This window comes from Euprymna scolopes, chromosome 46 (assembly GCF_053919585.1).
Source record: "Euprymna scolopes isolate OS-2025 chromosome 46, ASM5391958v1, whole genome shotgun sequence".
Classification (NCBI taxonomy): domain Eukaryota; kingdom Metazoa; phylum Mollusca; class Cephalopoda; order Sepiida; family Sepiolidae; genus Euprymna; species Euprymna scolopes.
This window is the reverse complement of record NC_136527.1, coordinates 23013026-23085114: the sequence shown is the minus strand read 5'-3', so window position 1 is coordinate 23085114 and position 72089 is coordinate 23013026. Positions and strand designations below refer to the sequence as shown.

Here is a 72089-nt window from a genome sequence, read left to right as displayed (position 1 = left end):
TATATCGAGTATTCATGTTTAAATATCTACTTAAGCGTTGTAAGATTTTTTTTTAAGTACGAGGAACGTTCAATAATGACCAGAATAGAGATGAGAGATTTCCTGGCAATGTTTAACTCAATTAAAGGAAATTATTGTACTTCATTTTATAAGAAATTAAATAAAGCTATCAGCATTAAGGGGCTTATTGTACTTCATTTAATAGAAAATTAAATAAAATCAGCATTAAGAGGTGAGATCAGATCAGCAAATATGTCCCTGAGAAATATAACTCCGATAATCAGATGATGCAGCTTGATTTCTGAATTTCTGCATCTTCTACAAAAACTTTCTCCAGAAATGCATTAAACGATGTGAGAAATGTGTAACTCTGATGTTTGAAAAAGAAACTAAAAACTGTGGCAATTTTTGTTGTTCTAATTATATTAGAAATTAGACTGTGGCATTATCATTTACTTTTGCAGCATCATGATATCGAGAAAGTATACTTTTTTTACCCAAAGCACTGGCTATAAATTGCTTTGTTTACTTAATGTAATATTTTAATGTTCAGAAGTTCGTACAGTCTTTTCATAACCACATAGTTTTTCTCACTTGCATTTTCGTTTTCAAGTGATCAAGGTTTTTGGTTTAATACTCGATTAAATTAGGGTAATTGACTTCTGATCTCCTCGTGGTGGTTGAGGCCTGGCCGTCCCTGTAGATAAATTTAACAGACAAAAATTACACGTGTTTTACTACAAAGATTTTCTGGTTTTGAAAGGTTTTATTTTAAGAGAAATTTTTCAGAGGAGAGACCATCATCTTATTAACTAATTACTTCTTGATCAGTTTTTCTACGTTAGTTTTAAGGATGAAATTTTAGAGATGCAGACAGCTAGATATGAAGGTTTTAATGGTTTAGATTTTCCTTCCATTTTCAGACTTATTTTGCTTGTATAGAATCCAGATTCAGACTCCCTCAAAACTCTATTCCATCCTCAAATACGTGATATACTTTTTTGCTATATCATGTTACACTTGCATTTCTTACGTGTTTAATTATTGAACGAAACTTTCAATCATACGACCTATGTGACGGCGGTGAAGTACTGTTAACAAATGGATGAAATGCATTAAAAACTTTGACAATTTATTTTTTGTGTTACCAATCAGACTTAAGATCAGTTATAGGAAGGAGATATATCTTTTATGACTTTAACAATATTTTATACTGTATTTTATACTTTTGGTAGCAGGGTGATTTTATTTCATCAACAGAAGAAGTAATGTGCCTCCATTCCTCCGTCGGCCTGTGGGAGATTCTTGAGCAAGTTCAAGTACCCACTTAGAACCCCCCAATCAGGGTTATCTGTTGTCAACCCCACCTGCCTGTGGTATGAACTGCATATTTCTATTTGCTAAACAGATTACCCTTAGATGTACGGCTCTAAAATTCAGACGTATAATACCAATATTAAGAGTCTTATTTTTCTAGTTTAAAGGTTGGAGGAGAGAACGAGGTTGGCGGGGAGAACGAGGAAGGGAAAAGTGGGGGAAGTGAATTAAAAAATAAAAAAGAATATAAAACGAAAAATACATATAAAAAGTAGTGTTAATGAAGAAATGTAGTATTGGGAATCCCAGCTTAATTGCTATCTAGGTAGTTTAGAAATAGAAAGTTATGTAAGCATATTTTGATTTCCCATCAGCGAGTTAGCAGGGTCAGAAGGTTAGGTTTGACAGGCATCAAACTCAAGTCATCCTTGAACGACCTAGATAGAATGCACCGGGAAGTAAGGGGTGATACGGGAATTGTGGGTAGGCTTCCAGTTTACGACCACATGGGCTTGGAGTTGGTCTAGGCAGCAGATGAAGCAGACGGAAAATTGGGTCCCTCCCGACAATCAGGGTCCGAGATGATAGGCTTGCCTTGAATAAAAATTTGAAGCTTCAAATCCCATCTTGTTGTTCATTAATGAATCTGTCTGCAGCAGTAAGTACCACTCCCCAGCAAGATGGCAGACCAGCGACCAGAAGATATCATCCGCTGGCCAAAGCAACCAGGTATGTTTAAACTACATTGCGCATACAAGTCTCAGAAACCTTCAAAGGTAAAAGAAACTGTAAGAATGAGAACACACACACATATAGCAGTGGACTTCACATAAGATACGTAAGATCATACACACACACACACACACGTATATGCAAAAACAGTGATAAACGTAAAAGTACTCGTAACAAGAAAACGTAAAAGTAAACGATTAGTAAAAGCAAACATTTAATAATAATAATAAAGAATAAATAATAAGCACATAAACAGAAAGAAGAGAACAAATATATGATGAGGCTACAAATATATGATGAGGCTATATATTTGTTGGCTACATAACCCCAAAGTGAAATAATGATGAGGCTAGCCAATACCAGATGCATAACTATTTGGGGAATGCTAGGCGTCGTATGTGTTGAAAACAATTCTTTCATCTAGTATCACGGTTAGGCCACTATAGTTTAACAGATTTAATTAAAAATTATTTTACATGTCAAATAAAATAGAAAAATGGCTTTCAATATTTATTTTAACTGTAGAAATTCATTTCTTTCGACATTTGTAAAATTTTGATATTATGTTTGTCCCCTTCACAATAAATTAAAAACGAAAATATCTTATTTTCTGTTTCAGAGGACAAATGTAGATAATGTGCTTAGTCTGGCAACTTCCTTCGAATTATATTTGTTCCAATTCCAAAATTGACCTACAATATAAAGTTTTAAGAACTAAAGAAACAAAAATAACGCATGAATTTCTGGTTGCTTTTTTATAGATGATAACACCTCCACAACTTTTTTTTTTTAATTACGACTTTTAAATGTTTTCGACTATGCTGAATGAGAAAATATCATTTAAATTTTGCAGAGTATTTTGGGGGATATAAAGACTTTTATTATGCACTATAATTCACTGGCTTCCATGTATGCGTGTGATAAATGAATTTACTTCTCTGCGACTGCCAATTCCCACTTTTTTTAAATATAATATTTGCGGGTTGGTACGCTGACAACGAATATCACAGTTACATTCGGGGCAAATATCCCCCTCCCCATCAAATGGAATGTTTATTGCAAAATCCATTCCTTCAAGAATTTCCAGAGTTACATGGGGAGGTTAAGGTTGTCTATTCTGAAAGCCGTTCTTTACATGGGGAGGTTGAGGATGTCTATTCTGAAAGCCGTTCTTAACATGAAATTACTCAAGGAAGTAAAGTCGTAATTGTTTTGCATGTTACTAATTTCTCGATTGTGAAAAAAAGGGGATTTGTTTCCGCTAGGTGGCACTGTCGGTCACAGAGAAGTAGATTTAGTTATCGCGTGTGCATACAACATTAAGGCCAGTTTATTTTAAAGTGAATTGTCGAGATGAACTTAATGCTAAAAAAAAATACCTTAAACATATTTTTAATATTTCACAAACATTACGATAAGCAGTATTCATTCAATATTTTCATGAAAAAATATAATTATGAAAATATTTTTAATATTTCACAAACATTACGATAAGCAGTATTCATTCAATATTTTCATGAAAAAATATAATTATGAAAATATTTTTAATATTTCACAAACATTACGATAAGCAGTATTCATTCAATATTTTCATGAAAAAATATAATTATGAAAATATTTTTAATATTTCACGCACATTACGATAAGCAGTATTCATTCAATATTTTCACAAAAAAATATAATTATAAAAATATTTTTATATTTCACGAACATTACGATAAGCAGTATTTATTCAATATTTTCATGAAAAAATATAATTATAAAAATATTTTTGATATTTCACAAACATTACGATGAGCAGTATTCATTCAATATTTTCATGAAAAAATAATATAATTATAAAAATATGTTTAATATTTTACAAACATTACGATAAGCAGTATTCATTCAATATTTTCATGAAAAAATAATATAATTATAAAAATATTTTTAATATTTCACGAACATTACGATAAGCAGTATTTATTCAATATTTTCATGAAAAAAATATAATTATAAAATATTTTTAATATTGCAGAAACATTACTATAAGCAATGTTCTAGGTGTATCGGAATTTTTGTAGGAATTTTTGACACCCCTAACACGAAACTGCGAATAAAATATAGATAATAATAAAATATATTAAATAGGATTACTGACAATAAATTTTATAGTGCTAATGCTGATAATGTTTTTCCATAGAAATTACAGTAAACACACAAAATGACGACGACGTGTTTTTGGTTTAGAATGATGACGTAGTACAGAATAGTTTGGAGGTCCTTAGATGTCAGCGACCTCGAATACCCCTATAAAACCAAATTAGAGTGATCAGTATTCTGTTATAGCGTAAGGTAACATTTGGGTGGTTAGTAAATTCAGCTAGGCGTGGCTGTAGGTGTAGTGTAGATGTATCAGAATTTTTGTAGGAATTTTTGACACCCCTAACACGAAACTGACCAATAAAATATAAAAATCTCGTAATTTCTCTGTTAAAAGTGGGTTATTTATTTTCTTTATGGATTATACTTCCAAAATAAACTATTAAAGTTGTTTTAAAAGTAATAGAAATATATGTTTTTAAAACAGTAATGAATTTTCCGAACTCAATATTTTACAATTTTGAAAGTTTAAAAATCTATCAAAATTTTTCTATTCATTCTATTTTTACGATATTTTCAGGGTCAATGTGAAATTTTATGTTCTTTCCAATACACCGAATATAATATTTTAGACAAACGTTTTTTTTTTTTACTTCACGCCCCCCCCCCATTTTCAAGTTTCTATTAAAAAGTAAATAATTAATTTACTCACAAATTGAAGAGAAAAGGTCAATAAATAATATATTCAAATTTAAAAAAAAAAGTAATGTTTTTTTAGGATTTTACCTGTAAAGTTTGAAGTTTAAAACCTTTTTTTTAAACCACGTTATTTGTTTTTTCTTCTTCTTTTTATGGAACCTTGGTCCTTGCTCCTTTAATTGAAAAAAAATAGGGCTTGAATTACATTTTTCGAGGATTTATAAGCTTGGAGAGACAGGGGGTCGAATAATTCACGCCTCCCATTTTTAAATGTCTATTAAAAAGAAAATAATTAATTTATGTACCAAAGTCTTATATATCACAAATTCAAGAGAAAAGGTCAATAAATACTATATCCAAATTTAAAGCAAAAAAGTACTGTTTTATTAGAAATTTACCTGTAAAGTCCGAAGTTTAAAACTTAAAAAGAAAAAATAACCACGTTGTTTTTTTATGACACCTTGGTCCTTGCTCCTTTAATTGAAAAAAAAAATAAGGCTTGAATTACATTTTTTGAGGAATTATAAGCTTGGAAAGATGGGGTGGAATTATTCACTATTTTCACGAAACTTCTGACACACCTACCTCACCCAAAAAAATAATTCAGGTATTTACCTTTCAATGCACTACCCTCATATATTATATTTCACGTCTCTTCTTCTTCTTCTTCTTCTTCTTTCTTCTTCTTCTTCTTCTCTACCACTTTCTCTCTCCGACTCTGAGACCAGAAATATATTTTCTATTTCAGTTTTTTTTTATTTGATTATTTTATACTTTCTACATTTTATATTCCATATCTTGATAAACGACCTAATGATGTGAAACCCCCGCACGTCTATTTAACCGTCTGCCTCATTCTTTCTTTCTTTTCTTTCTCCTTCAATAACTTACCACTCTCTCATTTCCTTTTGCCCTCCTCTTTCTCTCTCCCCCTCTTTTTATTCTTCTGCCTATGGCTTTGTAATTTAACCCTATCCCTTTCTACCTTTGTTATCGCTTTTTTATGAATTTACAGTTGTTTTACTGATGTTTTGATTTGAATTTGTATTTTGTACTTTTCGTACTCTGTTATAATAAATATTCAATCTGCCAAGTAAACTGATTAAAATATCAGATCGTTATTTCGAGCCTGGTAGTGGAAACATGGGTAACTAAACAGACAAGAAACGGTAATAACAACATATTTTGCTCTACAGTAGTATTGAGCTCTTTTTCAGGTTTATTCGCCATTTTCTCATTATATATATATATATATATATATATACATTCTTTCCTCCCTTTTTTCTTTTTTCACTACCCTGCCTTTTCCATTAACCTTCCTATGTATATACAGTCCTGGTCAAAATCATAAGACTACTTAAAAAAGCAATTATTAGATCAGGGTTAAGGTTTCGAATGAAGCAGATTTCATTTTTTTTTCATCATATTTTCCCTTTTGGCAAGGGTTTCAACCATTTGTTTGATTAAAAATTCGATAATATGCGTAAACGCTTACTTTCTTAAGTTGTCTTATGATTTTGACCAGGACTGTATATATATATATATATATATATATATATATATATATATATATATATATATATATATAGTGGCGGCTCGTGCCTAAGATTAGTGGGGGTGCTGTTTAAAAAATGCGTATTGTTTTAATATTGTGTAAAAATAAAACAAACATTAAAAAAATACATAATTTATACGTATGCACACGTATAAAAATACAATAACTTAAAGGGATTCTAAATAGATGTAAATATTTGGAATAGCTTACTTATTATATTTATTTGAAAGTAAATTCCATTCTTCTTGTTTTAATTTGTGAGAAAAGATTGATAATTTTCTCCTTAACTTCTGAATGACTGCTGAAGAACTTTTTTTTCAATTGAAAGCACTGCAAGTGCATTTAGTCTTTCGCAACCCATGGTGCTCCTTAGAAAAGTTTTTATTCTTTTCAGAGTTGAAAAACAGCGTTCTGCCTCTGATGTAGTCATGGGAATTGTCAAGATAATTTTTATGAGTTTTGTGATTTCACTAAGAACATCGTTTAAGTTGTTTTCCAAAATAAATTTCAGGAGATCAATTACTTTGCAATACTCATGGATATCTGACCTACTATAAAATATTTCTAACTCAGTTTCAAGCTTTTGTTTGTCAATCATGGGATATGCTTCAGTTGTCAAGGATATCTCGTCTGTAGGTAGTTCTTTCTTAAAACTAGCAAAGCTTTTCTTGTTAAACAATTTATTAAATGTTTAGTTTAAGAATATCCGTCCGTTATATCAAGAGATATACAGTCACACAGTTCTTTAGCTTCGGCCTTGAGTGTTTGTGAAGGATTTTCACAGTATTTGGAGTTTCTTATCTCTAAAATAGCAGTTTTGAAATTTGCTATGTATTCATTGACTTTATATATGCTAATTTCCCGAGATTGCATTTGATTATAAATAATTTCAACATGACACATAATTTGATGAAATAGCTCTAACCAAAATATGAAATTTTCATCGTTCAAATATTTCAGAATTCCTGTCGCTTCTGCAACGGTTTCATCTACATATGATGTTGACTGAATTTCAGTGAGACATTTTTTTAATGCTTGAACATTTTCATGAACTCTATTTATGGTCCATATGTTAAAGTTCCACCTCGTGGCGGATGGACGTGGAATGCTTACATCCAGATTCTTCTTGAGAATGGACAGACGCTGTGGTGATCTAGAAAAGAAGGTCGGAATAGCCAAAATGTTAGAGATAAATATTCTAGCATTTCGTGTAATGCTTGCTGCATTCCTCATTATTAAATTATGTTGATGCGCATAGCAGTGAGTGAAATGTGCATTACTATAAACTGCTTTTATTTTCGCCTGAACACCAGCTTTTTTGTCTTTCATGACATTTGCACCATCAAATGTCTGAGCTATCAGTTTTTGGCGATTCCCTTGAAGGATTATATCCAATTGTTGTAGAATATATTTTGATATTCCATCAGCGGTTTGGTTTTCTGGAATAAAGAATCCCCAAAAGCGTTCAAGTATTTTTTCATCCAAGACGTACCGTAAAACAATGATCATTTGTGTATGTTCAGACACATCTGTTGTATCGTCAGCCATGACAGCTACAAAGGAAGCTTTGTTAATTTCTGCCCTTATTTCATCACGGTATATTTGTAAAATACAGTCAAGTATGTCATTCTGAATGGTCTTGGAAACACCTTTGAAGACACTACTGGTTTCTAAGTGATTCTTTAAATCTGGATCTAAGTTAGATGCAAAATTTACTAATCCTCTAAATACACCTGCATTTACTGAATCATCTTTTTTATCATGTCCTCGTAAGGGAGTTTCAAAGTTCCCAGAAAAGAAAATACAATCTATTATTTTAGATAAAATTTCACGGTTCTTCTTAACATTCATGTTATGATGATTGATTGAAAGTCTGTAGGCCTCACTAAGTTTTTCTTTAATATTTACGGTCCCCAAAATTGATAGGGAAACTACATTGTCAACGTGCTCCTTTGACTTCTCATGCTTTTCAGTTCTATCTTTCATTTTGCTAATAGTTCTGAAACCATCTTTTGTCCACGTTACATCACCCCCAAACAACAAACAAGGAAAGCAGAACAATGCCTTTTTTAGTTCACAGCCGCAAAGCCAACTATTCCGTTGGTACCAGTCAGAATTAAAGCTACGAATATGCACTTTGTTGTTGCTAATGCCTGACTGAGATATTTGAATATCAGGCGTTGAACGGCCTCTTTTCTTAATTTCAACTTTATCATGGAGAGGCAGCTGTGAAAACTCAATCTGTTGAAGTTCACTTACCGTCACAGAAGTTATTTCTTGGGGATGCAAGGAGGCCATGGTTAAATTCTTTTATATCAATTGTGTTGAGAAAGGTAAGTACTAGGCAGTCTATTAGTAGAATATTAATTAGGGTAGAAGAATACAATGTTTACGTGATCCTCTTTTTGCGATTCAACTGAACCGGGTTCTAACTGAGTTGAATCGTACTTTTATAACTTTTAGATAACAGATTTTTATTAACGAAAATAGTTTTACTATTTAAAAACGTTTTTATTTATAAAAAGCTTGTTGTTAATTAAAAATAGGCGTATAACAAAATAAGCTTGCCATTAAAATTGTCTTTTTTTAATACAAATATTTTTTAACTTTGCCATTATAAGCCGTCGAAAAAGGGATAATACGCAAAAACATTTTAATAAAAAATACTATTTTAAATAGTGTACACTTTCCAGAGTAATAAAAAATATACAAATATATTCCTTTTAAACTTTACAGATTAAATAAATTTTATGGGCTTTTCCGCAGGCAAACAAACGAAAAACATTTTTTTAAATACATTTTAATTACAATTTTTAAATAATTTATTTTTTCATAAAAACAAAATCTTTGAAATTTACTTGCTTGCACACGATGGTAAAGTTAGGAGTTTATCATTTAAAAATGGTTTTATTGGATAACAGTTTTATTTAAAATTTAAAAATGTGGTTATAACTAAACTTACTTTGTAAATAAAATATAGAATAAAAAAGTTTACATGTTTGTACTATGAGCAACATTAAAAACATTTTTTAACTAAAATGTATTTTAAAAAATAAAATTTTCTTCGCTTTTCTATAGAAAAAAATGTAAATATTTTTTATTCTGTAAAGTTCAACTACCACAAAATGAATAGATTTCAAACTACATAAAAACACAAAGAAAATAAGCCGTACGTGAAAAAATAACATTAGTTACGTTGGTAGCTTTACGGGTAAAAATCCCGAACACTTTTAATAAAAAAAAAGTTTCGCATATTGTATATTTTTGTCTGCTTAAATCGCATTTAAAAGTGTGAGAATTTTTTTTAAGGTGGATATTTATTTACAAGAACACGTTACACTTTTTAATAATAATAAAAACAAAACATTTGTAAACAAGCCTTTTAAAAAATAATAATATAAGCGAAAACACGCAAACACTGGTTTTCACGAGCGTTTGGAACTGCTAAAATGACAGTTCCAATTTAGCTTTCATTCGCCGTCTGAAGCGGACATGCGTATAAGCGAACTTCGCTAAGAATGTGTAACTGTGAATTTGGCAGCTCCAATTAAAGTTTTACTTTTATACTTATATGAATATGGGGACAGTTATCGACATTAAGCTTCAGGATTATATATATATATATATATATATATATATATATATATATATATATATATATATTATTATTATTATTATTAATATGATATATTATCACATAGAAAGGAAAAAATAAACGTATTATTTTTACCGTGTATCGATAATATTGAGTAGAAATGATTGGGGGTGCTGCAGTTCAACAGCTCCAGGCACGAGCCGCCACTGTATATATATATATATATATATATATATATATATATATATATATATATATATATGAGAGAGAGAGAGAGAAAGAGAGAGACAATAAATAAGTAAAAATTATATTCCAACATGCATGATATTGACCATCTTATAAGCTATTCCTTTAATTCAGTTGACTTATACAATTCATGACAGTATCTGTTTCGTAGCGCAAAATCAATCACTAAATTATTATATCAATGAATGTAAGTAACCAATTATTTTACAATTCACCATTAGCAGAAATGAAGTACAACTTATGACTATCGATTGAAATAATTTTTAATACTTAAATTTTATATTGGACAGATTAGTGAATTAATTTATAATATAAACCGAGTAAATCTTTTTTGATAATATTAAGTGAAAGACATTAAAACTATATTAAATTAATTATTAGTTGAATATGGATGACTATAGGTTACGAAATGTTTATAATATGAATGCTAAAGGAGAAGAAAAAAATGAAATTAAAGAGGAAAAAATAAATATAAGTAAACTTAATATCTCGTTAGTTTTGTTCCAAGGGAAGTAACTCTGCCTCACTTTAATTCAAATAAATTTAATTATTTACAATTACGATAAAAAGGAGGTTTCAGATAATTTTTAAACTTAACTTAACGTAAGCATAGGCTTGGAATTGTATGATTTTTGAAAGCTTGATTATAATAGTCAAGAAAATTGAATGATGTCTGGTTTTCAATTCAAATCAATTGATTAATTATAATAATCGTAGCGATCAATCGTTTTAAGCTTAGTTTAGTTTCGTACATACAAACATGTAACATAGTTTATAATTTATTAATGTTATTTTTATAAGTATGAATACACAAGTTAGAATTAATAAATTTACTAATTATTAAATAGAACTTCTTCTGATGAGTTAAGGACATAATAGATTCACTGATTGATATAATAATTAAGTGATTGATTTTGCGCTACGAAACAGATACTGTAAAGAATTGTATAAGTCAACTGAATTAAAGGAATAAATTATAAGTTGGCCAACATCATGAATTTTGGAATATAATTTTTTGTTATTTATTCTCTATATTGCTCTATAATTACATTGAGCTTCTTAAATAAGGATTGGTATAGATTATAAGAAAATATATTTCTACAGAACTATATATATATATTCTCTTCTTTCTTCTCCCTATTTTTCTATTTATTTTTTTTCTTTTTCTCTCTCTCTCTCTCTTATCCTTTCCGCCAACCTCCCCTCTCCTCTCTTATTCACCATATCACTCTCTCCCACTCTCCCCTTCTTTCTATTATTTTTACTCTTCCCAACCCTGCCCCTAACCCCCTCCCCCACTCCCCCTTCTTTCTATATTATTCCTTCCCTACTCTATCACGGTTACATCATTTCATCATTCTCGCTTTCACATAACTCCCTCTCTCCCTCACATCTATTCACTATCCTGTTCTATTCAATTCATCTATTTTTATTTTAAAAAAAAGGTTTATTATTTATTAGAAAGTTTTATTTTCAGAAAGTTTTTTAATTAAAAATGGGCCCATAAGAAAGGAAAAATTTCTGTAAAATGAGACCAAACATGGCGTATTGCTACTTGGACGTAAGGTGCTACTAATTGGAATCATATCTAACATGGGATTGTGGAGAGCTTACCAGTGAGATGCCTATTCACATTACATTTAAACTTCTGCATATCATTACACTCAGGGAATTAAGAATCATGGGAAGCGGGTTCAAAAGTCAAGGGGAATTCTACTACAATATAAGGATTGTCGGCACCTAGAGGCTTCAACATTGAAGGGTTGGTATTTTTCTGCTTTCGCATCATTCGGGAGTTTGTACATCGACGGTTCACAAGTGCTATTTAATCAGAGCACATTCAATTAAAGAAGTTACAAAATTGGCAAACAGATGCAACATTCCGGCGATGTGACAGTGGCTGGAGCATGGCAGATAGTGCAGATTCTATTAGATTTGAAACTTTTTTTGGATCATGTCTAATAGGTAAAGACTAGCGGTAGATTTATCAGCTTAGATGTGACGACAATACTCTGCATGGTAGAGATATAGGATATGTGGGAAATGTTAGGCCGAAAAGTTTGAAAAATGGGTTGTCAGGTAATATGTTTTTTGTTATGGTAATAGTTTAGAGTTTTTTTAATGATTGTTAAAGGAACGAAGCTTAGTCTTAGTAGCATTACCTGTTTTTATTCATTTGCGGTTCAATTCCTCTACAAACTGAACGTAGTTTTCTAATACCTCTGCTATTACTTTTGATATGTGTACATTCGTTTTCCCCTCATGTCTATTATAGTGAAATTACAAAACTGATGAAAATATTCTTGAAATTTCACATTACTAAATCAGATAAAAAGACTATTTTTCAACCTTGAAAAAAATTGTAAAAATTCGAAGAGACATAATGAGTTCTTAAAGAAACTAGCATTGCTTTCAATTGAAAAATATACTTCACTAATACACAAGATGTCAAGTGTAAAATTATATTTTCTTACAAATACAAACAATAAGAATGAAGTAAAATAAAATATTTCTATATAAGATTCTATTAAGCTTATATATTTTTATATGTATGCATATATATGTATTTTTATGGTTTAATTTTACAAAATATCGAAACAATAGGTAAAACTTTTTTCTGGAGCAGTGTAACAGAGTACTCATGAGAAAATCAGCAGCAGCTATAAGGTAGCTGGCTTGCTATTTTATATTGCCTTTAACCTTAATCACTACCGGTTTTGAAGAACTGTTAAGGTTATGTGCGTAATTGGAACAGATTATCTCTTTTCGGGGAATCAGGTGAGGGGGCAATGTTTTGTGAAGCTGGATTTTTTTTAGATAAATTGAAGTTGTGCCTAATATTGCTGGTGTGGTAGACATTTGTAAAAAAATCCGATCTTCGTTCTGTCGACAGAACCGTTTTTATTTTTTATCGCCACCGAGTTATTAATTTGTTTTACATGGACATGCTTGTGTTTTGAACATATAAATATATGGAGGCGTTATCAAACGTTCAAACAATCATTGTGCCATCCGAAAACTTTCATTTTTATCTTTTATTCTATTAACAAGTTTTTGAATCGGATTAATTAATTTTGTAAAATGGCCGTTTTCATCTTGTACTAGATAATGTGGCATGGTCTTTACTTCCGGGTATTGTATCCTTATTTTGGAGAGTGGATGTGTTTGCATTTTATCATCTTAATTACTGTTAAGTTGAAGGGAGTGCAGAGAGTACAACCCAGGACATGAGTACAACCCAGGCTATGATAACGTAATTGTGTGAAATTGCCAATACCCATATGTGCAGATCGAAATATAAATTGGATAAGATTATAAAAATAATAATTAGAAAATCGAAAGAAGAGAAGAAACATTAGAAAACCGAAATAAGTAATTGCATTAAGAGAAGAAACATTGCTAACTAAAAAATTAACTAGGATTAAAAATATGAATTCATCTGTAACATTATTAGATTTTAATGGAATTTGTCTTTCTATTTCGATTGTCTTTATTCTTTTAGATAATCATAGATACATGTTTCGTCATCTCTAACTCTTATGTGTGATTAAAGACTTAAACTGTAGTTGCTCTCTACCGGTTGCACAAAAAAACTGCTTCTGAAACTTGAATGAAGTTCTTCATCTTATCCTCGTTCACGCTGTTTATGAAACACGTGATTCGGAAAGAGGGATTTGAAGAGACAGTAAAAAACATATGGAAGAGCACACTAACCTGAAAAACATTCATATGAAGCCCCCCCCGCATTTAACGGTGGAAGTTATTTCAAGGTATTAGCAATAATTATAATAAGCAATTGGTGATGGTAAAAGTCAAGTATATGTTTTGTTTCATGAATGTATTATCCCAGGCATTATCTACTTATTTTGAATCACAAATTTTATATTATTATTGCGTGAAGTACAGCAAGGGTAGAAAGATTATTTTTAGCAATTGATTAATTTGACATTTCTAAGAGGTTAATTCTAAATATGAATTGACCTTGTGTCTAACTTAAGCCATAGAAAGCATATGAACAAATCAGACTTTCGTGGTATTATTTCAATGTAGCGTTTGTTCTGTCCTAGAAGGATGTGCTCGCAGGTAAAACCTTTGAATGTGTGATTTTTCTATTGCAGTCTTTATTCAATTTTCGGAAAGATAGATTCCGATTATAAAATATGCAACTCTGTGAGGCATGTGAATAAATGTAGATTATAAAATAGAATTAAATTGTTGAATGTTGTTTGTGCAAAAGGTTTTAACGACATATAAGCTATATATGATGAATCACATTCCAGAACAAAATTATGACCATGACGTTTTTAAGGTGATTAAATTTCTTTTTGTGTGTACGGATGGGAGTGCTATATTTGAGGATTTCAAAACAAACAACTTAGCATAATACTTTTGTATACTTTGTAGTGGTGATTAATTCCTTTCGTCATTTTCAAATGCAAGTTAGTTCTTACAAGAATTCATTAACTCAAAATATTCATAATCGAAAATTGTTTGAAACTAGACAAACCACACTCTTAATCTTATATATTGAGAACATACGCCTATAACAATTTTGTTAATTCTTATGAATTTTGGTGAGGGTTACAGTCGTACAACTCATAATAACCTGTTGTTTACCAGAAATATGCTGCAGGTGACGTGATTAAAAGTTTCCCTAGAAAAACATATGAGAAATGTGTCACATGATATGGCAAAGAAGTATCTCATGTATTTGAGGATAGAAAAGAGTTTCCAATCTGAATCTGGAAAGAATCTTCAAAGAAATACATTTTTTCATGCCAAATTACGTGAATACATGGAAAAATAAAAAAAATGCAGAATAAAATACTTAATCAAAAGTTAAATTAATAAAAGAATCAATTCGAACATTTTGTTAACTTTATTTCACGTTTGCAGGGAGGTGGCCTTGCATTTTTTGGATGTTGTCGATCTAAGAGCTTCCAATGCATAAACTGGGCTTTGGTCTCCGAATCATTCTTTAGAAAACTTTTGACTCACATTCTTAGCACATCTCCAAATTAATTCTAGAGCAATCGACACATGTCATAATCACGTCGCACACCAGTTTGTGAAAACCTAATGTGATCATTTCCTTTGGCAGGGATATACATACAACAGGATACGGCTTGTAAATTTCATATCATGAAACTTTGAGAATAAAAACTTTGTTTATTTAAAGAAAATTATTAACATAATCAAAGGATCATATTATTTTGTCTCGTTAAAGAAAAGCCACATACATTACAAAAATATAGCATTTCGATTTTTCTTATGTTACTTTGTCATAAAAATCAAAATATACTTGGCTAGCATGTGTGCATGCTTCAAAAGGTCAGTCTTGTAACAAAAACAGAAAAAAAATAATAAAACAGTTCTTCAATGGGTTTTATATTAGATGGTCACTTAAGCGAAGTCGACTGTCACATTCTTATGCAAATGATTAAGGTGAATAAAGATTTCACAAAAGAATGTCGAATTGAGCTGATAAATTGTTAGTTAAACCATATACTTTATTAAGTTTGAAGAGATACTCTTGGAACTTACACATGATTTTATTACGATATGAATTCATATCCAAGAGAAAATTTATAGACAGTTATTATCCCTGCTATTACTTCGTTGCAAAAGTTTAGTGTTCTAAGCATTGTGTTAAAATATTTATAACGATTTGTCATGAGGCTAGCTTGTAGATTTAATATAGTTTTTTCTTTTGTTTCAATTTTCTTCAAAATTCTCAGAAATGAAGGGGTTCCTACCTATAATAAATCTTTCTTTTTATTAAAAGAACCAGAATGTTGTTTGTCTCTTTTTTAATTTAATATATTTCAATCGAGAAATTAATTCTCATGAATTTCAACCGAGAAATCATTTAACCAAATATATTTGTCAGTTTTTAAAATTCTTTTGTCTAATTCAGTTGCTCTTATAATTACTGAAATAAAGATTTTCCAAAGATTCCAGCTGTTTTCTATCTTATTGAAAGCAGTGGTAAGCTTTCATTGTGAGTAGTCATTATAATTCTATCCTGATCATAGTGAAGAAATCCTCTGTAAAGCCAGTCTATAAAACATTCCTTACTTATATAATAATGATAATTCCAAAAAAGACTTAGCACACTATTGTTTGGCACATTTTTTCCAATTTTTGAAATACTATGTGTGGAGTATTTTTAACTACTATTTTGATTTCTGTAGCTGCTCTGTTAAGTAAAGCATCATTAGGAACGCTCTGTATGTGTTTTCATATGCCTCAACAAATGTCAATCGGATGCAAAAGAAGAACCACATAATTAACAAGAATGTGGTTTCTCTCCTGTATGCGTTTTCATATGGCTCAACAAATGTGACCTCCATGCAAAAGAACCACATACTTCACAAGAATATGATTTCTCTCTTATCATTTTGTTTAAGCCAGGGATGGGGCATCCTACTAGATGCCAAACATACACCTGCTATTTTAGACACTCCAACCAAGAGATCTTTTTAAGATTCTAACCGTCCCTTTAAGTGCAATTGTTTGAATCTCCTTTGCACTTGGTTTACCTGGTATATTTGTAAGATAGTTTGTAAAATTCTTTTTCATAAGTCCGGTTGCTCCTATAATTACTCTCCCGTATGTGTTTTCATATGATTCAGCAAAGTTGACTTCCATGCAAAAGAAGAACTACATACTTCACAAGAATGTGGTTTCTCTCCCGTATGTGTTCTCATATGAGTCAATATATGTGACCTCTGTGCAAAAGAAGAACCAAATACTTCACAAGAATGTGGTTTCTTCCCCGTATGTGTTTTCATATGACTCAATAAATGTGACCTCTGTGCAAAAGAAGAACCACATACTTCACAAGAATGTGGTTTCTCTCCCGTATGTTTTTTCATATGATGCAACAAACGTGACTTCCATGCAAAAGAAGAACCACATACTTCACAAGAATGTATTTTTTCTCCCGTATGTGTTAGCATATGATGCAATAAACTTGACTTCCGTGCAAAAGAGGAACCACATACTTCACAAGAATGTGGTTTCTCGCCCGTATGTGTTTTCATATGATGCACCAAATTTGACTTATGTGCAAAAGAAGAACCACATACTTCACAAGAATGTGGTTTCTCTCCTGTATGTGTTTTCATATGACGCAATAAATCTGAACTCTGTGCAAAAGAAGAACCACATACCTCACAAGAATGTGGTTTCTCTCCCGTATGTGTTCTCATATGACTCAATAGATGTGACCTCTGTGCAAAAGAAGAACCACATACTTCACATGAATGTGGTTTCTCTCCCGTATGTGTTCTCATATGACTCAATAAATGTGACCTCTGTGCAAAAGAAGAACCACATACCTCACAAGAATGTGGTTTCTCTCTCGTATGTGTTTTCATATGACTCAATAAACTTGACCTCTGTGCAAAAGAAGAACCACATACTTCACAAGAATGTGGTTTCTCTCCCGTATGTGTTTTCATATGAGGCAACAAATTTGACTTATGTGCAAAAGAAGAACCACATACTTCACAAGAATGTGGTTTCTCCTCCGTATGTGTTTTCATATGATGCAACAAACTTGACTTCCATGCAAAAGTAGAACCACATACTTCACAAAAATGTGGTTTCTCGCCTGTATGTGTTTTCATATGACGCAACAACGTTGATTTCAGTGCAAAAGAAGAACCACATACTTCACAAGAATGGGGTTTCTCTCCCGTATGTGTTTTCATATGACTCGACAAATATGCCTTCTGTGCAAAAGAAGAGCCACATACTTCACATGAGTGTGGTTTCTCTTCTGTATGAGTTTTCATATGACTCAACAAATTTGACTTCCGTGAAAAAGAAGAACCACATACTTCACAAGAATGTGGTTTGTCTCCAGTATGTATTTTCATATGACGCACCAAAGTTGACTTCTGTGTAAAAGAAGAACCACATAATTTACAAGAATGTTGTTTGTCTCCCATGTTTTTTGCATCTGATTCCACAAAAAGTATATTCAATGGAGTGTAAGGTGATAACCAAGCTAATAAATTTCACTTTCAAAAATTTATATGTGGAAATTTATAATTTTTTTAACTTTTAAAAAGCAATAACGAAGAAAAATCCTATTAATCCATTAATGAATTTCTTTTCATTTTTGCAAATTCTGGAAATATAAAATAAATGTGAAAAATATATTTCATAGAGTAAAAATGAATTTTTTTTTGTTGATATTTTTAAATATAACTGTATTAATAATCAAAGTCAAAATAAAATGATGATAATTTTATGCACTACTGGTTAGTTAACAAAATTAGTGAATTTAGTTTTATACAATACTGGATTTTGAAATAATGGTTCAACTGTTCCTATTTTGTAATATTTAACAAAAAATCATTGCTTCCTCATTTTTTAGATGGTGATTAATTATTCAAATTATTTGGATTTTTCAAAATAATGTTCTCATCTTGGCTGTTAATTTCACTACGTTTCTATGTTAACTCCGATCTTATTCAGGTGTATTTTGTCGAACCTGGAACCTTTCCCTTTAATTCACAGATCTTTACATAATTCTGAACTGAAGCTTTTATTTAGTACATGATAATAACATGCTACTCTATTGTTAGCAGTTAGTGAGTAAAAGTCCGACATCATTTAAAATTCTTTTTTCAATCTCACTGAGGATTAAAACTTAAATGTTCAGAAATGTGTAATGTACAACTGAATTTTAATAAGAACCCAAACCATAGCACCACAGGTTCTAGCAGACAATTCTATTTGAATCAGAAAAAAGTATTTTTTCAAGATGTTATCACTATTACATCATATATATATATATATATATATATATATATATATATATGATAGACAGATTTCATTACTTATTAATATACATGTATACATAGATTATCTATTATTTATAATTAATCCTTCTCATATCGTGATATAGATATGCCTAATAGTTGATAATCAACCGAAATATGAACTCTTTCTTTAAGTCAGCTTACTCTTAACTATTCTTCTCCATCTATAATTTTGACTACTGCTTTCTGTTTTCAATTTATATATATTGTTGTTTTGATTTTATATATATATATATATATATATATATATATATATATATATAAAGCTGAATGTCTGTGTGTGTCTCTGGTCACGAATAGGCTCCCATATGGTTGACTATTATAGAAAACTGATCACATATAATTATAGAAGATATATCGAGACACAGGAATGGGTAGGTTTGATCTGGTAGAATGGTAGTTCATTAAAATTGTGGGGTCTGCGTTCGCGCCTGGTCCACAAAGTATGGAAAAAAAATTTAAAAAAAAACGTTTACAAGGGTTTTTGATATAGATGTACATAATAATACTTTGATAAGTACGTTTTAACTTAAATAGGAATTGTATAATAAAATCTTGCGATCTGCTTTGCGCCTGGCCTCCATAGAATGGAAATAGGCACAAACTTTAATAGACTTTTCATATCTATCTGCGTAAGTATACTTTGATAATTATGTTTCATTCTGAAGAAATATGGTATAATAAATTTATGGGGTGTTCATTCGAACCTGACCTCCATAGAATGGAAATATGGCACAAAGTTTAACAAGTTTATTTTATATAGATCTGCAGAATATTGTGATAAGTGTTTCAGTGTGAACAAGTATGGTATAATAAATTATGGGGTTTATCTATTTTATTTTTACTTTCATCATATGTTGCTTTGGTTTTGATACGGCCAAATTCGAAGCTATCTCTTTACAACCCTTCCTTTTCATAACCTATCATACTTTCATAAATCAGAGTCCATTTTCTGTAGGTTGTTTTTGAACCCAGTACACGACGGGTACTTTTGCTAGTATATATATATATATATATATATATATATATATATATATATATATATATATATAGACTTGTTTGTAATATTTCGAATTTTACTGGGTTTGTATAATTCAGTAAATTACCAATAAGTTATGAAAAAAAGATTATGGAAAGACAACAGAAATTAACTTTTTATTAACTCGAGCAGACGGCATGCAGGGAAGCCATCGAGTGTCATCTACTAATTTTAATTTTAAATTACCACATGGTTACTGTCAGATCGTTTTCACTATTCATTGGGTGTCCCATGTATTTAGACATGTAACAAAAATACGTATTTTTTTTAAAGAAAAAGATATTGATGTTAAAACTTTAATGCCATGAGTTAACAAGACAGTAAGGAGTTGAAAATGTTTTACAATGGATATTCGTACAGAGTTCAGCTTGCACAAAAAAGGATATGGTTTTAAGCAAAAATGTGCGAATATGGTTTTGTCGATGTAAATGAAAAAGTAAAGAAGAAAATAAAAAAATGAAAAAGAAACAAATAATATATCATACCGAATGAGGAAATGATCATAGAATGCATTCTGCACTGATTTTAAATGTACAATAGTTGTTGTTCGTTTGTTGTGTTATAATTGTTTTGATGATATATATATATATATATATATATATATATATACTTATTGATTTGTAAATCGCCACTTGTTCTCATCTCCTCTTACCAACAGCGACTATAACTCATTCCTCGCATTGTGTCAGCCTTCTAAATCTCTTTTACCTATATATATATATATATATATATATATATATATATATATATATATATATATATATATATAACTGCATCAATAGTTTTATTGAAATGTGTAAGATATCAATATTTCACTAAATATATGTCACAAAAAATAAAAATTGTATAATCACATGACCGTTATAAGTTTAGTTATTTCACAAACTTTTATTCAAATTCATGCAATAGTCACAAACTTATGATTTTATATTATTTATTCAGCGATTTCCACTGTCCATCGCTTAATTGCAGGTTTCTTAAAATGTTGTATAAGGGCAAAAATACATGAAAACTTTACTTTTTATTATATTTTTCTATTAAAGAATAATAAACGAAAGCACATCCTACATGCTAAGACTCAAATAAATAAATAATTTATCGCCATATCCACCATTTTTTAAATAACTTTAAACAACCTTTTTTCCACCAAAGAAGTCAATTGTTTAATCTGGAAAAGAGTTATGTTTCTGGCGACATCAACTACTTTCTTCCACAGGGCATCCTTTGAAGTACATTGCTCTCCTCCCTCATAAACACCTCTTTAATTTTTAAAGATTATTTTCCTCTTTTTCGTGTTTCTTAACAAAAATGATCTTGAGTTTTGTTATCTTTAGTCAGTTGCACCAACTATTGTTACAATGGAGCAGCAACTATTTTCAAATAGGTGGGAGGATGATGTACAGCAGTATTTTAGGATGCCTAGAGCAGTGGATGAGGAAAAATGTCAAATAGCTCTCCTAACTACAAGGAGTCGGAAAATTCATAAACAGACTCATTTTAAACAATGAGTTTTACATTGGCAGAATTTAAGGGGTCCTTAGATAACTACTACTGGATTGTTGCAAACCCTAACAAAAATATAGTCGAATTAGCAAACGTGAGACAAATTAGGTTAGAAGTGATACAGGACTATATACTAAGGATAATAAAATTACTGTTACTATTTTGTCGATGTGGGCAACATACAGAAATTCTGCAAGAAGCATATCCATGGAAACCAGGTATGCTCCATTCACACAATGCTCCATAACAGACCAAGGGCATAAAACCGATGCACATAGTCGGTAACATGGGCACATCAAATTGTTTCGATTAGAATTGCGGTAAAGAATTACAGAACTTTGGTTAATAGGTGAGAAGATGTGTCACTAATGGTATTTTTAATCACTTAGACCGAGACCTGAACTATGTAATAAAAAAGTTAGTTGAAGTAAAGTTTATTAATTGTAGAAGGGCTTGCTCGATTAAGAGTAGGGATAGGAAGTCAGTCTATCCACCATGACTCCTTTGTTGTAGAGAATCTCAAAACAAGCCGCCACTAGCTTAAGAAAAAAGGGTTATGATGTCCTTCAATTTGGGAATGATAAGAATATTTGATGAGTATATTGTACGAGTAACAACTCTGGAAAATTATGCCCATATTTCATCAAAAGTTCAGTTAACAAAGAAAATTATGTTAAAACATGCATGGCTTGTGTGGGTTTTACAAATGGTCTAGGATTAAAATAGAAATGGTAAAATATTAGACTATGAAATAGAGCAAATAAGCAGTGGATTCATTAGCAATCCAAGCAGAGTATTAGTAGCTAATGCAGTGGTAAACGTTGAAGGGTCTCGTAAGTTTGCGTTGTTTGTAATGAACAATACCAACCAAACAATCACCTTGAGAAGCTAAGTGTAGCGTGACTGATATCACTACCGAGATTACCATGCCTTATGAATAAATAAATGAGATACCAGAGAATTATTTGAAGGGAATAAAAGTGTCTGAGGAATTTAAGTTGGAAGTTGATATGCTACTGAAGCAGAATAAAGATTTCATTTGTTATGGAGCATAAGGTCTTGCGCAGAACCATACTGGAATGCATTAATGAGACGCCCGTATCAAACACGGCTAAAGAAAGTTGGTAGACTTGACAATAGAGGAAATGATGCAGGCAGGTGTAATTTTTAGGGCTTTAAATAAAGTAACAAAGAATTATACTTGAGCATTACCGGTCATTGGATATAATAGCCTCGCTTGGATCAGGAAATACTTCTAAAAATTAGATCACAAGCCAGAGTACTGGCAGGTTAAATTAAGGACGGTAAAGAGAGGTTTGTTCCACTTTTATGTTATACCGTTCAGACTCATGAATGCAACTGGGGTCTTCTAGGAATTAATGTTCATAGTTCAAATATTTCAAAACTTGGTGATTATCACGGACGGCATTGAAAACACTCCATGTGACAAAGGTGTTGACTTTTTGTCCAATCGGCATTCAAAGAAAGCGAATTTCAAAAATATTTTTCTGGCAGATTTTGCTAGAGCCGGTCTATCACCTGTAAAAAAGCATTGCACAAAACCCAACCAGTCGAGTAACAGTTCCCCTTCAGCCCAGACCAGACGTATTTCAATCGCTCGCTCCATTTTGTGATGTTAAACCATAAATATGATTTTTGTGCACTTTGCATTGGAAGCTCATAAATCTCGTTGGATTAATTAATTACCAAAGGAAAAATAAATTTGTGTTGCATCAGATATATTCATGGAACTGCTTAAAACAACAAACTTTATTTTCCTTTTCGTAAAGAAAAAAGAAACATTTTTCTGCAAAAATGACATTCTGCCTCAGTCATCGAAAGATTTCTCTCTCACTGGAGTTTCATTACACATTTTAATTCAAATCCTATCAGACTATTTTTATACACCATTTTTGTGAGGAAAATCAAGTTTTCGACATGTAAAAATATTTGCACAATAAATAACACTCAAGATGAGAACAGTAGTCTTAATAATCTAAATAATACGATGAATCATTCCTCATCTAAAAAATTCAGAACCGTAATATTACAATTTGTTTAACAATCATGATTATTTTTTTAATTTAGTCAAAGTTATTTATTAGGTTTGTTGGATGTATTTTTGAGAGAACTAAAAAATACAACAAAATAAGTTTCTTTAATTATCAGCATTCTTTAAACAAACGATCAGAAAATTTGAGAACTCTTTGGTATACTTACGTGTACACAGTTTCTAATACATCAATCCCTGATATTGAAACCATGTAACGAGAATACAAACATTTAATTAAAGAAATAAGAAAACAACTGAATGTCAAAAAGTCAATTCGCGAAATTTGGCTGAAAAAATCGATGTTTCCAAAATAGGGGATCTGTATTAGAAAACAGAGCATAGCTTAAAAAATGGTAAAAATTTCATTTTTTATGAAACAAAAAAAAAAAACGAAAATAAAAAATACACGGGATGCCTTCCATGTGTGCCCCGTGCATTTCTTTTACTTATGAATCAGTGTAAAACATTTAAAAAAAATTTTTTCATTAGTAAACGATAAATAAGTTGTTTCGGTCTTTCCAAACCCCAAAAACATTTACAATGACAACTTTTATAAGTTTTCGGGGGGATGCTGAAAACGAATATATGATTTAAAAGTGACCCAGTAGGTGTGTCAGAAATTTCCTGAAAAATAGTGAATAATTCTACCCAATCTTTCTAAGCTTATAACTCCTCGAAAAATGTAAGTCAAGCCCTAATTTTTTAAAAAAGGTTTTAAACTTCGGACTTTACAGGTAAATTGCTAAAAAACACTACTTCTTTTGTTTTAAATTTGAATATATTAATTATTGACATTTTTTCTTCAATTTGTGATATATAACACTTTGGTGTGTAAATTAATTATTTACTTTTTAATAGAAATTTCAAAATGGGAGGCGTGAATTATTCGACCCCCTGTTTTTCCAAGCTTATAACTACTCGAAAAATTTAATTCAAGCCCTAATTTTTTTTTAAATTAAAGGAGCAAGGTTTCATTAAAAAAAACAACAAACAAACAAACAAATAACGTGGTTAAAAAAAGGTTTTAAACTTCGAACTTAACAGGTCAATTTCTAAAAACACTACTTTTTTTTAAATTTGAATATATTATTTATTGACCTTTTCTCTTCAGTTTGTGATATATAAAACTTTGGTGAGTAAATTAATTATTTACTATTAGACACTTGAAAATTGGGGCGTGAATTTAAAAAAAACGTTTGTCTAAAATATTATATTCGGTTTATTGGAAAGAACATAAAATTTCACATTGACCCTGAAAATATTGCAAAAAATAGAATCAATAGAAAAATTTTGATAGATTTTTAAAGTTTAAAAATTGAAAAATATTGAGTTCGGAAAATTCATTACTGTTTTTATTTTTTAATAAAAAAATATATTTCGATTACTTTTAAAGCAACTTTAATAGTTTATTTTGGAACTATAATCCATAAAGAAAATAAACAACCCACTTTTAAAAGAGAAATTACGAGTTTTTATATTTTATTCGCAGTTTCGTGTTAGGGGTGTCAAAAATTCCTAGAAAAATTCTGATACACCTAGGACCCAGAAAAATAGTTTTCATTATATGAAAAATTTTCTTTTTCAAAGAGCGGGGGTCACTTTTCATTAGAAATTTCACACAAAATGAACACCCATTTAATGGCCACCTAGTGAGGAGGAGTTTTTTGCATTTTTTTTTTTTGGATCTAAAAGTTTTTTTTGTTTTAATTTCTAATTTCATAGTTCAATAAAATTTTGTTTTATTTCTAATTTTATATTTCAATAAATTTTTTTATTTCTAATTTAATATTTCAATAAATGTTTTCATTTCTAATTTCATATTTCAATAAAAAACACGAGGAAAACGTTAAAGAACAAAAATAAAGAAAAATCTGTATGCAGATACGTGTCATTCCTTATGTTATCAGTGGTGACCATTTCCGTACGTGCTTGAGCATACAAAATTGGCCACCATTGATAACATAAAAAATACAAAGCTTAAACTCGGAAAAGTACGTGTTTGGAGCAATTAAAAAGCGATATTCGTTCTCAGCACACCCAAAAACATACAGAAGTCGTCATGTTAAAAATAAGTTATCAAACGACTTTCAGGAATAGAAATTCCGGCGGACGTTGTGGAAATTAACCCCCACCTCGAAATTCCACAATCTACACTTTTTTCATGTAAATTTTATCGATTACAAACTTAACTTTACAGATTTAAAAATAAAACGAAAATAAAAAAATACACACGTCGTGCTCGTGCGCCGAGCATTTTTTTTTACTTTAAATTTTGAAACAGTGAAAAACATTTAAAATTTATAAAATTATTTTTTTTCTTTTGTAAACGATTAAGAAATTGTTGTTGTTTTTTAAATGCTTTTTAAGTCAGTGTTGAAAACAAAAAACAATCGACATCGACAAACTTTCCAACGCTAAATCAACATTTTCATTTGGATTATTTGCTTAGTAAATGTAGTTATCTCCCTTACATTTTTAACGTATTCTGCAAATGCGCAAAAGTCGATACTAAATTCATGTAGTAATACTTACGTTTTTGTTTTATAATCTGCTTTCGATTAATTTTACCTGATTTTATAAAGGAAACGATTTTTCAAATGTGATTGACTTTACAAGCTCAACTTAACATTCAAGATGACGAACGGAAGAGCAAGTTCGCAGAAAACAAAATTGAAGAGGAAAAATAATAAAAATAAATCATTTCGAAATAAAGCCGATCTATTTGGTGAATATCACGGATAAAATTAGTATTATTTTATTAAACATTTTAATATTTACATGAGAGAGAACTGATCACAAGTTTCATTTTGATTAATTCTCTAATTCGTTGCACGTGCAATTTAATGCCGGAAACTGATAACAAGCCGCCGTATCATATTTATTTATTTATTTATTTATTTTATAGATGATTGGTGAAATTATATATATTTTTTAACTTTTTTTTTTTTATATAGATTCCTGATTATTGTTTATTGAAAGTCGTTTATCGCATTTTTTTTTGTGTTTAAAACCTAAAATTAATTTGGCGCTTGTGCAGTTTACACATTAAAAAAATATATACTGAAAAAGAACGATATTTTTTTTTGTCAACCCCCTAAAAACTTTAAAATGACGTCTTAAAAAAGTTTTTGGTGCTGCTGAAAATGAATATCACATTTAAATCCAGGGTAGAAAAGTAATTTACAGGGGATCACTTTCCTATATAAATTCAACCTAAAATGAGCACCCACTTTCTAGCCACCACCTTGTAATTTCTCATATCAGAAAACAAATTTAACTGGTATCTGTTTTCAGCACCCCCGAAAATAGGCGCTGTTTGTTTTACTAAGAGATTCGTTCATTTTTTCATCTAATAATATATTTTTTAAAACTTACTGACAGCAGTTTACAAAAAATATACTTTTTTGTCTTTCGTTCTTTTTTTTTCCATTATAGACCTGGTATAGTTGTTAACAGGTGGTTATGCAGTTTAATATTTCACAAAAATTCTGTTTAAGTTAGATGGCGGTGGATGGGGGAGTGGTGTTGTTGCCCTTCACTATCCCCCCCCCCCAATTTAAACAGAATTTTTGTGAAATATTAAAATAAACGATTCTTCTGCTCGGTTAATGTTGGCACGTTACTTACCGAAAATGGTTAATTAAACTACAGAAGCACCTGTTAAAAGCTATACAAGTTCTATAATTGAATACCAACAATAACAAAAAAAAAGAAAGAAAAAAAGAACGAAAAACAAAAGTATATTTTTGTAAACCCCTCGTGTAAACTTACTGACAGCATAATTAGTGTCCTGAATTGTGAAAAAATAAACGAATCTCTTACACCGGTTTTCGGGGGTGCTGAAAACGAATATCACAGTCAAATTTGTTTTATGATATGAATAAATTACTAGGTGGTTAGAAAGTGGGTGCTCATTTTACGTTAAATTTTATAGGAAATTATCCCCGCCTTTTTGAAAAAGTAATTCGGGTTTGTATTACTGTACACATTGATTCGAAAAAGTGGTCAAAAATTAAAATATACAACAAAGAAATATTAACAGTAGTTATAAAAGTTACTTTGCAACCTACCTCAATCATTTATTAGTGTTTTTAAGTAGTTTTAAACGCTGTTTATTTGATACCAAATATTAACTTTTTACGAGTCGTAAGAATTCAAGATGGCCAAAATTAATACCCCCCTTCTTCTTCGCAGAGAGAAGCCTCGTTTTCAAATTATAGTTCGCGCATATTTTGGTGGGGAGCAGCTTGCCTCGTTTTCAGCACGTGTCTCTGCGGACATATGTCTCTGCGGACATTTTGCGTTTACATTTTTTTTTTTGTTTACATTTTTTTAGAAATTCCGTCCTGGTAATGAAAGTATTTGTAAACATTACATTTAATTTAGATATTTATTGCGCACAAATACTTTTGAGTTTTTTTTGTTTTATTTTGGGAGGGGGGGATAACATATAAAGTGGTCAAAACGGTAAATATTTTTTTAAGTTTACATTTTCAAGAAGTTTTGGTACTAATGCAGAGAGTGACCTGGACGTAAATAATAACGCTATTATTTGAAAAGCCAGTCTTAACATGGGGAGGGGAGAGTGTTTTGTACCTATTCTATACTTTAACCTTACAATTGAATAAAAAAAAACACACCATAAAACTTCAATTAAACTTGGAAATACGATTTGACATGGTAAGTTTGGGAAAAGGAATTATCAATAAAAAACTAGACAAAATACGGTTAAAAACTCCGTTAATATATGTTTCCGTGACATAACTTCACATGTATTCAGTGGGTTTTTAACAGTATTTTGCATATTTTTTTTATTTTCAACTCCTTTCCCCAAACTTACCGTGTTAAAGAGAGAGTCGGTCGCCATTCTTAATTTTCCAATACATCGATAAACATTGTATGTTCTTCGAGCTGAATAAACATGTTACATTAAATAAAAACACTAGAAACATATCCAGTTAGGTAGAAAAGTAACTTATCTTGTTTTGATAACATTTAGTTGTTATATTTGTTTTTTTGACAACTTTTTTGAATCTATGTGTACAGTAATACAAACTCGAAACGTGTTTTCGACGGATTTTCGGGTGTGCTGAAAACGAATATCACATTTTCACGATATTGCAAACATACTTTTCTGCATGTTTTATCCAGTAATACACGCTTTTCGGAAACTTAAATTTATATCATACACTTTTCGGAAACTTAAATTCATATCATACACTTCTCGGAAACTTAAATTCATATCATACACTTTTCCGAAACTTCTTTTAAATTTATATCCATCGATTCCTGAAACTGTATTTTTCTGCAACCTAACAACTTCCAATTTCTGGAAAAAAAATGGCTCAAGCGCAGATTGTTTATAGGGCTTTCAGTGAATTGTCACTGATGTCAATGGGCGCAACCTTCCGTCAGCACACCCGAAAATCCCTCGAAAACACGTTTGTCTAAAATATATTCGGTTTCTTGGAAAGAACATAAAATTTCACATTGACCCTGAAAATATCGTAAAAATAGAATCAATAGAAAAATTTTGATAGATTTTTAAAGTTGAAAAATTGCAAAATACTGAACTCGTAAAATTCAGTTAATTTCATTACTTTTTTTTTAATAAAAAAAATAATATTTCTATTACTTTTAAAACAACTTTAATAGTTTATTTTGGAAGTATAAAGAAAATAACGGCTGGTGTAATAGGTGTAAAACTTTTTTTTTAACCACATAGATTTTTTTTTTAGTGGAAGCTTATGTTATGCTTAGAATTCCAAGTAAATATGGGACGCTTGCAACAATTTTTTCTATTTCATTCAATGTTTTCTTTTTATAGATATTTAAAAAAATTCAGTCGATAAAAGATGTATTAAAATATATCAATCAAAAACTCATGTATTTCATTAAGAGAATAAAAAAGACTCGGTCAACTGTTTTTTTTTACTTTAAAACTTATAAGTGAATGTGTTCAGTTTTTAGCTATGGAGGACCAAAATACTTATTTTGGTTTACAGCACGCATTAAAAAGACATATAAATTATGCCCTTTAGCCACCGGAATATAAAGACGAATAAAATCAGACTTTTTGTTAAAAAAAAATATTTTATCTAAAAACGGACCTCTAATATAAGTATAAATATGAATAAATTCATAACAATGAACAATTGAACTACTCATCAAATAGTAGTTTTTATAGGTAACCGATTTTGTGGAATATATATATTTTGTATAATCGAAGAAAGTAAAATTTCGTTGAATTTTTCAAAGAAAACCGATTTGAAACCAATATTGCATAACTTGCTATCAAACCTGTTATTTAAAAAATTTTTGTCATTGCTCCTTTAATTAAAATAAATTAGGGTTTGAATGACATTTTTCAAGAAATTATAAGCTTCGAAAGACAGTAAGTCTAAATATTCCAGTGTTTACCAGGAATTTTTACAGACGATTTCTGACACTGCTACTGGTGTAATGGGCATGGCTGATACTGCTATCATCATCCATCAACCTGATACTGTCGATCATTTGGGACAAAGTTCGAGTCGCAACTAACATACTAGGCGCTGAGTTTCTACACCATTCAACCTGATAGTGGATATGTGCAGACGTCGGCTGATAGATGCGAATACGGAACTTTCTGTCACTGGTGTGAAAACTAACACCCTCTCTATCAGCTCTGTCTTCTTCATTGCAATAACGTCCAATAACCCGTACCAGACCTTATTATACTCCTACCGAGAGTTGACAAAAATTTTGTGGTAAGAAAACCCACGCACACCGCATCAAAACCACATGTGCATGTGCACTTGTGTTCTGATACCCTCATCGCTTCCCTGCTGATAACCTTAAGGCAGTGAAGGCAGAATTCAACCATATACTGAAAAACATGCCTGGGAAGGTCAAAGTCAAGTATATGTTTCGTTTCATTAATCCATTATCCCAGGCATTATCAACTTATTTCGGATCACAAATGTTATATAACTTATTGCGTGAAGTATGGCGAGGGTAGTAAGAAGTCTTTTTACAGCTGGTTTATTCGACATTGTTAGGAGCTTAATTCTGAATAAATGCATATAAACAAATCATCATTTGTGGTAGTATTTCAGTGTAGTCTGTGTTCTGTCGTTTTTGAAAGCTAGAAGGTTTTAACTATATATTAGCTATAAACATGAATCACATTTCACTACAAAATTATTACTAAGGAGTTTCTTACGGTCATTAAATTTTATTTGGTGTATGGATGAGCGTGCTATATTTGAGAATTGCAGAATAAACTTAGCATAATACCTATGTATAGTTTGTAGTGGTGATTAATTCCTTTCTTTTCCACAAGGAAGTTAGTTCTCACAAGAACATGTTTGAATATTTCTAAACTTCGACAAGTGCTTTAAAAAGAAAAATACCACCCTTAATTCTAAATATTTGAACAGTATATCTGTTACAATTTTGTTAATTTGTATGAATTTTGACGAGGGTTAGACTCGTCCATCTCAGGATAACATGTCAGCAAACAGAAATATGCCTCATTGCAGGTTGCATAATTGAAAATTTTGTTCCCTAGATAAATGCATGAGAAATGTAAGTGTCGGCAAAATGAACTGAGGGGATAAAAGTTTTCAGGCTGAAATCTGAATTGGGATGCAAGACAAGCAAGATATCTGGCTGTCTGCGTCTCTTAATTCCCATCCTTAAGACTAACAAACAAAAACTGATAAAGAAGTAATTAGTCAATTATATATCAGTCTCTCCTCCCATGAAAAATTTCTTTTTGAATAAAAACTTTGAAACCAGCAAATATTTGTTGTGCTTGACTACAGTGAGGGCCAGAGGTCAAGAACCACAAGAATATAACGGCAAGTCAGAGACAATATTTCAATCGACTATAAAACAAAAACGTTGACCACTTGAGGGCAAAAACGCAAGAGAGGAAAAAGCATACGTTTATGAAAAGATTGTTTACATCTCACAAGGCTAACAGTTGTCTCATTAATGACAGATGGAGGGCAATAAGACCTAGGTGCTGCTGTTACAGATTTCATGACATTGGAATTCACAATGTCAACGTTTTACAAGAATATGATGTGACATCATTTCTTTTAATTTCATCAAGTTTTCTATAGTGTGTCTTGTGGTGTGCTTGATTACAAACCGAGAACTGATCACTGTATGACACTTGACATTCTCCATTTCACACTAAACTAATTTCAAACACTTGTAAATCAGGAACAACTAGTCCAGAGTTGGGCTTTGCTACATAATCCACAGAGATATAAATCATTGCATATGCAACATTTCTACTAGATCATACAAACGAAAGTGGGCCATTACTTATTGAACGCTCTTTATATTTAAAAAATCTTGCACAATAAAGATTTGTATGAAAATAAGAACGATAAAAAGTTAAAACATGAAGTAGATATTCAAACATGAAAACTCAATATAAAATAGTCGTTTTATTGAGATATATTAAATTTAAAAAAAGTAAAAAACTGTTAAGACATGACCTCAGTTTTGTGGGGTGGTTTTTAAGATTTACATGAGAATAAAAACTTTGTTTTTAAAAGAAAATTATTAACAAAATCAAAGTATCATATTTGTTTCTCATGTTTTTGCGTGAGAGAGTAACAGTTTTTTTTACACAAGAATACCAACACACATAAAAAGAATATGGTTTTTAACTTTTTAACTTTTTTTATTTTAGTTCTCACTGTGGACGGACGTGTAAGAAGACATGCTACATACGTAGTCGTGTGCAACTCAACTCTCAACTTGAAAGATTGTTGAGTTTATGAGTTTGAAGTTTGGAAAGAAGTGTCGAGTTTTGGAATTGGAAATGTTGACAACAAATTTTCTAATTGACCTGATAAATAGTTTATCCATACAGTTTAGTTAGTCTGAAGAGATCCTCCTGAAACTTACACATAATTTTTATGAGAATATATAGATATTTATAGACAGTTATTATTCCTGTTATCGCTTCATTGTGAAAGTTTGCTTTTCTAGAAATTGTGTGTAAATATTCCTTAGGATCTTTTATTAAACCAGTTAGTATATTTCATACACATTTTTCTTTTGGTTCAATTTTCATCAGTCGAAGTATTCAGAAATCAATGGACTCCCTACATGGGTCTCACATTTAACTCTGTATGAAATGCATGTTCTATTAAATTAAATTGAGTGTTCTATTAAAGTTCTTTTGTCTTCCATGTGAAAACAACAAATGTTCATTCTCTGCAAAGAACCACATACGTCAAAGGAATGATGTTTGGTTGTGGTTTGACTAATTTTAATTTAATTTTTTATTTAAGCTGGTGATGGCACATCCTACCGGATGCCAGGCATTCACCCTTTATCTCATATATTTCCAGCAAACAATCATTTTAAGATTTTAACGTCTCTTTTTGAGCAATGGTTTTAATCTCCCTTACACTTGGTTCACAAGGTATATTTGTCAGGTAGTTTTTAAAATTATTTTGTCTTATTTCAGTTCCTCCTATAATTACTGAAAAGATTTTCCAAAATTCCACTTTGTTTCACGCCGTACATAACCCTCGTATTTTGTTATTTTTTACTCTGACTTTTTTTAACCCAGTGTTATTGAAGACATTAACTTCTAAGGTTGTGACTTCTTGTCTCATCTAATTATGTCAGTTTTAACGGCTCCGTTTCAATGCACATAGCTTTAGGAATCATAGTCATATCGGATGGTGTATAACATGTCCAACTGCTGTTCCCATGACTTGCTGCAGCATTCAATATTCAACATGTTATAGATCGTCATGTCGATATATTTACACATTCCATTTTATTCTATTGTATAGTAGCCATCCTCTAAAAAAACCTGACAGATATCAAATGGCTCCTGCTCGCTATTTCTGCGTATTTCAAACTTACATAGTCCTTAAAACTTAAACAAGCGTGAATGAATCCAGAAAATATTTGTCACAATATTGTTTTGCCCATTTTCCCAATTTTCTATAATGGAAGTTCTGGAGTATTTTTAACAACTCCTTTGGGTGATTTCCGTAGCAGACTTGTTTCCTAATTCGGTCATATTTGTAAAACAGTCTTGATTAAAATGATTGTCTACTTGCGTGATAGAGGTTGTTCTGGCTCGTTTCATAAGGCTGCAATACAATGTTGAGGTATGGATATTGGAAGATCATCAGATACTGTTTCTTGTATGTGTTTTCATATGATGCATCAAATCTCACATCTGTTCAAAATTCTTGTTATTTTCTTATCTTTTTAGCATCCACGCTATAAATTTTACCTCCCTTCAAAAGAAAAACACTATACTTAACAAGAATGTGTTTTTTCTCTCTGTTTTTATTTTCTTATTACTTAATTTTTGCTGGGGATGTCGCATTCTACTGCATGCCAAACATTCTCCCATTAATTTAGTTGTGCTATTGTTTGTATTTATTTTGAACTTAGTAAACGGAATATATTAGCCAGATAGTTTCTGAAACATTTTCATAAGCCTCTCTGCTCTGTTTAAGCCAGCATCATTAGGAATGCTGACTTCAACAAGGCTTGCCACATTCCATTCTTGTCCCATATCACTATGACAGGCTTAATAGCCACATTTTCAAGGTATGTAGCTGTAGGAAGTTCGTAGTCATAGTTGATGGTGTATGGCTTATTTCCAACTGTTCTTTCTGGAACAATTACCCATGATTTGCTACTACACAAATTATAATGCATTAATTTTCTTATCTTTTTAGTTTCCACGCTATTCAAAAGAAGAACCAAATACTTAACAAGAATGTGTTTTTTCTGTTTTAATTTTCTTATTACTTTGTTTTTGATGTGAATGGAGCATTCTACTGGATGCCAAACATTCTCCCATTAATTTAGTTGCTCCAACCGAAATATCTTTTCAAGATTCTTACTGTCCCTTCAAGTGCTATTGTTTGTATTTATTTTGCACTTGGTTCACTGAGTATATTCGCAAGATAGTTTTTGAAATATTTTTTTATTGCCCTGGTAAATCCTATAATGAGAGGTATGATTTCTACATTTGTAAGATTCCAGTTTCTTTTTATGTCGTCCATAATTCATTGGTATTTTGTTATTTTCTCCCTCACTGCTCTGTTATGTCCAGCATCATTAGGAATGATTACTTCATTTAGGCTTGCCATATTCTACTTCTTGTCCCATATAACTATGTCTGGCTTATTAACCATATTTTCTAGGTATATAGCGGTAGAAATTCCGTAGTCATTGTGTATGACTTATTTCCAATTGTTCTTTCTGGTACATATACCCAAGATTTGCTACTACATTGGATATCAAGGTTTTTAGTTTATCTAGTGGAGATATGTTTATCCCATATGTGTTGTCATATGACTCAACAAAGTTGACTTCCATGCAAAAGAAGAACCACATACTTCACAAGAATGTGGTTTCTCTCCTGAATGTGTTTTCACATGACACAACAACTGTGACTTCCATGCAAAAGAAGAACCACATACTTCACAAGAATGTGGTTTCTCTCCCATATGAGTTTTTACATGACTCAACAACTGTGACTTCCGTGCAAAAGAAGAACCACATACTTCACAAGAATATGGTTTATCTCCTGTATGCGTTTTCATATGATCCAACAAATTTGACTTCTGTATAAAAGAAGAACCACATACTTCACAATAATGTGGTTTCTCTCCCGTGTGGGTTTTCATATGACGCAACAAAGTTGACTTCTGTGCAAAAGAAGAACCACATACGTCACAAGAATGTGGTTTATCTCCTGTATGTGTTCTAATATGACTCAATAAATTTGACTTCCTTGCAAAAGAAGAACCACATATTTCACAAAAATGTGGTTTCTGCCCCGTATGTGTTTTCAAATGACGCAACAAGGTTGACGTCCGTGCAAAAGAAGAACCACATATGTCGCAAGAATGTGGTTTCTCTCCTGTATGTGTTTTCATATGATCCAACATAGATGACTTCTGTACAAAAGAAGAACCACATACTTCACAAGAATGTGGTTTCTCTCCCGTGTGGGTTTTCATATGACGCAACAACTGTGACTTCTGTGCAAAAGAAGAGCCACATACTTCACAACAATGTGGTTTCTCTCCTGTGTGTGTTTTAATATGATCCAACAAATGTGACTTCTGTACAAAAGAAGAACCACATACTTCACAAAAATGTGGTTTCTCTCCTGTATCTGTTGTCATATGACTCAACAAAGTTGACTTATGTGCAAAAGAGGAACCACATACTTCACTTGAATGTGGTTTGTCAGACATGTTAGATATATTCTACAGAACGTATATGTAATGTAGTGTATGATGATAACCAGGTATAATTATTTTAAACCTTTTAAAATCACCAATTAAGAAAGCTCCTTCTTAGCCATTGATTACTGTCTTTTCTTTGCTGCAAATTCTGAAAATATAAAATAAATTAAAAGAATAATATTTCATGTGGTTAACTTTAATTTTTTGGTTTATTTTTATTAAAAATATCCAAAACATCTATTATTAATGAAATTCAAAAAAGAAATCAGTATAGTTTTATGCAATACTGGTCAGTCAACAAAATTAATGTTTCTTATACCAAATATTTAGTTAAAAATCTTTACGTTTCTTCATTTTAGAGATGAGGATTGATTATTCATATTATTTGGATTCTTTAGAATACTGTTCTCATCTTAGGTGTTATTTTCACAAAGTTTCTATGTTACCGCCGATCTTATTCAGGTGTATGTTGTCAAACCTGGGAACTTGTCTTTCTCTTGAACTAAGAAATATGTACAGAATTCTCAATGGAACCATTTATTTAGTACATGAGTGCAGCATGCTTTCGTGTTGTTAGTGATGACTGGGTAAAAAAGCCTTATTAAAAATTCTGCTTTCAATTTTATTGATGTTTTTTAAGTACTCTAACCATAGTAGCACGCGTCCTAGCAGAAAAACCTAGTACAAATTTTAGAACATTAGCAGAGAATCCTAGTACGAAGTTATGAACATTTTTGTTTCTAGATGTTATCGCTATACATACATATACATATATAATGGCATAAAAAAGTTTGCACTTATCATTTTTTCAAAAGCTGCAAATTTAAGCTAAATTGAATGTAACAGTTTAAAAAATCTATATCTCATTTGTGCCATTTTTTATGCCTCTATAATTTACCTGTTCACATTTAACTTTTAATTGAAGTATCCTAGTGTTCACGTCAATTTAAAAAATTAACTTTAAATTGAGAAGGCATAAAGAAACTGCACTATGGAAAATTGCATTTTAATATAATTTAGAATATTATTGTAACACAAATACAACAGGAACACAGCTAGTAAATATTTAGTAATATACCCCTTCTGCAATTTGACAGCCTGCAATCTTTGGCCATTCCTATAATTAGTCTTCAGTAATACTCCGGTGAAAGGGATATAATATTTCTCTTTCAATTTTGTCGAAAATTCTAACCGATTTGAAATTTTATCATTATGTAGCTGTAGCTTGATATAATGTCATACGTTTTTGATAGGATTGATGTCTGGAGATTGTGCAGGCCAATTAAAAAATGGAATATCATGCCCTTCAAGTAACCTCTTAACACTGTCAGTTGCGTGAAGGGGAGCATTAACCGACATAAAGATGAGATTATCATCTAAATTTCGGCTAAAGTAGGGTGGAAAATGCCCAGTCAACATATTAATGCATATTGCAACAGAGACTCATGAATTTAATTCCTTCAACCAGTTCTTAACTGTAGAAAGAGAACAAGATTACACTGTTGTTGGATTTGGGAAACTGTTTCAAATCTGTTTCTGACGCTACGGATCTAGATAGCATTGTTTCCTGTAAGAAGTAACCCCATGACGACCACATATAGCGACATCATAAACACTGCCAGTTTTGGTACTTTTTCACAGTCACTCGTACTGTTATCGAATCACATTTCAATCTATGGCCAATTTCTCGATTAGATATACGAGAAAAGTGAAGATAAGTGAGCCCCTGACAGTCACTAATAGGAAATAGAGGCATATGGACTCGATGTTACATTGTCTAACCTGGAATGACAACAGTTATGATTAGAGATGCTTTGTTGCCTAAAAGGTGATATTTTAAGCTGGTTTAAAGCTTATTTGTTTTCTTAAGACATTAATTACTTTTCACTGTTTTTCTCAATCTATATTTACTTCATCCTATAAGGGTCAATGATTTCCTTTTTCCAGCAATCTTTCCACATATTACAGCTTTTCAATGTTTTTCTAACCTTAGTGTTAGTGAATGACATGGCTCACATTTGTATTATGTTCCACATCTACATGGAATCTCTTAATCATGATTTTTCCATAAGCGACTGTACATGCACATGTTCCTGGAGAGTCGAATCACCCTGGAATACTCTGGTGTCCACCTCTCTAGTGGTTTCTCTCAAATTTTCCACCTCATTTTGATATGTATTGTTATTAGTATATATATTCAAAGCCCACTCAATGCAATGGAAGCACTTGGACTCACCACCTCCAAAGAAGGCAAGGGGGCAGCCCTCCACTGGCAAGGTCATGCTCACAGTCCTCTGGGACCAGGACGGAGTAGTGATGACAAATCTCCTGGAAAAGGGTACCACAATTACAGGAGTCTATTTTGCTTCACTTTTGAGGAAATTAAGGGAACCTATCAAAATCAAGAGGCGGGGCAAGATCAGCAAAGGTACCCTCCTCCTGTAGGACAACGCTCCGGTCCACAACTCACATGTTGCCAGATCAGAAGCACAGGCGTGTGGTTATGAAATTCTCCTTCATCCTGCCTACTCTTCTGACCTTGCACCCTCTGACTTTCATCTCTTCCCAGCCATGAAGTTATTTTTGAAAGGAAAGTGTTTCCCAGATGATGCAGCCTTGATTTCTGAAGTCACGTTGTGGTTGGAGGACCAACCTTGGGTGTTCTACAAAAACGGTCTCCAGAGCTGCATCAAACGATGGGAGAGATACATAACTGTGTATTTCCTATGTAGAGAAAGACTAATAACTGTGCAAAGTTTCGTTGGTATACTCCCATGTGAAGTGGGTCAGGGGCATTACTTATTGCACGCCCCTCGTAGCGTGATGGTGCACATGCAATACGTACATGACAGCTGTTAGCAAATGCCCAGGACGATGGGGTTATTTTGTCATAATTGATATTTTCAGTGGTGTAAGGTCAACTACTTGAAAGACACAGGTGTCGAGGGTGGGCTAAAAAAGCAGGTCGTATATATAGTCAATGCCAGCAGGACATACATTTCATTTGGTGAAGGTTTTCACCAGTTATTCGAACAAATATTAAGGGAACCTGGACGAACTGTAAATATATGACAAAGAAGAGTCCTGTGAAGTTGAGGAAAACCAAAACTAAATCAATATCTGACATTCCATTTTTGAATCAGATATATGTGATCAAAATATTTTAAGCTAATTATTTCTCTCTTTCGTGTTTATTAACAAAAAATAATTTTGAGTTGTTTTATTTTCTTGTTCTTTCGTCAGTAGCATTTGCTATTGTTATAATAAAGCAGCAGCTATTTTCAAATTTTGTGCAAGGACTGACTTCAGAATTGAAAAAAAGCAGTAGAGTAGGTTAAAATGGATACACGACTATATGCAAAAGATAGATTAGCAGAAGGCGCTTATAGTGGGATAGACTGGAGAAGCAGACAAATCAGAAAACAGGTACTGGGATTTTTAGAGGGTTTAAGAGATAGGAGAGTGAAGATGGTTGTGATGAGACACAAGCCACAATATCTACAAGCGGCTTATCAGAAAGCTATAGCAGAAGTTAAATAGAAAATCTGGCTTGACGCAAACTAGGAGTATGAAGACATTGAGGTTTGTCATACGAGACGGCAGATTCTAGTCGCCCAAGATATGGAGACAGACGTAAAAGAGGAAACAAAGTAGAGAGTAGAGGACTAGGATTTAAAACTAAATTAAGGAAAAAGCTCGGTAGATAATTAGGTGTTACTGAACAAGGGCATACCAATGCACATAGAATTGAGAGAAAATTATAGAGGAGTAGAGGTCTCAATAATAAATATGTGATACTAAACCATTACTGGCTTAAGAAAAATGAGGTGAGGATGTACTTCGGTTTAGGAATGATAAGAGTATTTGACGAGAATATAGCTCTGAAAGATGATGCCTATATTTAATCAATAGTTAATTCAGCACAGAAAATTATGCTAAAACACCAGCATCTGCATACATGCATGATTTGTGTGGGTTTTAGAAATTGTTGTTTGTAAGTTGTAAGTTTCTATTGCTTATAATGAACAATACCAACCAATAACCTTGAGAACAGGTTGCCAAATAGCTAAGTGGCTTTTAACATTACTGTGATTATTATGATTGATGAACAAAAGAATTAAATCCTCGAGAACGTAGACAGTCAGCTTAAAAATGGAGCTCACATATATTGTTATACTGGTTTATCCTAATCCTGAGAAAGACTACAGACTGTACACGGATCAGAGGGAGCATAAACGTTGAAAAACCAATTTACTTCTCATCCCATAAACTTAGTGAAATGCAGACAAGATGGTCGACTATAGAAAAAAGAAGCATACATGATACACTTAATAATTACACGATACACTATGCCCTTAATAACTTGAATGAATATTTTCATAGTATGAAAGTCACCATTTATAAAAATCACATACCTCTAGAATATTTATTCAATATTAATATTAAACTCGCCTATGCAGAATAAGAAAATACAGAGGTGGCTTCGAAGGAAAAGAAAAATGTTTGTGTGGATCTTTTGTTATGCACCGTTGATTTGAGAAGAGACAATGACGTTCCCTAGTAGAAATAGATGGTAGGAATTACTCGGTAAATAAGAAGGTTAAAGGCTCATCAGTGTCGCACGAACATCATACGTTATTGGGTTTTGATTTAATTAGAGAACAAGAGGCAGATAAGAAAATTTTTAGATTTAAAGATGAAGATGAAGAACAGTAAATTTTCTAAAACGTTTATGAACGAGATAATGTATTACTTATTGCAACCCGAGGACGAACAATTGTGACGATTATATGTACCACAACATATGGTCATAATATATATATATATAATTTACATTATTTAAGCAAAAATATTTGTGTGGATCTATTGTTATGCATCATGAATTTGAGCAGAGACAATGACGTTCTCTGGTAGAAATCAATAGTAGTAATTACTCGGTATGTGCGATACATTTTGATTCACTAGAATTTGCATCATATAAGAAGCTAAAAGACTCATCAGTATCGCACGAACACCATACGTTATCTTTGGGTTAGGATTTCATTAGGGAACAAGAGGCAAATGAGGACATTTTTAGATTTAAAGATGCAGATGAAGAACGGTAAATAGTCTAAAATGGAATACAAACGTTTATGGTGATGAACAAGATTCTATATTGCAGATGATGAACAATTATGAACAATTATATGTAATGCAGCATTTTGTCTAATAAATTCTAAAAAAGGGATTAAATTAAAGAAAACAAAGTATATTATGTATTTTTAACTGGCCTTTCCGATGCAGCAATCGGATTTTAGAAAAAATAAATAACAAAGGAACAACAAACATAATTGCAAAAAACCCTTGTTCAAAATTATTGGCACGATTTATTTAATAATCAATTGTATAGCCTTTGGCCTTGATTACCTTCCTCAGTCGCTTTTCATAGTTTACAACCAAGTTGTTGCACTCTTCAGTAATAATTTTAGCCCACTCTTCCTGACAATAATCCTCCAATTGAATAAGATTCTTAGGCTTCCTTTGCATTACCCTCAATTTTAATGTTCTCCATAAATTTTCAATTGGATTAAGGTCTGGGCTTTGTGATGGCCACTCCAAAACATTAATATGATTGTCCTCAAGCCATTTCTTAGTCAGTTTAGCCGAATGCTTTGGGTCATTATCTTGCATGAACCACCAACGACGACCAAGTGAGAGCTCTTTAACAGAGTCTTTCAGGTTTTCATCCAATATTTTAACATAATCTTCCTTTTTTATGCTACCTGTGACCTTAACAAGTCGCCCTGGTCCAGAGGCAGCAAAGGATCCCCAAAACATCAAACTGCCTCCACCGTGCTTCACTGTGGGTATGGTGTTCTTAGGCAGGAAAGCTTCGCCAGATTTTCTGTAAATATAAGACACTTTATTATGGCCAAATAACTCTATTTTCGTTTCGTCAGTCCATAGAACACGTTTCCAGAATGCAACATCTTTATCAATATGACGTTTTGCAAAGGCTAGCCTTGCTTTCAGGTGCATAGGCTTCAATAAGGGAGTCTTTCTCGGACGACATGCTTTTAAACCAGCTCTCTTCAAAACTCTACCAACTGTATATCGAGATACATTCACTCCAGAGGTGCTCTGTTCATCAACAATCTCCCCAACAGAGATCCTTGGGTTTTGTTTTACTTGTCGAACAATTTTCCGTTCATCTCTTGGGGAAAGAATCCTTTTTCTCCCTCTACCCTCTAAACTCATAACGTGGCCTTGCGATTTGAACTTGTTTATTATGGCTCTAACAGTGGATTTGGGAAGGTTTAGCTTCTTTGAAATCTTATCATAGCCCTCCCCATTGGTATGGCATACTACAACAAGCTTCCTGACGTCTTCGCTGTGTTCCTTAGTTTTAACCATGGCGATTGAAAATTATAATTTAGTCACTTATAATAGTTTAAATAAATCGCTATCTAAAAATTATCTGAAAAAAATTATTCACTGAATTAGCGTTAAACAAGCATAATATGGCTATAAAAAAGTTCAGAAAGCACGTAAACCGGAAATTGATTGATATTATACTGATACTAAAAGAAAAACAAAGCCGTGCCAATAATTTTGAACAAGGGTTTTTTGCAATTATGTTTGTTGTTCCTTTGTTATTTATTTTTTCTAAAATCCGATTGCTGCATCGGAAAGGCCAGTTAAAAATACATAATTCTCACCATGCTTTCCAACAGATACATGATCTTGCCATTACATAATATATTAATGACTTGTAAAGTATACTAGGGTGATGTGTGGCAATAATTCTCAGTGCCACGGGTTCTAACACACTCTACAGTATGGCCGAGTGGTGATTTGCCCATGGGCATAGATATACAAAGAAATACATTCCCATAATTCCTTTTCTAGCTCTCTCTCTCTTTCTCTCTCTCTCTCTCTCTCTATCTCTGCACAGACCATCCTGAGGTGAGCACACATAATTCTGTCTCTCCATAAACGAGGAGGGGGGAGTACCCCCTCCCTCAACGCTAGTTAGGCATTTTAGCTTAGTTTTGAAGATATGTAAATTGCAATAGTTTTTGTAATATATATTGTATCCATAATGTAAAATAAAATATTTATTTTTCATATATATTGCAATTGTGTCGCGTGTCGTTTTTTGTGCCTGTCATAAATGCCTTCATTGAAACAACGAAGCGGTCTGGAGGATGAAGAAAGAAAATTCAAATCAGAACGCCACCAGAGTGAAGAAGTCATCTTAAGAGAAAGAAGGAGCATCCAACATCTCAGGTATGCTTTTCTTCTTACAGCTCCTAATGACTGGCCGTCTTCACATCCGGCTGATCATGTTATAGATGAGCAACACGAAAGTTCATAGATTTTAAGATTGGAGAAAAAACAGTTACGTCTCATATTAAAGATCCATCAGTCAAGGAACATGAAAGAAAGTTAAGAAAGGTTGCATTTGATAGCGATTCAGCCATGAAACAAGCTGATATCCCAATATGGAGGAGCCGACATTAATGGAAAAGGCCAGATAAGGAGTCTAACATTCCACTGATGGAGAGGAGAGTCATGACATGTAGCATAATGACTAACAACTATTTGACGTACACAACTTTCAAAGGTGAGCGCACCAGCTAAAAACTGGTCACATATATAGCCCAGAGAAAAGGCAAAAAAAGAGAGGCTTACAGTCAGTTGACAATCACCATCACATATTTGTGGCTCCATCCACCTCCCGGTCCACACACTCTTTATTTAGAATATGAGGCAGTAAAGAAACGGAAAATTAGTTTTTATATTTTTATATAAAAAAGTGTACAAGTTTTTCTAGCTGACGAAAAATGTACTGTGAAACATATATGCATAATGTGCTGCCACATGTATAAAAATGATAAGAGTTTACTGTTTCCCCCTAGCACACTGCTTAGCCATTTTGAACGAATGACAAATTGAATCTCATCCGTTTTCCATCATTCTTCTTTAACTTAGTTTGAACGTGTAAATAAGATGGCAGACATCAGTTTGGAAGGATCACAGAGAAAACCATAGATAACGTGCACGTAAGCTTAATATAAATTAAGTTCCTCAACATGACACCTTTAAAGTCAACTCAAGTTTAATCAAGTATGTTTACAAATAAACTGACACTCAAAACCTGCAAAGCCGACAATCAAGCCTTCCTCATTCATACGAGCTGATCTGAGTGCTATTGTTGGCTAAGAATATCAATAGCATATCGCATAGAAAATAGGTCCATTTTAACAGTGATTATACCATGCTAGGACTGACCACCAATACCTATAATGGGTGTCACTTGTAAAATTTTGTAAAAGTAGTCATGTATTTTAAATAGAACCGAAGAGAATTGGTCAATTTGCATTTTTGATTGCATATTCTTAATTTTCTCTCATTCTCTTGTTCTTTCGTTTTGAAGAAAGCCATTTAACCTATGCAGGCATAAAGTTGGCTGTGAACAGAGGGAGGAAAAACAAAGAATTTTTGTTAGTTTCTCATGATTTGAGGGGAATTTTGTTTTGTTGGAAGAAATCCAGATACTATTTTGATGATTTTACACATAATCTGAGAAATGATGTCTTTTTTAGTACATTTTTCAAAAATAGAAACAGTCTGCATTGCATAAGTGAGTGTCAAACATTTTAGCCGTTCTTTCTTTCCTTTCTTTTATGTTACATGACCAATCCTTTGAAGCACACATACACACATGCTGGCCAAGTAAGTTACGATTTTCCATACACAAATTCAGAAAATCTACTTATGAAAGCCCATTTATAATAACTTTCTTTTCATCTATCAAAGTTAATGTCCCCAAAATACAAAATAATTTAATTTCATGTCATCTTCACTTTTCAAAACAGAATAAAAATTAAAGGGTCATATCACAATCCAGTAATCATGGAATCTCCTTTATTGCAAGGAAAAACAAAACAAGTTTTCGACACATAAAAATAGGTGTAAAGAAGAAAACATTGTGATTTGCTCGTATCATTTGGATTATTTGGACTATTGTTCTCATCTTAAGTGTTATTTTTACAATGTTTGCACAATAAATAACACTCAAGATGAGAAGAGTAGTCCTAATAATCTAAATAATACAAAGAATCATTCCTCATCTAAAAAACCCGGAAACGTAATATTGTAATTTGTTTAAGAATCATACATATTTTTTAATTTAGTAAAAGTAAGGTTTATTGAATGTATTTTTGAGAGAACTTAAAAATGCAACGTAATAAGTTTATTTAATTATCAGCATTCTTAAAACTAAAGAATAGAAAATTTGATAACTGCATTTCCAAATCAATTAACAGAAAACTCTTTGGTATATTTGTGTGTGTAAACAGTTTCTAATACATCGATCCCTCATAAACGATGAGAATTCAAACATTTAATTAAATAAAGGAGAAAACAATTAAATATCACAAAAGTTAAAAAATAAGCTAAATTCTCAAAATTGGCTGAAAAAGTCGATTTATTGGAACTTTGCAGTATAAACTATTAAATATATTGAAATTTTTTGATTTCAAATTATTCTTTTTTTTTTCATTGTAAACTATAAAGAAGTTGTACTGGTCAATGTCTAGAATCTTTCAAACCCCCATCCCTCCTAAAAAACTTTCTTTACGGTTATTACTTTACAAGTTTTTTTTTTTTGGGGGGGGGGGTGCTGAAAACGAATATATGCTTTATATGCGCAGAGAAATAGTTTTCATGATATGAAAAAAGTATAATTTTAAAAAATGGGGTATCACTTTTCATTATAAATGTAACATAAAATGAGCATACACTTTACGGTAACCTAGTGAGTGGAGCAAAAGTTTTTTTCAATTTCAATAAAACCTGATGGCATGAAAGAGAAAAAAGAGAAAATAGAGAAACATCTGCATACAAAAACGTGTCATTTCTTATGTTATCAGTAGTGACCATTTCTGTATGTGTAAGCATATTTTTGCCGCAAAGTACTTTTCTGATTATTAAGCAGTGTAATTCCTTATGTTATCAGTGGTAGCTAATTCTTTACACTGTGTAATAATATTCAGAAAATTACTTGGTTGCAACAAAGTTTAATGGGATATTCGTTTTCAGCATACAAAAATCTATAGAACTCGTCATGTTAAAGGTGATTGTTAAGGTCGAAAAGTAAGTAACCAAACGGCTTTCAGGCAGCACCTCCTCCAAAAAATTTTCATCTTGTAGCCTGAAAGTGGGTGCTCATTTGGTGCTAGTGCAGTCATTGATCCACGCTATATTTTAAATAGTTTTTTCAAGTTTAATTAAAGTTTCATGATATCTTGTTTTATTAAATTGTAAGGTGAAAGTACAGAATAGGTACAAAACACCCTCCTCTCCCCATTTAAAGAATGGCTTTCTAAAAATAACTTATTTCAGCATGGATCAATAAGTGCATTAGTACCTCTCATTTTACATTAAATTTATGTGAAAAAAATGTGATTCCCACTTTTGGAAAAAGTCATTTCCTCATATCATTAAATCTAATTCCTTGCGCCACTTTTGAACTATATATTCGTTTTTAGCATACCCGAAAAACTATAAAAAGTTTTCATTGTAAAGATTTTTTTTACTTTACGTCAGATTCTAGACATTGATCGTTGTTTTTTTTTTATGTGTAAGTATGCAAAATAAAATAAACAATTAATGATAATAATCCACTGAGAAAATTGAAAAAAAATGATGAAAAAAAACATTAAACAATGAAAAACATTTAAGATTTATAGTTTTTTTGTTTGTTTGTTTGTTTGTTTTTTGTAAAAAAACAACAACAACATTAGTTAAAAAGATTTAAAATCTATAAAATTAGTTTTTTAAACGATAAAGAAGTTATTTTTTTGTTTAAGTCAGTATTGAAAACAAAAACAATCAACATTGAAAGATTTTCAACAATCCCTTACATTTTTAACGTATTCTGCAAATGCGCAAAAATCGATACTAAATTCATGTAGTAATACTTACGTTTTTGTTTTATAATCTGCTTTCGATTAACTTTATCTGCTTTTATAAAGGAAACGATTTTTCAAATGTGATTGACTTTACAAGCTCAAATTCAAGATGACGAACGGAAGAGCAAGTTCGCAGAAAACAAATTTGAAGAGGAAAAATAAAAAAAAAGAAATCATTTCGAAATAGAGCTGATCTATTTGGTGAATATCACGGATAAAATTAGTATTATTTTATTTAATATTTTAATATTTACATGAGAGAGAACAGATTACAAGTTTCACCTTTATTAATTCTCTAATTCGTTGCACGTGCAATTTAATGGCGGAAACTGATAGTTTTTAAAGCCGCCGTTTCGTATTTTAATTTACTTATTTATTTATTTTACATTCCTGGTTATTTTTTATTGTGCTTTCCGTATTTTCATTTATTCATTTGTTTGTTTGTTTCCTTATTAATTTTGATTATGTTTGAAAGATTAAAGCCTAAATTTAATCTGGTGCTTGTGCAGTTTACCAAACACATTTAAGAGCAAGTTCGCAGAAAATAAAATTTAAGAGGAAAAATAAGAAAAAGAAATCATTTCGAAATAGAGACGATCTATTTGGTGAATATCACGGATAAAATTAGTATTATTTTATTTAAGAATTTTAATATTTACATGAGAGAGAACAGATTACAAGTTTCATCTTTATTAATTCTATAATTCATTGTGAAAATATTGAATAAATATGGCTTATCGTTAGGTATCCCCAAAACAATGTGAAAAACGGAACACATGTTCCCGTGACGTCAGACTTGTGTTAACTATACGAACTATGGAAAAGCAGAAGCGACTTAATGATTTTTAAAACCCTTGTTTATCTTCTTCAAACTGCAATTAATAATTAATCTTTGTTATAATTTTGTTAAGTTTTAAGATTTACACAGTGTAATGATTAATAATATTATAAACATGTGTATATTACATATGAATACGGTTTTACTGAATGTTCTTTTGGTTACCTACGAGCTTCCATATTTTGGTCGGTAAAAAAAAGACGAACAAAATATTAGAAGAGGGGCCTACAAAATGCTTAATATTTTTGCAATAATATTTTCAAATCTGTTTTAATCTGGCGATAAAATAGCTGACAAGAGCCATGTGTATGTAAAAACTTAATATTAAACAAAAATTAAACACAATTAATTAAAAATCTATATTGTAACGGAACATTTTGAAATAATGGAATTTTAATAGTTTTAATCTTTTAAAAATTAATTAATGTTTACGAAGTTTCTTTTTCTTGGCAATTCAACTGATTATAGTTCCTATTTACAATGTCTCCCCACAGGACAGAGTTAGACACCAGGGTCGTTTTTTAATGTGGGGAAAAGGAACAAAAATAAAAATTGTCTCAGTCGTGAAAGATTTCTCTTCCACTGACAGAGAACAAGAAATTAAAGTGCAGCATCTGAAGAACAGATACTACACTTTGATCTTGTCCCGAAGGCCAAGTTCTTAGTTTTAGAAATTTCAGAATGCAAGGGCGATAACTGCTGGATTATTCCAATCACACGATTATTTGACCAATGAAATTGCATTGTTTCAGTTGCTGCGGAGGATTCAGGAATTGGCGGGAATATTGTGTTTCTTAAAACAGATTTCAATTCCGCGTAGAGCAAAGATGACGCGTGTTATCTCGCTCTGTGCCTAATGAACTAAGGCAGGGTTCTATTTTTATTGTTATCTCCGCTCACTTAAATGCGGATACAAGCCTGAGGCTAAACTGTTCTATGGACTAATTACTTTTGCTCGCAGGAGGGCATACTTTATTATGGAACATCGATCGCAATGTGCGTTGTTTTTATTGACCAGTCTGGAAGGATTTCGGGAACCCTCAACCATTTATATGAGCGGCCGATTTCAACCAGCATCTTCCACAAGAAGAAAACTACCTTCACCTTTCGAGGCATGAATTACCCGCCATTTGGCTGAAGCTAAAGAGGGCACTCTTTTGCAATATGGACTCATTTTTACCTTTCTTGTAAATAAAATATTCTTGGAATTTAAGGTGAGCCTTGTTGCTTTTCTGTGTGTCTCTTTCATTCTGCCAAAGGCACAAACGAGTAAGAGAATTTCTTACATAGTATATATTGATTCGAAACAACGCTATTAAAAAAAAAAATAATATCAAATTTATATCATTTTATTGCAACTTCAAGGTTAAATTTTGATCAATACGTGTATTTAAACTTTTAAAAAATAAATATTTTTTTTATTACTCTTATGTTTCATAATAAATAGAAATTTCGATAAATGTAAATATATTTTGCTCAAATTTCGAAAAAAAAATAAATATGGGGGGGGGAACACACACAAAAAATATTTCCCCTCATATATTTTACGGAAACTGCATTTTATATGTAATTTCATTCTGAAATGGATAAGCATCAAACATTTCACGAAAATCTGACCATTAGTTGATTTTTGCTAGATTTATTAAACATTGGTATGTTTTCACGTTCGGAATGTCTACTACATGGGAACGTTATTTTAAAACACCAATTATGTAAACACGATTTTCTATCTCGCAATTTCATTATTTGCGTTCGACGAAATTTTTTTTTTTTAATTATTACTGGTTTATTTTGCCCTTCTTCATTTAAATGGTACAAAAGTTATACTGATAATATTAATTTATAATAAAATTACATCGTGTTACATATAGGGTGGGGTAATTTTGTGGTGAATTTTGGCAGTCCCTACTTATCGTAATGTTTCTGAAATATTAAATATTTTTAATTGTTAACGTCTACAATGCTTTATTTTTATATATAAAAAAAGCAAACAGGTATTCATGATTTTTTTTTTAATTCTTAAAACTTTAAATTGAACAAAAGTGTTTTGGGTTAAAAAGTCTAATACATTTTCACTAAAATGTAAAACAATAACGAGTTCAGTATATTCTGGGATGGTTCTGTAATATGCATCCAGGAGACAAGCGCCCGCGTGTTTGTGTGTTGTGTGGGTGCGTAAGAGAGACGGACGAAAAGGAAAGACTTACCTCGGGACCGGCTCGGCGTCGCCAACCGAAAATAGATAAAGAGAGATCAAGATGGCGGCCGCCGTCTTTTTTAAAGGATGATATCTCGCCTACAACGGCCATAAAAGCAGGTGATTGAAAGACGTTGGGAGAGCGATGATTGACTTGGTCGGGAATCGTGTTGCTGTTGCTTCTCGTGCCGTGTGAGGATATCTTACCGTTGTTGGGTCCGGTCTGAGTAACCGTTCACGTCCGTCTAGGCACCTTGCTAGTTGGATTCCATGCAGAACCGGTGTTTACTCGTTATTGAATTGCTTTACATTGCTGCAATATTATACATCTACTGAGGGCGCAGTAATTTTTTAAAGGACTTTCCTTACACATTTTCTACAGGTTCATTAATACTGAAAATTTCATTAAAATTTGTTTATTTTTAAATGAAAGTAGGGTTCAGAATGTTTATGTATTTTTAGAATCGGTCATCCATTTTACACGTAGCTGAGTTTTTTTTCTTTTTAATATTTATACTTATTTATTGTTGCTTTTATATACTGCTTTAATTTTCTACCTAGCTGACTAAGTTGTTAGTTATTATTTTGGTTTAATTTATTTTAAAACGTTTATACTGTAAAAAAAAAACAGAAAAAAAGAAAGTTGTGTCCAGTGGTATTTTTTTTTACATGGAAGTCACCACTTATCAAGGCCCGGAAGCCACACGGGGATAAGTGTTATTGTATGTACAGTAATCAATGGGATAGTACCATAGAAATCGAGAGGGGACCAGAGATTGGAGCTCGGACGGGCACTTGTCATGGAAATAATGATAAAACAAAGACAGGCTTGCAACGACTCTTCTGTGTGCTATGTGAGAATGATAAGTAATGTCCGACATGAGGGTATTACATTTTATGGGTCTCGATAATCGCTAAAAAATAGAAATCTAAAGACAATACTGAGGGAAATTGAGCTTTAAAAAGAGCCCAAAGCACTCCCTAATAATTGTTTTTAATATAGACTATACACCCAAACAATTGTTTTTAAAAGAGACTATACCCCCAATAAATTGTTTTAAAAGAGACTATACCCCCGAAAAATTGTTTTTAAGAGATTATACCCCTCAAAATTGTTTTTAAAAGAGACTATACCCCCAAAAAATTGTTTTTGAAAGAGTCTATACCCCCCAAACATTGTTTTAACAGAGACTACACCCCAAAAAATTGTTTTTAAAAGAAACTATACCCCAAAAATTGTTTTTAAAAGAGACTATACCCCCAATTAATTGTTTTAGAAGAGACTATAACCTAAAAAATTGTTTTTAAAAGAGACTATACCCTAAAAAATTGTTTTTAAAAGAGACTATACTCCCAAAAATTGTTTTTAAAAGAGACTATTCCCCTATAAAAGTTTTTAAAAGGGACTATACCCCCAAAAAATTGTTTTTTAAAAAACTATACCCCAAAAAATGTATTAAAAAGAGACTAAACCCCCAAAATATTGTTTTTAAAAGAGACTATATCTCCAAAAATTGTTTTTAAAAGAGACTATACCCCCAAAAATTGTTTTTAAAACAGACTATCCCCCCTAAAAATTGTTTTTAAAAGCGACTATACCCCCAAAATTATTTTTAAAAGAGACTATACCCCCCAAAAATTGTTTTTAAAAGAGACAATACCCCCAGAAAATTGTTTTTAAAAGAGACTATACTCCCCAAAAATTGTTTTTAAAATAGACTTTACCGCCAAAAAATTGTTTTTAAAGAGACAATACCCGCAAAAAATAGTTTTAAAAGAGACTATACCCCTATAAAAATTGTTTTTAAAAGAGACTATACCCCCCCCCCCAATTTTTTGGGGAAGTATAGTCTCTTTTAAAAACAATATTTGGGGTTATAGCCTCTTTTAAAAACAATTTTTTGGGGTATAGTCTCTTTTAAAAAGAATTTTTCGAGATTTTTTTAAACAGAAAAATAATTGAAAACCAAAACATTTATTGTATAAAAATGTATCAATATATAATTGTAAAAACATTTATTGTATAAAAATGTATCAATATATAATTGTAAAAACATTTATTCTATAAAAATGTATCAATATATAATTGTAAAAACATTTATTGTATCCAAAATGTATCAATATATAATTATGAAAACATTTATTGTATAAAAAATGTATCAATATACAATTGTAAAAATATTTATTGTATAAAAATGTATCAATATATAATTGTAAAAATATTTATTGTATAAAAAATGTATCAATATATAATTGTAAAAACATTTATTCTATAAAAATGTATCAATATATAATTGTAAAAACATTTATTGTATCCAAAATGTATCAATATATAATTATAAAAACATTTATTGTATAAAAAATGTATCAATATATAATTGTAAAAACATTTATTCTATAAAAATGTATCAATATATAATTGTAAAAACATTTATTGTATCCAAAATGTATCAATATATAATTATAAAAACATTTATTGTATAAAAAATGTATCAATATACAATTGTAAAAACATTTATTCTATAAAAATGTATCAATATATAATTGTAAAAATATTTATTGTATAAAAAATGTATCAATATATAATTGTAAAAACATTTATCGTATAAAAAATGTATCAATATATAATTGTAAAAACATTTATTGTATAAAAAATGTATCAATATATAATTGTAAAAACATTTATTATATAAAAAATGTATCAATATATAATTGTAAAAACATTTATTTAAAACTCTGCGTAAGAAAATATAATTTCCAGAAGCAAAAACGCGTCGATTACCCTACTGTACCGAAGAAATATTCACTGTGTGTTAAACCAGTATCCACATTTACAGGAGCTTATTATGCTTGAGTTTACAGGAAATATATGTAAACTATAAAAAACAAAATTTTGGGCCAGATCAGCAAATATCTCCCTGCAAAATATCACACTAGTGCACAACACACCTTGTTCGACATACTTACCAAGCTCAACCACGCCATAGTTTCACTATTACAAAAATGTACTGTCATAAGTGCGTGACTTAATCGTGGTTCCACCTGGATCGGTTACATACGACACATTTAAGGCACAATTGATTAAATGAAAGTCGGATTGACAACAAAAGCGTCTCTGGAATAGGAGCAAGGCGATAGAACGCTGACTCAAATCTTGAAAACGATGAAGCATCTACCAGGCGAAAACCTACTTGAACCGATATTTTGAAGCAACTATTCACCAATAGACTGCCAGAGTTTAAATGATACTCACATCCAATCGGGAAATGACACCAGTCAAAGGATTGGCCAACCTTGCCGACAAAATAACTGAGGTCAAAGCGTCAGTCTCCTCAGTCAACCAACCTCAAACCCCGCCAATCCCTCTTACAACACCTGAAGTCGACAAAGACAACACGGACGTCAAAGAGATGCTTAAAATAAAGCTAAACTTATCAGATGCGGAATCTAATCCGATGCAGCATACGCATTTACACAAACATCTAAATCAATGAGAAACAGCATTGTTAAGAAATACTGACATCCTTGGCTGGCTTTGTACGCATTGGACTTTCTACGTTACTGACAGGAATTACAACATACATTTTCTCATCGATACAGGAGCAAAAGTGAGCGTTATCCCAAACAAACTAATAAAGAAATGACACGCACACACACACACACACACACCGGTCTTTCTACAATGTGGCAAAGTTTTTTCTAGAGAGGAACATCACAGAGTTTCATATTTCTAGCATCGTTTAATGCATATCGGAAGTTTTTGTGGAAGATGCGGAAATTTAGGAATCAAGATATATCATCTGGAAAACGATTACAAAAACAAATTTCTGGCTTGCTGAGCTAAAAATCGGAAATAAAAATCAGACGGCGCAAGGTATTGCACAGTGTATGGGAGAGAATTCCATGGACGTCTGCGCTTCTGATCTTACACATAGTGTGTTGTGGATCGGAGTGATATTTTTCAGGGGGATATTTGCTGATCAGGCCCCGCCTCTTGATTTTGATAACTATATTTAATTTCCTGAAAATTAAAGCAAAAGCTCCTGTAAATGATTTTTATAGTTTACATATATTTCCAGAAAACTGAAGCATAATAAGCTTCTGTAAATTGTGGAAGCCGGTTTAACACATCTAGAGTGAATTTTGCTTCGGTATAGTATGGTAGTCAATGCGTTTTTGCTTCTGGGAAGTTGTCAGCAACCTAGACAACCATAAAATCGTTTGAACAGACCCTGCACTAATCATTTTCGTGATTTGGTGAATAGTCTTGTGTACATCTTCATAAAAGGTAACCTCACTATGGCTGAGAGTTGACTCATGGAAGACAACCAGATCTAGGGCCTGCTGCTACAGATTTCAAGACATATTTGAATCTATAATGCCAATGTTTTACAAAAATAATATGTAACATCGTTCCTTTTGATTTCATCAAGTGTTTCTCATGGTGTGCGTAATTTCAAATAAGACAACTGATCACTGCATAACACTTGACAGTCTCCATTTCACACATAACTAATTTCAAACGCTTGTAAATCAAGAACAACAATTAGTTCAGAGTTTCTGATCTCGAACCATGTGTGTTGTGCACTAGTGTCATATTTTGCAGGGGGATATTTGCTGATCTGACCCAACATTTTGGTTTTTATAGTTTACATATATTTCCTGAAAACTCAAGCATAATAAGCTCCTGTAAATGTGGATACTGGTTTAACACACCTACAGTGAATATTGCTTCGGTACAGTTGGGTAATCGACGCGTTTTTGCTTCTGGAAAATTGTGAGCAACCTAGAAATTTATCAGATAATTTCCATAGACCTTGCACTAATCATGACCTTTTAGGCGAATAACCAAGCATGTTCCTTAAAAAAAGTATCCGCAACATGGCTGAGAGTTGCTTCATTAATGACAGATGGAGGGCAACCAAGTGTAGGTGCTGCTGCTACAGATTGCATGACATGTTGGAATTCACAATGACAACGTTTTACAATATGATGTGACATTGTTTCTTGTAATTTCATCAAGTTTCCTGTGGTGTACGTAATTTCAAATAAGACAACTGATTACTGCATGACACTTGACAGGCTCCATTTAACACTTAACTAATTTCAAACACTTATAAATCAGGAACAACAATTAGTTCAGAGCTGTAATTTGCCACATGACCAATAGAGATACAAATCATTGCATATGCAAAATTTCTACAAGATCAGATAAACGGAAGTGGGTAAAGGTCATTACTTATTGAACGTTCCTTGTATTAAAAAAATCATGCACAATAAACATCTATATGAAAACAACAATAAAAAGACTTAACCCATAACTTGATATAAAATAAACGTTTATTGGGATGTGTTACATTTAACAAACTTTAAAAACTGTTAAAAGGTTTTATTGAGATGTATTAAACTTTACAAACCTAAAAACTATTAAAAAGTTTTATTGAGATGTATTACATTTTACAAAACTAAAACTGTTAAAAAGTTTTTTTGAGATGCATAATATTTTACAAAACTAAAAATGTTAAAACGTTTTATTGAGATGTATTAAATTTTACAAAACTAAAAACTGTTAAAACGTTTAATTGAGATGTATTAAATTCTACAAAACTAAAACTGTTAAAACGTTTTATTGAGATGTATTTAATTTTACAAAACCGTAAAAACGTTTTATTGAGATGTATTAAATTTTACAAAACTAAAACTGTTAAAATGTTTTATTGAGATGTATTAAATTTTACAAAACTAAAACTGTTAAAACGTTTTATTAAGATGTATTTAATTTTACATAACTACAAACTGTTAAAATATTTTATTGAGATGTGTTACATTTAACAAACTTTAAAAACTGTTAAAAGGTTTTATTGAGATGTGTTACATTTAACAAACTTTAAAAACTGTTAAAATGTTTTATTGAGATGTATTAAATTTTATAAACCTAAAACTGTTAAAATGTTTTATTGAGATGTATTACATTTTACAAAACTAACACTGTTAAAACGTTTTATTGAGATGTATTAAAGTTTACAAAACTAAAAACTGTTAAAAGGTTTTCTTGAGATGTATTAAATTTTACAAAACTAAAAACTGTTAAAAAGTTTTATTGAGATGTATTACATTTTACAAAACTGAAACTGTTAAAATTTTTTATTGAGATGTATTAAATTTTACAAAACTAAAATTGTTAAAAAAATTTATTGAGATGTATTAACTTTTACAAAACTATAACTGTTAAAACGTTTTATTGAGATGTATTACATTTTACAAAACTAAAAACTTAAAAGGTTTTATTTAGATGTATTAAATTTTACAAAACTGAAACTGTTAAAAAGTTTTATTGAGATGTATTACATTTTACAAAACTAAAACTGTTAAAACGTGTTATTGAGATGTATTAAATTTTACAAAACTAAAACTGTTACAAAGTTTTATTGAGATGTGTTAAATTTTATAAAACTAAAACTGTTAAAACGTTTTATTGAGATGTATTACATTTTTCCAATACTAAAAACTGGTAAAATCTTTTATTGAGATGTATTACATTTTACAAAACTAAAAACTGTTAAAATATTTTATTGACATGTATTAAATTTCGCAAAACTAAAAACTTTTAAAACGTTTTATTGAGATATATTTAATTTTACAAAACTAAAACTGTTAAAACGTGTTATTGAGATGTATTTAATTTTACAAAACTAAAAACTGTTAAAATATTTTATTGACATGTATTAAATTTTACAAAACTAAAACTAAAACTGTTAAAGTTTTATTGAAATTTATTAAATTTTACAAAACTAAAAACTGTTAAAAGGTTTTATTGAGATGTATTAAATTTTACAAAACTACAACTTTTAAAAAGTTTTATTGAGATGTATTAAATTTTACAAAACTAAAAACTGTTAAAAAGTTTTATTGAGATGTATTAAATTTTACAAAACTAAAAACTGTTAAAAAGTTTTATTGAGATGTATTAAATTTTACAAAACTAAAAACTGTTAAAAAGTTTTATTGAGATGTATTAAATTTTACAAAACTAAAAACTGTTAAAAAGTTTTATTGAGATGCATTAAATTTTAAAAACTAAAAACTGTTAAAAGGTTTTAGAGATGTATTAAATGTTACAAAACTACAACTTTTAAAAAGTTTTATTGAGATGTATTAAATTTTACAAAACTAAAAACTGTTAAAAAGTTTTATTTAGATGTATTAAATTTTACAAAACTAAAAACTGTTGAAAAGTTTTATTGAAATGTATTAAATTTTACAAAACTAAAAACTGTTAAAATGTTTTATTGAGATGTATTAAATTTTACAACACTAAAAACTGTTAAAAAGTTTTATTGAGATGTATTAAATTTTACAAAACTAAAACTAAAGATTTACACAAGAATAAAATCTTCGTTTTTAAAAGTAAATTATTAACATAATCAAACAATCATATTCTTTTCTATCGTTTTTGCATGAGAAAATAACACAAATTTTTAACACAATATAATAAGAATACGAACACATATAACAAGAATACGAACACATACATATAACAAGAATACCAACACACACATATAACAAGAATACCCAAATATGGTTTTTAACTTTCTCAAAATTTTATCATTTGTGAATGAAACATACTACCAGACATTCACAGATTCTCAAAACAGTACAATTGTGTTCGCATGTTTGTCTAAACCTGATTTCATATAAACAAAAGAGCTAAATTACAAAAAATATTATCAGTTTTTCTGATTTTACTTTGTAAGGAAAATCAAAACTTACTTGGCTTGCGTGTGTGCGTGCTTCAGAGGGTCGGTTGTGTCACAAAAATATAGAAAGAAGCTTAAAATGGTTACATCCAATTGATTTTGTAAATAACAGTCATGACCGTGATGCAAAATGTCGCCATTTCTATGCAAAAGAAACAGGTGAATTAAAAAAAGACGCATACAGACTAGAGGACGAATTAAAAGGAATTTGTGTTGCATATGTAGGCATGTGCATGTAAACTTGAAATGTGTTGAGTTTTTGAGTTGACAACGGACTTTCGAGTTGTGGAGTTAATAGTTTTGAACACAGAATGTCGAGTTGTGGAGTTAATAGTTTTGAATACAGAATGTCGAGTTGTTGAGTTAATAGTTTTGAACACAGAATGTCGAGTTGTTGAGTTAATAGTTTTGAACACAGAATGTCGAGTTGTGGAGTAAATAGTTTTGAACACAGAATGTCGAGTTGTGGAGTTAATAGTTTTGAACACAGAATGTCGAGTTGTGGAGTTAATAGTTTTGAACACAGAATATCGAGTTGTTGAGTTAATAGTTTTGAACACAGAATGTCGAGTTGTGGAGTTAATAGTTTTGAACACAGAATGTCGAGTTGTGGAGTAAATAGTTTTGAACACAGAATGTCGAGTTGTGGAGTTAATAGTTTTGAACACAGAATGTCGAGTTGTGGAGTTAATAGTTTTGAACACAGAGTGTCGAGTTGTTGAGTTAATAGTTTTGAACACAGAATGTCGAGTTGTGGAGTAAATAGTTTTGACAACAGAATGTTGTGAAGTTAATAGGTTTTACAAAAGGGTGTCTTGTGGATTTGGACGTTTTAAAAACAAAGTGTAAAGTTTTGGAGTAGCAAGTTTTGATAGCAGAATGTTAATTTTTTTAATTGAAAGTTTTAAAAATATCGAATTAACCTGATCAGTCGACGTACTCAGAAATCAAAGGACTCCCTACCTGTGGCTCACACTTGCACTCTATATGAGATACATAGATATTTGTAAGTTCTATTAAAGTTCTTTTGTATTCAGTATATTTTTGTATATGACACAAATGTTTTATGCAAATGTCTTTTGCACTTGGTTTACAGGTGAAATTGCCAGGTATTTTTTAAAAAATGCTTTTGTCAGATTAAAGTTCCCCAAGTTAAATTTTAGAGTTAGAAGTTTTGACAACAGGGTGTCGAGTTTGGATTTAGCAGTTTGGCAACAGAGTGCACATTACACAGCAAATGTTACTTCTATGCAAACAATCACATACTTCACAGGAATGAGATTAGTTTTTTATTCAATTATTTATTTATTCAATGATGGCGCATCCATACTTCATCTCATACATTTCAACTGACAAATAATTTAAAATTTGTCTCTTTTTGAGGAATTGTTTGAATCGCTCTTGCACTTGGTTCACCAGGTATATTTGCGAGATCATGTTTAAAATTGTTTTGTCTGATTTAAGTTCCTCCTATAATTACTAGAATACACATTTTCTAAAGATTAGTTTCTTTTCTATGTCGTACATAAAACCCTATTATTTCGTTGTATTTTTTGTCACTCTGTTCATCCAAATATTACATTCTAAATTTGATTCTTTCTCCTTCTGTTCTCATTTTATTATGTCAGCTTTAATTGCTCTGTTTTCTAAGCATGTACCTGTACGAATCGTAGTCATAGTCGATGGTGTATGATATGTCCAACTATTGTTCCCAGGACTTGCTGCAGCATTCAATATTCAACATTTTACAGATGATGTGGATATATTTACACTATTCATTGTATTTCATTGTATAGTAGGCATCCTATAGCAAATGTCAAATGGCTCAAACTAACTTCTCTCTTGCATAAACTAGACTTGGCATACTGAGATCCTTCATCTTATTAGAAGCATTTGTTATAAAACTTTGATCATGAGCAGTCATTATAATTCTTTCCTGATAATAGTGGCACTACCCTGTTAAGCAAGTCTATAAAAACCTTCCTTATTTATAAAGTCCTGCATGAATAAATCCAGAAAATGTTTGTCATGCTATTGTTTGGTTCATTTGTCCAATTTTCTGTAATGAAAGTTCTGGAATATTTCTAAAGACTCGTTTTGGTGATTTCCGTAGCAGACTTGTTTTCTGATTCTGTCATATTTGTAAAATGGTCTTGTGCAAAATAGTTGGCTATGTGATAGAGGCTGTCCTACTGGCTCTTGGTTTGTGATGCTGGTATACAATTTTGAGGTATGGATTTCAGAAGATCATCAGATATTTTTCCCATTTGTGTTAGCGTATGATACAATAACTATGACTTCTATATAAAGAGACCACGTACTTCACAAGAATTTAGTTAGTCTCGTTTCTTTTTATTTTCTTATTTTGTTTTTCCTACGGATGGGGCATTCTATTAGATGCTAAACATTTTCCCATTAGGTTAGTTACTCCAACTGAGAGATCTTTTTAAGATTCTAACCGTCACTTTTAGTGCTATTATTTGTATTTCTTTTGCACCTGGTTCTCCAGGTATATTCGCTGGATAGTTTTTGAAATTCTTTTTCATTAGTCTGGTTTCTCCTATAATAACCTTAATATACTTGATACCTTCCTAAGATTCCAGTTTCTTTTCATGTCGTACATACGTCCTTGTTATTTTGTTGTTTTCCCCACTATGCTCTGTTAAGGCCAGCATAATTAGGGACGCTTATTTCCACAAGGGTTGCCACTTTCTCACTCTTATCCATAACACTATATCAGTCTTCCATATGTGTTTGCATATGACGTAACAAACTTGACTTCTGTACAAAAGAGGAACAACATACTTCACAATTATATTTTACTTGCTCCTGTATGTGTTTTTACATGTCTCAACAAACCTGACTTACAGGCAAAAGAAAAGCCGCATATTTTACACGAATGTGGTTTTTCTCCTGTATGTGTTTTCATATGATACAACAAATGTGACGTCTGTGCAAAAGCAGAACCACATACAACACAAGAATGTGGTTTCTCTCCTGTATGTGTTTTCATATGAGTCAATAAGTTTGACTTACGTGCAAAAGCAGAACCACATACAACACAAGAATGTGGTTTCTCGCCCGTATGTGTTCTCATATGAGTCAATAAATTTGACTTCTGTGCAAAAGAAAAAACACATACATCACAAGAATATGGTTTCTCTCCTGTATGTGTTTTCACATGACTCAACAAATTTGACTTCTGTGCAAAAGAAGAACCACATACTTCACAAGAATGTGGTTTCTCTCCTGTATGTGTTTTTATATGACGCAACAAATGTGACTTACATGCAAAAGAACAACCACATACTTCACAAGGATATGGTTTCTCCCCTGTATGTGTTTTCATATGAGCCAACAAACTTAACTTCCACACAAAAGAAGAACCACAAATGTCACAAGAATGTGGTTTCTCTCCTGTATGTGTGTTCCTATGATTCAACAACGTTGACTTCTGTGCAAAAGAAGAAGCACATACTTCACAAGAATATGGTTTTTCTCCTGTATGCGTTTTCATATGACGCAACAAATTTGACTTCTCTGTAAAAGAAGAACCACATACTTCACATGAATGTGGTTTTTCGCTCATGTGTGTTTTCATATGACTCAACACACTTGACTTCCATGTAAAAGAAGAATCACATACTTCACAAGAATATGGTTTCTCGCCTGTATGTGTTTTTATATGACGCAACAAATGTGACTTCCATGCAAATGAATAACCACATACTTCACAAGAATGAGGTTTGTCTTCCATGTTTGCTCGCGTAAGTCACCAATGACGAAATGTCCTCCTTCATTAATATATTTCTTTTCAGTGTTGAAAATTCTGAAAATATAAAATGATTTTTTAAAATAACATTATTTTAGTTAAATTGAATTCATTATGTTAATTTTTATAAATATAAATTTTTTATTAATGAACTTCAAAATAAAATCAGTATTGTTTTATCAAGACTGGTTTGTTAACAAAATTAATTGTTTCTATTTTCAAATATTTAACGAAAATGTTTACTTTCATTCATTTTAGAGATGAGGATTGATTATTCATATTATTTTGATTCTTCAGAATACTGTTCTCGTCTTGGGTGTTATTTTCACAACATTTCTATGTTTTTATATTTGTTGAACTTTAAATCTTTCTGTTAAACGCAGAAATGTATACAACATTCTGATGTTTGTTTGTTTAACAAGCATATGGACCTTCTTTGGATCATTTAATGCTGTATATTAGGTTTAAAAATTTTGATACTTTCGGAGTCGATTTTCCCTGGGTATATTCAGGTAATCCTTTGAAATAGTTTATTTGATGGCATTTATATTTTACAGTAAAGGCTCGCTATTTTTAGGAAATTTAGAATAATTTTAGGGTTTTCTTTTTCAAAGTGTTCTTATAACTTTGTGGCCTTGTAGCAGTGTTGACAGATTTATGTGAGATCATAGCAGTTAGGTAAAACGTGTTTCACTGTATAAGGTTTGTAACATGGTATACTTAGCATGGTTAGACTACTTCTTTGCATGATTTTCTATGATTTAGTCAAGTTTCTTTAAGTATAGGTATAATTTGGAAGAGTTCGTTGTTTTGACAATACTCTCATGTACAAAGCAAAGGGTTTCATTTAAGTCCGACATAATTTGAAATTCTATTTTCAATCATACTGAGGATTAAAACTTCAACGTTCAGGAGTAACTTACAACTGAATTTATTTAGTACATAAGAGTAGCATGCTGTGTGTTTCTAGCGATGATTGATTAAAAGTTGTACATAATTTGAAGTTCTATTTTCAATCTCACTGAGGATTGAAACTTCAACGTCCAGGAGTATGTAACTTACAACTGAATTTTATTATTTAGCACTATTTATTACTACATATATGAATGCGCTGTTTTTCTAAAGCCTACTTGGTCTTCATTGTTCTTCGCCATCTATAATTTTTACTTTATCTTATAAAGGTAGAGTCTCTCTTTTCCATCCATATATATTCCGCCTTAACTGATCTTTATAGATTACAGATTCTTTCATTTTTTTCTGATAAGTCCATGTATGGTATACAAACTGTTATCCACATAACATGACAGCAGCATTCAGGGGCGATTTTTAATATGTATTGTTATTAGTACATATTGCTTTTGTTCAGTGTTGTAGGAAACAGATTGTTACTTTCATACTGCTAACATATTTACAGATATCTATTATTATTGTTGTGTTATGAGAATCTTTTAATGATGTTAACCCTATGTGGCATCACATGACTTGGAAAGTAAAAGCAACAAGAGTGCACACACGCATGACAGTTGCTAGCAAATGCACTGAACGATGGAGTCAGGTATTGTCAGTGGTGAAAGGTCAACTTTTTTATATGCGCAGCTGTTAAAGATAAATGACCCTACAAAATGCAGGTCACATATAGAACCCAGAGAAAAAAGGCGAGAGAGGTCTACATTCAGTCGTCAATCAAAATATCACAAGCATGCCTCCATCTACCCATCTCCTGCTCCACACTCTTTAAGACACAGTAATGAAACAGAAACATAAAAGGTGTGATATTTTTATACAAAATGAAATGTACAATTGTTTTTATGGCTGACGAAAAATCCACTGCACAACAGCTCAATTGGGTGCCGTTTGTTGACTAGTTATTCTAACAAAGAATAAAGAAAGGTCATGTTATGTTGAGGAAAACGAAAAAAGGAACAATAAGGTAAGTAAGATTAAATTCTTTTTACGCACGTGTTTCTGCTACAAAAACATGTGTGTGTGTGCGCGTGTGACGTGCATAAGACGAGAAAAACACATAAAAAATTTTTAAAGCTTATTATTTTTCTCTCTTTCGTATTCCTTAAGAATAATTGATTTTGAGTTGAATTTTTTTATTATATTATTTTTTGTGAAAATATTCAATGACTACTGCTTATCCTAATGTTCCTGAAATATTAAAAATATTTTTAATTGTTAACATCTACAATTCATGCGTTATTTTTAATTTAAAAATACCATAATTTGCGATTTTAGTCATCATATCGGTGTCACTGGACACATGTATCCATAAAAATAAAACTGAGTCTTTAAAGAAAAGGAAATAATAAAATCCATTCAATAATTGATATTTTAAAGTTTATTATCCATTTTCATATTAAGTTAAATGAAATGACAAAAAACAAAAAATAAACCACGATAAAATATTTAGTTTAAAATACAAATCACGATTTAATAAACGACGTCTTATTTACTGGATATTTTTCCAGCATTCATCGGAAATTATTATTTTCCCTAGTAAGTTCGATTTGTTTATGTTTTCAACCCTTTTAATTAAAATACGCATATTGAGAGTAGATATGGTAAAAAAAAAACTGAAACAAAAAACAAACAAACCAACAAAAACATTGTTGAGAACACAAAGAGAAAAGATAAGAATCGAGAAGTTATAAAAGGCTTAATCGGGCGTCGTATGCGTAAGGAAATGAACAACACAGCTAGAAGTAAGGGGGTCGGACATGTGGGTAAAGAAAATAAACAAAGTTCGTAGTTAAGATGAAATAATATAAAAAAAATAACGTTAAAAATATTAAAAAGAAGGAGATATATAATGTTTCTTACCGGAGGATGTCTTAAAACGGCGAAGGACAACAGAAGATAAAAGACAGAGACATCTAGAAATGCTCCTGATTACAATTAGAGAAGAAAACACCGGTCAATTTACCGGTGTCGAGTCAGAGGAAACTCTGAAAGAAAAATGTCCGACCAAGGGAGATAACAATTGAAAGGACTAAACTAAGGGACATAATACATACAAAATAGACAACTATTTAAAAAAGAAAATACTATTATAATTATTTTTTGTAATTTATTTATATTTTAATTGAAAAGAGGTTTTAAGAGTTAATATTGGAATTTAACGGTTATCCTGACGCTCCGCACTTCTTTATTTACATTGGAAGTGACGTCACACAAATCTTATAATACGGATGGCTACAATTGTAAAAATAATTTGTTTTATTTTTCTTTCATTTTGAGCTCCTTTTTTTCTCCCGTTTGTTTTTGTTTTCTACAATTAATAAACCAGTTTACAAGTAAAAAATAATTTGTTTTAACGAATTTAATTTTTTTTCTCTCCCATTTGATATATTGTTATTTGAGCGGAGAATCTAACATTTCTTTTCATTTTGAGAATTTGTTTTAGTTTTTAATTACTAACACAGCGGAGAATTTAACTTTTTTTTCTCTCCCATTTCTTATTTTGAGCTGAGAATTTATTTTATTTTCATTTTGAGCTCTTTTTCCGATCCGGCGTTACCTTTTATAGGTACTCCTGCAGTCCTGCACTTTACGACCCGAGCTATTATTTAGAAACCTATTATTTAACATGGGGAAGGGAGGGTGTATTGTAACTATTCTGTACTTTCACCTAACAATTCAATTTAAAAAAAGGTAAATATGAAGAATTACTCCACCCTCAAATTCCTTTAAAATCACCAGTCTTAAAGATTTTCGGGGTCACTGAAAATGAAAATAACGTTTAAAATTACGGCAAACGAGTAGTTTCCAAGATTGAATTTACTTGACGGTTTAAATACTTCAAAATCTCCTTCAAAAACGTTTTCTATTTTCGTTGTTTTGTGTACGTTAATTATTATACGTCCCAAATTATACCTTGCAAAATGAAACTACAGAATAGTAAAAAAAAAAAAATTAAAATTTAATCATAGAAAGTGACGGTTTAAATACTTCAAAATTTCCTTCGAAAAATTTTAATCATTCTGACGCTGACTAATTACGTAAAATAAGGAAAAACAAATTTCTTTTTGTTTTTTTTTTTCGTGTAACATTTTTTTGCCATTAAACATTCTTTCATTGTTCTACTGATTAATCTACATCCGCAGTAACAGGCAGCACAACATAGACACATCATATCCGACGCATAGACCCACGCCTACTTCACCTTCCTATCAAACATCACAACAAGAACGACAAGGGGACAACTCCCCGCGCGTTTCAGAGACTTTTTCATGTAAATATGATTTGGATCGGGGGGGGGGGGCATTGTTTTATCGCATATATCTCCATATATACATGAATAAACCAGAAACCAGCAGGAGCAGCGACAGTGATAATAATGACGACACTAAGACAAAACCCGTTCGTCGAGACAACGCAAATAAACGCACTAAACACAACAACATAAAAACCCATTTCTTTTATGTACACACATCAACGGAATAACTCACACCTCACTTCAACAAAGAAAACGTACATGAAAAGAAAAATCCAAAATATAAGGCACAAAGTTCGTTGCAGACGTAACTCCGGCAACATATAAACATGAATAATTATTTCATGAAACACTGCAACAGCACAACACCTACTAAAACACATTAACAACTTTCTTAGCTTTAAATCGATATAACACATGTATACAAACAACAAACAGATGACTCTTTACAACGCATTAAAACACAAAAAAACAAACACAAATAAAAAGCAAAATGCTGACCAGTGATTAAAGCCACCTTGTGTTTACTACTACGTCCGCATCGCGAGTATAAAAATGACAGCGTATTGGACAAACCGGCAGATTGGCCCCTATGTGGCAAGCTGTGAATCTTGCTCTGTCAGCAGCAGTTAACTCTTCGCCAGCGACACCAGTTATTGAAATTCCTGCGTCACAGCCGCTGCCACCGCACTGCCGCTATCTCACTCGTGATTCTGGACCACTTCTCTTCCGCCACCGGCACCACCAGATCACCACAGCTCGCCAGTAAACAGCGACACTAACTATTAAGGATCGCTACTAAGCCACGTTCATTGCATCGCCCCCCACCTCACCCTGACGATAACTATAGGTAGTCCCCAAGTTCATATCAACACCCGACCAGCATACCTACCGACGCCCCACCGTCGCCACCAAATTATCCTGGCAGACCAAGCAGTTCGTTTCATGATCGTTTAAACTTTAAATAAAACGTTTAAACTCAACCTTTTCCTTTGTCACTTTTTTGCTTTCTATATGCTCAGTTTTGTCATATAACATCTTAAATTTAATTTTAATCCCATTTAACCCTATTCATCCACCATAAAATTATCCACTATCATATGTCTGTTGTTCCATTTAGTTAAATTTATCTCATCAATTATAATCTTAATTTCTGTCCTGAATATAATTCAATTCTCCATCTCCTCATTCACTAATACTATTAAGTGCCCCGCCTCCATATACACTCCCCTTATATATATATATATATATATATATATATATATATATATATATATATATATATATATATATATGTGTGTCAGATCATGTCATATGCTTCTGGTACCATGAAACCCAGTACTACATGCCTCATGGTCGGGTTACTGGCGACAAAACTGGTTCCCCCCAACAGACTTGTTTCGTGAGGAGGGTTGCTAGTCTCCCTGAATAATTAAGAACAAGACTTTCCAAAGGGTGAATGAACCCTTTTTCAGGGTCAACAGCGCCAACTAGCACCGTGTGTGTTTGTGTGTATGTATGTATGTATGTGTGTGTTGAGATGGAGAGGGCTCCCGGTAGCCGTGGTAAACTTTCTAGAAGTAAATCTGATTTAAAAAAACATAAAGTGGGAGACCAGTACCCGCATTAAGCTGGTCTGCAGTTTAACTTGTTGCTGGCGATCTTGCTCTTGCTTGTTGCTGGATCTCAACATTTTGAACCGAGAGAGAGACTTAGCTGTCGTACAAAGCTAAAACTCTGTAACATCATCTATGTATAGATACTCCCTCAGACATTTGTCTATTAAAATAGTCATGTGACGATGGAAAAGTTGTGATGCGTGGAGACTTGAAATGCTGGAAGCATGTAATAATTTATCTCAGTGACCGTCTTCAGTGTCATGCCTGCTTGAGCGTGTGAATTCACCAGTAGGACCAAAAAAAACATTTTTGGGCTCATGAATTTAAGTGTCTGAGTGAGTGGCACTCGTCTGACAAGACGTTGCAAATCATCATATATATATATATGTTTACAAGGTAGTCACCACTTATCAAGGCCTAGAAACCACTCAGGGATAAGGGTTATTGCGTGTACAGTAATCAATGGGATAGAATGGTAGTAATCGTTAGTTTTGGAGATTTGATAAAGTGTCTTACTTAAGGGGGGGGCAGTTCATCAGGTATTTGTTTATGTTGGACTTGAAGACATCCAAGTTGTAGTCAGGTGGGAAACAGGCAAACAGAAGATAGTTACACAGGCGTGCACTTCTACGAACGAAGCTTTGTTCATGGAATCTTTGTTTTGGTTTTACCACAGCTAAAGAGTGGGGGAAAATTTTACAGTGGTCGCTTGCCATGGAAGTAACGATAAAACAAAGGCTCGCAACATCTCTCCTGAGAGAGAGAGAGAGAGAGAGAGAGAGAGAGAGAGAGAGAGAGGGGTTGCAGGGAAGAGAAGAGGGCATCTCCCACTAAGCCATGAAGCCTATTTTGTACTCTGTCAAGGCAGGATAGGTTGTTTTTAGTTGCTCCTGCCCAGATGTGGCAGCAGTACTCCATCCTTGGACGTACTTGGCTTTTGTATAGATAGAGACTTGCATCAGCAGTGGGATATCTTCTGGAGCCGTAGAAGGATCCTGCCATTTTTCCAGTGACCTTTGGCAACTGACTTGATATACGTGTTCTATTCCAGGTCCGGAGTAAAGGTCAAGCCCAGAAGCTTATCAAAAATGTGACTTCCCCTAGACAAGAGCCATCCATTTCAATTGATGCCAGATAGGGATCAGAGCCTTGATGATGTAAAGATAGGAGCTTGGTTTTAGATGCATTAAAAGTAACCAGCCATCTCTCCCCCACGGTACCACGCGCTCAACATCAGAGGAGAGAGAATCAGAGAGAATTTTGTCATTTACGGCTTTAGATGTGTTGCCATAGATGGTCGTGTCATTAGCATAGATGTCAACGCACGATTTAAGTATGTGTTTTGGGAGATCATTGATGTAGATCAGGAAGAGATTTGGGCCTAGGATGGACCCCTGAGGGAATCCAGCATTAAGCCTCTTATTTCTGCCCATCAACCTGCTCATCATATATATATATATATATATATATATATATATATATATATATATATATATATGCTGACGTTGTTATATCTGTGCACATATACATATGCATATGTCTGTTATGTATATATGTACATATATATAGATTTGTTTGTATATCTTTATGTTTATGACTGTATACGTTGTATAAGTACATATATGTATATGTATATATGTGCTTATATTTTTTCATATGTATTTGGTTAAATATTTATATGTTCTCTAGTAATTGTGTGCCTATATTATAATATGTTAACTTGTAACACTAGTATATTTGACCCTAAAATCGAATACCTCAACCTAAAATAGTAATTTAGGTATTTACCTCTCAGTGCAAGTGCACTACCCTCGACCCTCAATTCATTTTTATAATATATATAATAAAATTTACCTGGATTATTATGACTTTTAACTCTTACCCATAAAGTCCTCAAACTTACATATTCCTCTTCCATCCGTTCAATCCCATATAGACTCCCAAAATATTCAATTAACCATCTTATTAGGAATATAGTTTAACCCCCATTTTAATAAATTTTTCAATTAATCATTTTATTTATTTTATACTTTCTTTTCATACTTTATACTTCATACTTATATTCAACTAAATTATTTTCATTTATATTTCACGTGTTTATTTATGTATTGATTTATTTCATTATTTGCTGCTTTCTTTAATTACTTATTCATCTATCGACATTTTTATTTATTTATGTATCTATTGATGTATTTGATTGTTTTGAGCAATTATTTATTTATTTAATTCATATTTATATATTTTTATTCATTTTTTATTTATATTTTATTATTAATCTATCATTTTAGTCTCATTGTTATCTGTTATTGTATCAACAAGTTTTCAATAGAATTAATTAATTTTGTAAAATGACCGTTTTCATCTTGCTTTAGATAATGTCGTATGGTCTTTACTTCCGGTTTTTGCATAATTCTTTGAAGAGTGGATATCTTTGGGCCTTATCGTCTTAATTGCTGTCAGGTTACAACGCAGGCCCTAACAACATAATTTTGTTAAATTGGCAATTCTTATTTGAGTAGATCGAAATATGAATTGAATAAGATTATAAAAATAATAATAATTAGAAAATCGAAACAAATAATTGTATTAAGAGAAACATGTCTAATTAAAAAATAACTAGGATTCAAGATGCTGGTTGGGTGTTTTTTTGGAGAGTGGATGTCTTTGCATGTTACCATCTTAGTTGCTGTCAGATTGTAGTGGGTCCCTAGAGTACACAACACAATTGTGTGAAATTGGCAATTCTCATATGCGTAGATCGAAATATAGATTCAATCAAATTATAAAAATAGTAATTAGAAAATCTAAACAAGTAATTGTATTAAGAGAAGAAAGCTTTCTAACAAGAAAATTAACTAAGATTAAAGATAGGAATTCATCTATAGCATTATTATATTTTAATGGAATTTGTCTTTTCGTTTCAATTAAATGTCTTTGTTCTGTTAGATCTCTACGGACACATGTTTACTCATGTATGACTAAGGGTACATAGATTAAAGACTGGGCTTCAATTGTTTGTCTTTTTATTCCAATTAAATGTATTTATTTTTATATCTTATCCTCTTTCACACGACGGGTCAATGAGACACGTGACATGGAGAGGGATTTAAAGATTGAAAGTGGAAAAGCATGTTAGGCCGCAAAACATTCATGGGAAGTCCCGTCCACATTCTCTGCTAGAAGTTTCTCAGGGTATTAGCAATAATTATAATAAGCGATTGATAAAGGTCAAAGTCAATTATGTTTCGTTTCATTAAGCCATTATCCCAGGCATTATCTACTTATTTTGAATCGTACATTTTATATTACTTATTGCGTGAAGTCTTTTGATAGAACTAAGAAAGCTGTTTGCAGCTGGATTAATTTGACATTTTTAAAAGCTTAATTTTTGAAAGCTTAATTCTGAATGTGAATTGACCTTGTGTTTAACTGATGCCGTAGAAAGTATATAAACAAATCATACTTTTGTGGTAGTATTGCAGTGTAGTATGTGTTCTGTCCTTTTTGAAAGCTAGGTTTATACTGTATATTAGTTATAAACGATGAATCACATTCCACCATATAATTATTACCAATGTGTTAGTCAGGGTGATTACATTTTATTTGGTGTTCAATCCCATATAGACCCCAAAAATATTCAATTAACCATCTAATTAGAAATATAGTTTAACCCCATTTTAATAAATTTTTTAATTAATCATTTTATTTATTTTACTTATTTTATTTTTTTTCATACTTTATACTTCATATTTATATTCAAATAAATTATTTTCATTTATATTTCACGTCTTGATTTATTTCATTATTTACTGCTTTATTTACTTATGTAGTTCATTATTTACTGCTTTATTTAGTTACTTATTCATCTATCGGCTTTTTTATTTATTTATTTATTGATTTATTTGATTATTTCAAGCATTTCATTTATGTCTTATTTATATATTTTATTCATTTTTTCATTATAAATCTATTATTTTCGTCTTTAATTCATTTTTATATGGCAGTCTTTAATTAGAAGTGTAGCGGACCAGTGTATAATACCCTAGCTCGCCACAAGAAAATAATGAAACGAATGGAATTGAAGGAAACAAAGGCTCAATTGATGGATAAGATAAACGTTGTTTATTTACTGTTGAAAGAATGAACGTTTTAGTTATAACATGTGTTCATGTCCGCGCGTGTGTAACCAATGTTCATTGCGGGACTAGTGTTGTAGCAAAAAAAGGAAATGTGTGTTCATCTCAAGTTCGGGTCACTATTGTTTGTTCGCGCGTGGGAATTAAAGTGAGTGTTGTAGTGGAAATGAGAATCCAGCATGTAGACAAAGAAAAGGATAGAGAGTTGACATCAGTTAGTAGTCAGCTACGTGGTGGTGTTCTCATGGACCATTAGTAGATAGAGAGAGAAAGAGTGGGAATGTGTACATACAGTCTGTTAGCTCGTGCCCCATACATAGTAGTAAGTGGGCGTGAGGTACACGTGTGCGCGCGCCGAAATGGCAGCGGCTAGCGTGCCGACCAGCCACCTAGGAGGCTAGTCTCGAAAAGGAAGAAGCCGGTTGTTGCTCTTTGTTTTATACTTGTTTCCGGTGGTCATTTGCACATGTGTATATTTCCTTAGAGAGCGGAAGTGACGTCGTCCATCTGTGCGTTCGTGTGCGCATGTGTGAGTACATATGTGTGCGTTAGTGCGTGTATATATATACACGTGAATGTGAATGTGAGTGTATGTACGCGAACGTGAATAAATGTATGTGTGTGTGGACATGGGCGCGTATGTTTGTGTGCGCGTATGTATATGACATAGCTTGAAATGTGAATGTGTGTTTC

At 31.6% G+C, this 72089-nt stretch overlaps 1 protein-coding gene across 1 annotated transcript; it reads right to left on the bottom strand.

Annotated features, from left to right (window-relative positions):
• Positions 1-34620: 34620 nt before the first annotated feature.
• On the bottom strand, positions 34621-46987 carry LOC145270907 (uncharacterized). Its single transcript, XM_080126457.1, has 2 exons — positions 46872-46987; positions 34621-36048 (listed from the first exon to the last, which is right to left on the bottom strand). The coding sequence occupies exon 2, from the start codon at positions 35907-35909 to the stop codon at positions 34977-34979; it is 933 nt and encodes a 310-aa protein (XP_079982583.1). The 5' UTR covers positions 35910-36048; positions 46872-46987; the 3' UTR covers positions 34621-34976.
• Between the last annotated feature and the right edge of the window lie 25102 nt (positions 46988-72089).

Bases quoted from the DNA above. Each gene is read 5' to 3' on its own strand.
- LOC145270907 (XM_080126457.1), bottom strand. From the start codon at position 35,909: ATGTCTGACAAACCACATTCAAGTGAAGTATGTGGTTCCTCTTTTGCA.